This window comes from Peromyscus leucopus, chromosome 12, assembly GCF_004664715.2.
Source record: "Peromyscus leucopus breed LL Stock chromosome 12, UCI_PerLeu_2.1, whole genome shotgun sequence".
Lineage (NCBI taxonomy): Eukaryota > Metazoa > Chordata > Mammalia > Rodentia > Cricetidae > Peromyscus > Peromyscus leucopus.
The window spans coordinates 40,075,531-40,135,135 of record NC_051073.1 but is presented as its reverse complement, the minus strand read 5'-3'; the positions used below and the strand labels follow the sequence as shown (position 1 = coordinate 40,135,135).

The window sequence follows — 59,605 nt, the reverse complement described above, 5'->3', positions numbered from 1 at the left end:
AATGTAATCTAACGGTTTTTGAAAAGCAGGATGGGAGAGAAGGGCAAGGCCTGCCGGAACCATGCCTGCCACGCTTAAGCTGGCCAGAGTCCTTTTAGATCTATTGATCTGTCCTAGTAAAAAGAGGAGGGTAGGGTCACAGGACCATTACTTCCTGAGCTCATCATCCTCCTGCCTCAGTATTATTCTTTAATAGCTGGGACTATGAGCACCCCAGCACCCATAAGGTGTCATTAGTTTTAAGCTACCTAAGGTGCATGAACAGAAATAGGAATATAGCAGAAATGCTTACTCTGCAGATAAAACACAAATAAAAAAAGGACAGCCTTGAGAACAGAAGTTTTGAGCAAACTGTATCAGTTTATTTACAATTGTAATTTATAAACAGTAACACAAACATCTTTACATTAATATTATGAAAAAAGTCCCATAGCTGAGATGGTTGAAAAATGAGACTTCAGGACATTTCAAAGAGGGTGTCAAGAAAATGGAAAAAATGCAATACAATACTTTGGGGAAAGAGTTATAAATATCAAGTACTGCACAGGTGCAATTTCATGCAAATGTCTTCAACCACTCAAATAAACTGTTTTTATTTAGATATCAGAATAAGGTTCTTTAATTGTGTTATCTTTTATTCACTTGATTTCCATTAAGCAAATTAAAACAACTGGCTACTAGTGGGGTCATCTAGATATTTCTATCAGCCAACCCCTCAACGAAAATCTATTACGTTTTATGACATGGCAGGTTATAGTTACTATTTTTCAAACAGATTTTATGAAAATCATCCCATGGTCCAAAAGATGTTTCTGGATCTCTCATCACATGTGACTCATCTGGGCCACAGAAATTAATCTGAGCAAGCTGCAAAATACAGCAGACTGCTTCAGTTTGTCAGAATGAAAATCGTTTCAACAACTGACATTTTTACTGAGAAGACAAAACCAAAAGAACATTTTTAGAAAGTGATATAAAAACACTGCAGTTTCTATGGCTCTCTGATTATCTGTCTTTTTTTAAACTGGACATTAGTGTGGTCACAGGCGATCATCTCAAGAAGGCTAAATCAGAGCAGTTAAAACACTCTGAAATATCCTAGACCAAATGATCCATGTAATAAAGACCAATGACATTTTACAGATGCCATTCTGTCCCCCAAATGCTAATCTGAACCTTAACATGCCTGCTTACTTCTAATGCTGTTAACTGTTCCTTAGCACCACGGGGATGGAGCTTAGGATCTCTGAGGCAATCAGTGGACAAGTCATTACCTACTGGAGTGAAGGTGAGTGAAACTGAATGCAGTGTTTCACTGGGGCTCGATTCTGAATTGGCTACACTCTCCATTCATTCCATTACACAGACTTCAATCTTTTGAAGAACAGAAACAGTGAGCTAATTATTAATCTATACTTTCAATGTTCTGATATTGCTCACTGCAGCAAAACTCAATGTAGCAATTAACTCTCTTCAACTAAATCTATCTCTAAACTTCAGTGAAGACATTGCAAATATGTGTGTGTACAGTTGTTTTAAAACCTGAAAATGATGCATGTCCCTTAAAACAGCTCTTCAAAACAGAACTGCATTCTGTGCCCTTGGTCCATAGGGCACAAGGCCAGTTACTTCAAAGTCATTTAATAACTGGCCTTTATAATAAATCATTTTATAAAACCAAAGATGCAAAAGAAATTTTTAAAAAAGTGTACCCATCCCAAGATTGATTACAATAATTTGCACTTAGACCCTCTACTCAGGCATCCTCATGAGCAAATGAAAGGTCTCTGGTTAGTATTGAGTCAGGAAATATATTTTCATGTTTCTCTTGGTTGCCATAATTTCACTTAAATAACTTTCTTTTACATTAACTTTCCAAAGCATCCAACACTTTCATGATCTGCTGTTTTATGGCTCTGGTAGCATCTCCTGCATTTGGAATCAAATACCTATGGGAGAAAAAAATACAGATGCGTATTAATACAGCTCCTTCTCCAGTACCATTTCTGCCTGCATGCTGCCATGTCCTGCTATGAGGATAATGGACTAAACCTCTGAAACTATAAGCTACCCAATTGAATGTTTTCCTTGCAAGAGTTGCCATGGTCATGGTGTCTCTTCACAGCAATAGAAGCCCTAAGACACATGCTGTCTAGTACAGACCTAATTCAATCGGCTACAGTTATAATTTTGTTTCAGCATCCAATTCCAAAGACAATGACAACTCCAGTACTTGCTAGTTTGAACTTAGGCAAAATATTAAGTTGTCGAAAAAAGATTCAAACCACCCTCCACTTACCACGTTTTGATGATGGAAAATAAAATACCAATTTAGCATTCTAAGACAAATTCAGCACACCGAAAAGTCAGCATTTAGTATAGCAGTTATATAATTCTTTTCCTAAAAAAAGTTCACTTGTGTATGTGCATGTGTGTATACACACATGGGCAGGCATGCATACATGCATGTGTGAATCTGTGTAGGTCTGTGTACACAGACAGCAGAAGAGGGTGCTGGATGTCTTGCAGGTGGACACTGGACATGGTTTCTAGGTGCTGGAAACTGAGCTCGAGGCCTCAAGCACAGAGCAGGGTCTCTACTGTTGCAGCATGTCTTACTGCTTTGTTTATTTTGATGTTACACTGATTTTGTGTGGAGGGTGCTCATAGAGTGTTAAGTGGAGGTCAAGAGAGTTGGGTCTCCTTCTACCATGTGGATCCCAGGGACTGAACTCGGGTTGTCAGGCTTGGCGAGTGCCAAGTGCCTCTATCTGCTTAGCCATCTCTCCTGACCTCTCGATTATTCCTGATGATGTCAAGAAGTTTCTGAAATTTGCTACAGCATTTCTGAACTCATGCATCAGTGTTGAGGCCACCTATGACCAAGTATCAGGAAGAGAGTGACAACGGGCACCGTCACCAGTGCTTCACGGTCCTATTCCAACACCCACTCACCAAAATCAAGAAGCAACTGGTTAATGATTTACATTCATTCAGACAATATAAAAACATCTTACCTTTCAATAGCCAAGATTTCTATCCCGGAAGCACTGCTGTTTCCATACTTGAAGGTAATCAGCTCGGGATGCTTTTTTTTGGACGTAATTTTAACTACAGAATTTAGTGCTTGTCGAGACTGGATGTAAGCCAGTCCTTTCCGAGAAAGAATCTCCCTTAAGCAGTACATATGTGTTGCAGTTACCAGCAGGTGACTTGAAAGAAAGAAGTTTAAATGAATGGGATTCAAAGCAGACATGTTATTTCAACAGCTCCAGTGTAAGAAAATTCAACTTTAAAAGACATGATTTTTGAGTTAGCTATGAAGCTACTCTATAAACAAGATACATATTTTTCTTCAATTTTATGTAAAATTGTTTTGTTAACAGATAATACCACAACTATTTAAGAGTTTTATAGTAAGAAGTCCAGTATAATATATAAATAATTTTTAACTCCAATGGACTATCCTGCCATTCTCAAAAGTTTTAACAGGATTCTCTACGCTCAAAGTATTCTCTGCCAATACACCATGGTCAATATCGAAGGCCACTAAGCAAGTGTTGGGTTTCCTTACATATTTTATAATATTCTGCAACTAAATCCTGAAGGCAAAATGGGCATAGATTAAACAACAACAACAGAAAACCCCCAAACTCTTATATCTTAGCTTGTAACTTTTAACACAACAATAATATAAATTATCAGACGTGCCTAGACTATGAAACACTTCACAAGATAACTGGCCTAGACTCCTGAAGAGAAGAGTTTGTGGGAGAGAGGTCAAGTTCAACCACACCCTGGACGAGATGAGCATTGACAGACAATGCAGTATGGACCCAGAAGAGAAAGATTACCACCCAAGTCAACTTGGGAATACTGAAAATTCCAGGGTCTCAGTGTTGGGCAATATTAATTTAATAACATTCAGGTGAAGTAATGACATCGGAGTTATGTCAAAAAAATGCTCTTATTCTTGGGCTATCTATGCTGAAGCATTTAGGGGAAGTAGAACATGTATAAGCTGCTTCTGAATGACCTGAGTGTGTGCTATGTTTATGGGGACCTGAAGGGATGCCAAAAGCGGGCATGTCTAGGGGAGGCATATCAAGGAGTTCAATATACTCAGTCAATGTTTTGTCTCGGAATTTTCAAAACGCAAATTACTTAAGAGACACTTAACACAAGTTGACAGTAGGAAATTATGTCATTTTGCACTTGAATAAAAGTCCCTTGCAATTACTTTTATATTAACTTCACCCAATTTGCGTTTACTTCTAGAGACATTTTCGAAAGTACCTGGGAAACATATGCCCGCTTTCCTTGACTTCTTTACAGGGGAAATGGTGCTTGGTGTCTGGCTTGTTTATCCAGGTCTGGATGTTTACCACTTCCTTTCTGTCGTCATCTGACATTGAAGAACTGTCAATTTCATCTAGGAAGAAAGAAGAGCGTTAACCAGGGCATCAGCCACTCAAACAGGTTTCTCAGCAGCCTGACTTTTGTCGGTGTGTGTTGAACTCAGGAGAAAGAGAGGGGGAAAAGCCATCTAATCCTACTGGCTATATTACGCAACAACTACTTTACGGTAAGAAAGTCAAGTCAGACTTGGGGTACATATTGAAGAGTTTTGATAAGGGTAACACAACTATGGTCTACCCTGTCAGCAATAAGCATCTCTCTTGAGGCAAAGGAGGCCACACTAAATTCAACCTGCATTACATCAGGAAAATATTTTTCATGAAAGAAAAAAAAAAACCCACAACATTCTAATTATGTTTTTCTAATGTAAGAAAAAGGAATTACAGGTTCCTAGGGTTAATAGTTAGAAGTGCTTCTCCCTTTGTACTTGTGTGTGTCCCTGTGAGTGCACATGTGTGTGCAAGCGCCTGTGGAGGTCAGAGGGTAACCGCTGGCGTCAATCTTCAGAAGCCAACTACTTTCTACATTTTTGAATTTTTATATTTATTTCCTTATCATTAAACTATCTGTTAGTTTTATTTATGTGCACGTATGTGTCAGTGTATGCCATGTGTGGGGATACCTGTAGAGGACAGGAGAGAACAAGCAGTTGTGAGCCACTTGACATGGGTACTGGGAGACAGGCTCAGGCCCTCTGGAAAAGCAGCAAGTGCTCTTAACCAGCTCAGCCATCTCTCCAACCTGGTTCCTTTTGTACATGGTGTGGGTGTGGGTGCTGGGTGTAGGTGCAGAGATTCTTTTGTAGGAATCAGGTCTATCCTTCCATTCTGTGGGAGCTGAAGTTACTCAAGTTACCATGCTTGGTAGCAAACATCTTTACCTGACAACCCATCTGACCTCTTCCCTCCCCTTCACAATCACCTTTCTTTTTCCTTTTCTTTCTCTTTCTCTCTCCTCTCTCTCCTCTCTCTCTCCTCTCTCTCTCTCTCTCTCTCTCTCTCTCTCTCTCTCTCTCTCTCTCTCTCTCTCTCTCTCTCTTTTTTCCTTTACTTATATTCTCAAGACAGGGTTTCTCTGGGTATCTCTGGCTGTCCTGGAACTCTCTCTGTAGACTAGGTTGGTCTTGAACTCAGAGCTCTGCCTGCCTCTTCCTCCTGAGTGCTGGGATTAAACTCATGTGCCACCATGCCTGGCACAACCACTGTGGGGCATTTACCCACCAACCCCACAGCTCCCCAGAGTTTTCTTGAGTGTGAGCAGCAGGAAATATTAGACAGAAGGATTTATATTACAGAGATAAACAGATAGAAAATAAAGGATAGCCATGAGAGGGCCTGGAACCTTTTCCAAGGGGCCCCAACTGTCTCTGCCCCAGGGTATTTATAGAGACGCCAATGGGTGGAGCAAAAGACCTCCCCCCAGCACAGCCAAGTGCAGACCATCTCAGACACCTGCACTCAGGCCCATGGTCCTAATCATCCTCTCTGCGGACCTGCTGGGTAAGGCCACGAGGAGCCCGAAAACGGGCTCCCACAAACCACCTTTCTTTTGGAGATAGAGTTTTCACTGGCCTGGCGCTCAGTAAGCAGACCAGGCTGGCTGGCCAGCGGACAAATTCAGAGATCCATATGTCTGCATTCAGGCTGCTGGGATTACCAGCATGGGCCACTGTGGTGACTAGTTTCATGACAACTTAACAGAGTAATTCTGAAAGAGAAAACCTCAACTGAGAAAATGTCCCAGTAGATGGGTCTAAGCAAGTGTGTGGTGAGTTTTCCTATTGATGACTGATGTGAGAAGGCCAGATCACTATATGCAGTGTCAGCCCTGGGCTGGTGGATCAGGGTGCTGTAAGAAAGCAGGCTGAGCAAACCATGAGAAGCAAGCCAGTCAGCAGCACTCCTCCCTGGCTTCTGCTTCAGGTCCTGCCTCCAGGTTCTGTCCGTGAGTCCCTGCCCTCAGTGATGGAGATGACCTGAGAGCGGCAGCATGAAACAAGCCCTTCCCTCCAAGCTGCTTTGATCACGCCATTTCATCCCAGCAACGGAAACCCTAACTGAGCCACCACAGTACCGTTCTTAAGTGGCAGAGGGGCCTGAACTCACGTCCAAGCACTTTACTGACTGGGTTATCTCCCCAGTCCTTTCCCTCTGCTTTTTAATAACTGGTTCAAAATACAGACGATGCAAAAGAAAATGTCGTGTGTCACTATTCCAGCTTAAGTAGTAGTAAAGCCCTCATGGTATCACTCCCTAATCAAGAGTCCCTTTACTGACAAATACTGACCACCTCTGTGTGAACAGTTCTCCATGTGTCTTTTCTGTCATCAATTTGCTCGTCTTAATAATGTGGGAATGTTTCGCAGTTCCCATGAGAGAGGCAATGTAATTACATCCATTCTCCTGTGCCTTTCCTCTTCTCCCAAGACTGCTGCATTTACGCACAACTGGCACATGTGGCCCAGTTTCCATATCATAAATATGTGTGTGTGCAGGGAAGCGTTAGACAGACCACAATCTACTCGTCCACTCGCCTCCACTCTGGCTCATGAAGGAAGCTGAGACAATCAGAAGGACAAATGCATAGCAACAGGAAGATGGCAACAGAGGGACCACGAAAGGACAAGGAAATAACTAGAAATACACGTACTTCAATGCAGGTTTTCTAGCAGTCAACTCTGTGATAGTCATAAACATCAACTGTGCTTCTCTTTAGCAATCTTACTGCTAAGAGGTAACTCTCCAGATATACTTTCAAAGTTCATCTTGATATATGTATAAAAATGTAGCCACTTAAAACTGACAGAAATCAGAAAACTACTAGAGTTGAATCCTAAACTAGGCAAGCAGGTGATTATACATGATGAAGAGAGTAAACAGATAAGATGGGGTAAACATCAGGTGTTACTAAGTGGAAAGGACAATGGCATTTAGGAGTCTTTCCCTCATTTTTGTACACATTAACATAACTTTTTCTAACTCAATGTACACATTAACTATGGTTATTTAATCACATAATTGAGGCTGTGGAATTATAAGTAAAATTGATAAACTGAACTTTGAAACACAAAGACAATCCTAGGTGAGGTAACTCTTCCTGGTACCACAGTGCCATCTAGTGGCCTTGTAGGACCTTTGCAACTTCCTCCTATCCCACAGATCTCAGGCTCCAGGGGGACGGGTGGGTGTGCAAACGGATTTAAATACAATCACGAGGGTTTGAATACAACTGCCACAAACTGCCTCTTAGCTGAAGACTCCTGTTAGCCGAGACCTATGCAAAACTTCTGCTTAGATTTTTAGTAGGCACAATTCAAGAATTCTAAAAACAAAGCATTACATTTCATAGCAGTAGCAAAATGACAGTTATAAAGTAGCAATGAAAACAATTTTATGGTTGGGGTCACCACAACATGAGGAACAGTTTTAAAGGGCCAGAGTATTAGGAAGGGTGAGAGCCACTGCCCTGACTTCTCGCTACAGTAGTCTGCTCTGTGAAGCGTCTGTGTTCTAGCCCCAGGATGACTGCCACACGGAGATGTGTGAAAGAGCCTGCACAGTAGTGTATTGCTCAACCTGTGTCGTACTCCTCTTCATCCCCAATGCTGAACACGGGCTTTACTCCACGGTAAGGCTTGCCCACTCGGTCGCTGCTGCTCACATGCCTGTATTCAAACAAGTTAAGGAAGAAAACATCACTAAGAAAGAATCAGAGTTTTAACTACTCAAATAAAATAGTTTTGCCCTTCACAGACCACACATAGCTTCAGGACAACTATTCTAAGAAAAGTGAAAGAAGATAAATTATGTGGGCGAAAAGGCATTATGTCTAGCCAAGTTAAACAACTTCAATGCTCCTATTTGATCAGTCAGATGCTTCGGTGTCTGAGGAAGTTACCCTCTATGCTGTCCCCTCAATTGTAAAGCAGTGATAACGAAAGATTCTGTCCTTCAGGATTACTGTGAAAATTAACAAGCTATCCCTCTCCTTTCAAAGCTCTTAGAACAATCCCTGTCTACAGTGGGTGCTATATACACGTTTACTGCACCGAGAACCCAGCAGGAAGGCTCGGCTCCTTCAGAAGCTGCAAGTTTCTCAGTTTTCCCTCTGTTTCCATCACTGCTGCTTCTGTTCTAGTCCATACCAAGATTCTACTTCTTTTGCATGAATTAAAATGTTTCCGTAAAATACTACATGGTTATGGGAAATTGTTTCCTTGGTAGGAGAACTATCCACTACCAAAAAGACTAGAAGTGTTCTTTCTTCATCTACCATGAAAACACTCAATCTTCTGTTTTTCAAGAGTCTTAACCTGGGGGGGAGGGGGAATCTTCATTTAAATAGACTTATTTACTTTTAAATCAAGCCTCCTCAAAGCAAGCAAGCAAGCAAACACTGAGTTTAGTATGACAGATCCTCTTAGAATTATAAGTTAGGTTAACCTGTACTTAAAATTTTATTGATTTAAAAGTCAAAATTTTGTTAAAACATTTATTATTAATTATTATTATTATTATTATTATTATTATTGATTTTGCCTGCATGTATGTCTGTATAAGGATGTCAGATCCCCTAGAACTGGAGTTACAGTTGTGAGCTGCCATGTGGGTGCTGGGAATTGAACCTGGATCCTCTGGAAGAGCAGCCAGTGCTCTTAATTGCTCAGCTACACTCCAACTAGTTGAAACATTTCTAATGCAAAGTTATCCTATGAGCTATCAAACTGTGTTCATTAGGAGGCATCAAGAGTTTAGACCTGGAATGTCCCCCGGAGAAGCAGGTGGTAGAGCTTATTCCCAGTGTGGAGCTCTCTGGAAGGTGGCAGAGACGACAAGCTGTTTCCATCTAAGTTTCTGGGATTAAACTCAGGTTCTCATGCTTGCAAGGCAAACATTTTACTGACTAAGCTCCTTACCCTACAGTAAAGAGTTTGTATGAACAAGAATGATAAAGATTTCTGTGACATTTCCTTAAATTCCCACAAGTGTAATGAAATTCGATGGTGTTTTTTTTATTTACACTGGTTTGTTTGGACTATTTTTTAAAGGTAGTATATTGATATTTTTATCAGAAATAAGATACATCTACAGAAATAGTTTGGACAACAATTAACATGCTGAGCTCAGAAATAAACTATATTCATTCAAATTGCTAATTGAATTGCACTTTCAAAACAAATACACCTGTACATGGACCACAAAAGATACAAGTAAAAGTAAAATTAAGATTCTGGGGAAAAACAAATTTAAACTGCCCAAGAGGCCAACTCAGTGGTCTTATAGAAGGATGATTCATAAATAGATGATAATTCCCAATAGGACAATTTTCCTTAAAATAGCCTAAGGTAAAATTAAATAGTTCTCCTCTAGCTGCCTTGTGTAGGAACAGTCAAAAAATATTCAAGTTATTCAAGTGTTATTTTTAAAATGCTTTTTCCAATTACTGAAAATATTGAAACGATGAGATAGTAAACCCACAATGGCTTACTTTCTACCCAGACTCTTTACAAATTCTCTCTTAGTATTTGTTGTGTGTTCACAGACTTGTATGTGTCATAGAGTGTAAATTTAATAAATGTTAAATTAATATTTATATTAAATATCAATTTAAACCGAAGAAAATTCTGCAAGAATGAAAATTATAATGCAGCATAAAGTTATTAAGTTGGTAGTGCTCATTTGCTTAACGTAATTTAAAGACTCCAAGTTTTAACCTTAAATCAAATCTCTGTATCAATCGCCAACTGCCATCTTACTGGGGAGAGAGAAGGAAACAGCTTAGACAGTAAATGTCTCCCATGGTCTCCTTCAGGGAAAATCCAAATGCAGAACCCTAGAACTACAGTTCTTTCAAACAGATTTATAGATGTTAATTCATCAACCTAAATGCATATATCCCATTAAGAAAAAATCAGAAAATATACATTTACATAAAGTACATGAGTTAAAACTTGATGCTGAGGATGTGGCTCACTGGTAAAGAACATGCATCAGCATGTTCTAGACCCTTGGTTTAACTCCAGCATCAGGTTTTGGACCATGAACTGTTTCTAAATTTAGGTGCTGTAATTTTATGTAAGGGCAGGAGAGAATGGTAAATTATTGATAAACTAATGTTCTGATAACTCCTGACTCAATGGATATTGTCCTGTTTTCCTTTCCCTGCTTCAGAATAAAGACTGCAGAACTTATCAAGTCCTTCGGTTTGAGCAAGTTTGATTTTCATCTGAGGAATGGAAGATGGAAACATGCAAGGGAAAAAAACAGCACAAAACAAAACGGAAAGCAGAATGTCAGGGTGGTCACTCCCATAATCACACTGAAAAGGTTAGCTCTAGAAAGAGCAGCAGGAACCGGGCGGCGGTGGCGCATGCCTTTAATCCCAGCACTCAGGAGGCAGAGCCAGGCGGATCTCTGTGAGTTTGAGGCCAGCCTGGTCTACAGAGAAGATAGATCCAGGACAGGCACCAAAACTACACAGAGAAACCCTGTCTTGGGGGAAAAAAAAAAAAAAAAGAGCAGCATGAAACTTTAGCCGAGTCAGCACAAGGTTCACAGACAGCAGAGGCATGCTCAAGGGAACTGACAGGTGGGATGATGGATCAGTTGGGCTGCTCTACTCATTCGCTTACCGCTCTGTACATGATCTGTCTGGCCAAGGAAGATTGAAAGACATTCTATAGCAAATCAAGGCAGAGGACAGAACAAAATGATTACAAAAAAAAAGCAGCAACTTTAGAAAATACATAATAAAATCAATTTCTCAACCCAGCACAGACATTATAAAGAAAATATTTCAATCATCTCAAGCACAAAGGGAAATGAAGAGAAGCCAGTTTTATATGCTACTTTACCAGACAACAGTCTTTTCAACTTACAGATATCATTTGTCAATCTTAAAGGAAACTAGTGTGGCTAGAGTTTTCCTGCCTTGCCCACAGTCAAGACAAATCTTTGTCACCCGCCAGTCCCACAGCCGCTCAGACCCAACCAAGTAAACACAGAGACTTATATATTGTGTCAAACTGTATGGCCATGGCAGGCTTCTTGCTAACTGTTCTTATAGCTTAAATTAATCCATTTCCACAAATCTATACCCTGCCACGCAGCTCGTGGCTTACTGGCATCTTTTCATGCTGCTTGTCAGGGTGGCAGCTGGCAATGACTCCTTCTGCCTTCCTATTCATTTCTCCTCTCTGTTAGTCCCGCCTATACTTCCTGCCTAGCCACCGCCAATCAGGTTTTATTTATTGACCAATCAGAGCAACTTGACATACAGACCATCCCACAGCACAGCCAAGTGCAGACCATCTCAGACACCTGCACTCAGGCCTGTGGTCCTAATCATCCTCTAAGCGGACCTGCTGGGTAAAGCCACAAGGAACCCAAGAACGGGCTCCCACAGGACATACAAAACATCCCACAGCAAACTAGTGCACTTTAAAACAAAAATTTTAATGTTCATACACAAAATGTAGCAGCAAAAGACTGGGGACTCAGAAGCACTAACTGAGAGCTTGGCTTTTGAGAGCAGATGTAACTTTATTGAGCAGACAAATCTTTCAGGCTTGATCAATACTTTAATACTGGCTACTTTAGATGAGGCAAAATTTCTGGATTAGTGAAGACAACCTCTTCATTACATTTGTACTTACTAAATAGGATATACTTTTGTGTGCAATGTGCACTCTACTGAAAGGGGCATTCAGTTCTTAACATCAATGTCTCAACTTTCCTGATACTTGCACGGAAGACAGGAGAGGAAATCAAATGCTAGCTCATGCTCATGCTCAGGCTTGCTCAGAAACAAATCCCACATTTCAATTAGAATCTTTCGGCTTTTGACACTGTGACATAGCATCATCTACAAAGTTCACACTTGAGAACTGTGTAATCAAGTTACACACATCACAAAAGTATCCCATAATGTTTTAAGTTTGGCCACACTCACAGCTATCCTGGGCTGCAGAATGTGCACCCGTGAATCAGACTAACACACACAAAAGTGTATCCTATACTCAGAACAAACAGCAAAACAAATATCTTCCAATGTGCTTGTCTGTTGCTCATCATGTCCCCTTTTTAATTCATGAAAAAATGGACTTCATTCATATTTTTAAACAAATTCCTACAGAGATTTGAACTTAGGAAAGTAGGATTCTATTGTATTAAGCATGACCAAATTATGTAGGTTTTCAATTCTTGGAGCAGAAGTTCCTGTTGTGAACTAACTGTCCGGTGGCATTTGGAAAGCAGCTGCTCTATGAACTACTAACCACGAACACAGACATGGGGATTATTTTAATGAATGGAATGAAGAGAAAACTGGGAAAGGGATCTCCAGAGTGGACACAAGCAGTAAGCTCAGCCCCGCAGTTCGGATGAAATCAGATCTGACAAAAAATGTATGGTCCTGTTCTACACTACTTTCAACGAAGTTCATTCACTGTGAGACACATCTCTTCAGTTTTAAGTATCCACCATAAGTCCATACTGTATAAGAGACTCACCGGTCCACAGGAGTTGATGTATTCTCAATAAAACTGATGACCTTCTCCCTGACATTAACAGATTTCGTCTTTAGAGCCACAGTCATTTTATTTACAAGGGACTTCATTCCTCTATCATTTGAGCCATTACAAGATTCACCCTGAAAAACAAGAACATTGATGAACCACTCTCTAGCTAATTAACACATACATGACTGTTAAAGGTTATCTACACTGTAGACAGAATTGTATCCCCACCAAATTCATGCTGAAGTACTAAAATCGAGTGCATCTCAGAAAGCCACTGTATTTGGACAAAGGGCCTTTAGAGAAATAATTAGAATTAAATTAGGTCAGGATAGGTTCAATTCTATCTATGGGGGAGAATGTACATTTGGGTATTTTCAGGTATGTGCAGATGTTCACCTTTCCACTTACTCTCCTATGGCCTTTCCTCTACACACACTCCCATGTCTCCTCTTCTGTGAAGAGTGGGTTAGAGGCTGGGGAGAAGACTCAGTTGATCAAGTGTTCACCATGCAAGCAGGACGATCAGTTTCACATGCTTGTGAACTTGAGGCACAGCAGTGTACATCTACAACCCCAGAACTGCAACAGGGAGGGACAGGGACCATAGGACAATACCTGTCCTTGGCCATCCAAGCTATCTGAACTGGTAAGCCCCAGGGTCATTAAGAGGCCTGTCTCAAAAATAATAAGGTGACTGAGAAAGACCTTTGTCTTTCTCAACCTCTGGCCTACACGAGTGCACAGATATGAAGCTGTGTTTGTAACAGAAAAGGGTGGAAAATAATATAAGTACTTAGCAACTGGGTATTAACTAAATAAATTAGAACACACACACAATGGAATATTATTTAGTTCTTGTATACCTAGAGGATCAAGGTAGAAAGAAATATCCTCAGAGAAGCCTTGTCTGCCAATGTGACAATGATGTTGATCACATGGCAGAAAATAAGCCTCCACACATCTACAGTGCATCACTATGCATATTCCTGTTACCTAGTCCTCAGGCCCTCCTTACAAGAACAGTCTGTTATCACTGTATTGCACAGGTAGAGAAACCACAGCTCAAAGGTCTTACTGGAAATCAGAAAAAGGGGAAGCTATGTTGTGGAATATTTGTTTAATTCTGTAAAGATGTGTGGCTGTTTTACCTTGCCCGCCTAAGGCACCTGGTTAGTCTAACAACAAGCTCAACTGCCAGTAGTGAGGGAGGAGGTACAGGCAGAACTCCCAGGCAGGGAGAGTAAGGAGGAGGAGGAATTTAGGCTCGAGAGAAAGCAAAAGAAATGCCAGGGAGACACCAGGGGCTAGCCAGGAGACACGGAGGAAGCAGGGAAGTAAGACACACAGAATGCAAGAAAGGTAAAAAGCCCCAAGGCAAAGCGTAGATGAAGAGAAACAGGCTAGATTAAGTTAAAAGAGCTAGTGCGACAAGCCAAGGCTTAGTGTTTGCTAAGGCCAAACACTCATAATTAATAAGTCTCTGTGTCTTAATTTGGGAGCTGGATGGCAGGCCAAAGAAAATTCTAACTACCAATTTGTACAGATGAATTCTGGACCCAAGAATGGCAGAGACCTAAGTCCAAATGAGTAAATGTGTTCCTGTACATCACTTTTATCTCTGTTTTACAGAATAAACACTGTAGATGACACTTAATAAACATTGTTTATTAAGAAAACGATGTTATGACATCTAATTCAACTGACAAGACTTTTTGCCCAGGTATTTCCAAAGCAAAACACATGTACTTACCCCCTATAACAAAGACTCACATAATTCACATCACAATAACTAACCATCAAATATACTTTCTCTACCTGGACCATTCACGCATGGAAACAGACTGAAGTCTTAATCATGCAAGCTCACAGTGAGGAAGGGTACAGGAACACGATGCAGGAGATGTGGACAGACTCTAGTATTCTGCCAGCCCAGACAAAATGAGCTCACTCAAGAGAGCTCCACCCCGTTCATCACTTCATTAACTGCACAATAGTAAGTCCTCATTGCGTACTAAATCTTTCTGACATCTCTGCTGTCGTGCTGGAGTTGGAGAGTTAAGCACCTTTTTTTCTGGAAACTGATCCACCATGTTCTCCACATGTACTCACATCAACAGAACTGATGCTGCTCCTTGAGCCTGAGGTACTAGCAATCCAATGGCCATATCCACTTTCTGGTCCCTCCACATTAATGTCGGCCAGGTGCTGCTGCAGGGCTTATGACAAACAAGACAGACAAGGCAAAAGCTGAGACTCTGGAAAGATGCAAGTATAACAACACAGCACAGGGGATGAAGAACCATCCAGGGACATGATCGACAAATGTGCTGTCCTGCAGCCTCACTAAGAACTCCAGGCCACAGCCAACCTCCTCTCCATCTGTCTAAGGTCCTCTGCCATCCCGAGAGTGAAGATCAGGAAAGCTTTTGTCTCCTCCTTACAAAGCCATCTTTCGAGTACTAACAGATCTATGTGCAGAACTCAAGACATGAAGAATTAATAGAAAAACCTAGGAGACATCAATCCATTTTCCCATAATAATGTAGAGTTAGGCAGTAATGGTCAGACAGAGATTAATGGAGGGGGGAACCTTTAAAAGGCTTCCTAAAACTCTAGACTAAAGCTCCAGCACTCAGCAATCTGAAGAAGGGAGAAAATGAGTCTGGGTCACATGGACTACCTGGGATAGGTAACAAGTTCGAGGCCAGCTTAGGCTGGAAGGACAGCAAGAACACTCGAGAATTAGATGACTAGTAACCAACTTTTGTATTGTGTTAGGATGTCTAGTAACAGTAGGTAATGCATCAATATTTGTTTACCAGGATCTTTTTTTTGAGACAGGGTCTCATTATGTAGTCCTGGCTAGCCTCAAACTCACAGAGAGCCACCTGCCTCTGACTTCTGAGTGCTGCACTTAAATGTGTCCTACCTGGCAACAATGTATTTTAAAAAATTTTTTGAGACAGGGTCTCATTTGTCCCAAGCTGTTCTCAAATTTGCTAGGTAGCTGAGGATAACCCTGATCCTCCTATCTCTACCTCCAGAGAGCTGGGAAGTAAATCCAAGGGCCTTGTGCATGCTAGGCAAGCACTGCACAAAATAAGCTATAGCCCCAACTCACTCTCTCTCTCTCTCTCTCTCTCTCTCTCTCTCTCACACACACACACACACACACACACACACACACACACACACACACACACACTCATGCACACATCTTTATTGTTGTGAATGGTAGGGATTTTGTCAATTTTGCTATTTATTTATTTGTTTATTTATTTGAGATGGGACTTTGTTATATAGTTCAGGCTGGCCTGGAACTTCCTATGTAGCACAGTCAATTGGTCCTCAAACTCCTGGTCCACTTAAAGGCTGAGGCAGAAGGATCATGAGTTAGAGGATATAGCTCAGAGGGAAACTGCTTGCCTTGCATGCATGAGCCCCTGGGTTCAATCCCAAGCACCTTGTGAAATAAAAACAAAAAGGTTTGAAACAGAAGCTAAGTAAGCGCATTTATATATCTAAATGCTCTGTATTCACTCATTTCAATCGCCTATGTCATTTGTTACCTATGTATGCTCTGCTTGCCTTCCCTTTTCTGGAACTACGAAATGACTGGAGACAGAAGATACACAATAACTAGTTTATAATTCTAAATCAGCGCTACTGATAATCACTGTATTTTTTGTCTGAAAAGTAGAAGCAAAATTAATGCATTAAAGACTTACCCATAAATCCTCCACTGGCAATACTAACATATTCTTTGTTTTTCTGTAATAAAAGACAAAATGCAAATTATTACAAAATGCAACTTAGTTAAAGCTCTGGATAGTCCTAAGGTCCTAAAATATATAGGTATATCTTACATTTCTAACACATCACTTTCCTTGACAGTCTGGACTTCAGCACTGAGTAACATGTCTTGATCTGGCATGTTGTAGGGGATGGTGCTTGAGCAAAAGACAGGGAACAGCTTCATGGCTATTAAGACTGTGTGTGGTTTTATTTGTGTTACAGTCTCCACAGTACAAGGGTCAACAAAACAGAATGAAATGACATTTCAGAATGTCATCAAAGTAAGTTTTTAAAGTTTCAAATCTTTTGTGTCCTTTACTAAAAGGTAATATAAAAATATTATAGCTGGTTATAAAAAAGGAAATGACGGAATTACCATTTTGCAAACTACTAAAAACTTGTAAACATTAGATGCTAAGTCCTCAAGGTTGCAAGGCTGAGACAGCCTGGGCTACATAAAAGGGGAGAAACAAAACAACAACCAAAACAACTAAGGCCAAAAAGATGACTCAGCAGGTAAAGGCACTTGCCACCAAGCCTGACAGCCTGAGTCTGACCTCCAGAACCCAGGCGGTAGGAGGAGAACGGGATCTCACGAGCCGTGCTCTACTCCCTGTATGCAGTATGTCGTGCTTGTATGTGCACACTGGTGCAATATGTCATGCGTGTATGTGCACACTGGTGCAATATGTCGTGCGTGTATGTGCACACTGGTGTAATATGTCATGTGTGTATGTGCACACTGGTGCAATATGTCATGCGTATATGTGCACACTGGTGCAATATGTCGTGCTTGTATGTGCACACTGGTGCAATATGTCGTGTGTGTATGTGCACACTGGTGCAATATGTCGTGCTTGTATGTGCACACTGGTGCAATATGTCGTGCTTGTATGTGCACACTGGTGCAATATGTCGTGCGTGTATGTGCACACTGGTGCAGTATGTCATGCATGTATGTGCACATACACAGAAATGAACTAAAATGTCATTTTCTAATTCAAAATCAAAAGGAAAAATACGTAATGGATCTAAGTGGTGGCAAAACAAAGCAGAGATGGAGAAAGAAACACCAGGTGAACATAAGCAGAAAACTAGTAGTAGGAAAACTACAAAGACAAATTAATTGGGTTGTTTCAACAAATACATGCAAGGATACAATTAAAAACTGGAAACCCATAAATTAAAAACATAACAATGCCATGATTTAAAAGCCATAAAAAGCAAGAAAATGAGAATACTATTTTTTGTACTAAAGTATGACAGTATGATTATGTTATAAAGATTTTATCACAGTCTGTTCCTCCACTTTAAAAAAAAAATTAGCTGGTTGTGATGGAATACACCTTTAATCCTTTAATCCCAAGCACTTGGAGGGCAAAGGCAGGTGGATATCTGTGAGTTTGTGGTCAGTCTGATCTACAAAGTGAGTTCAGAACAGCCAGAGCTAGGTAGAGAAAACCTGACTCAAAACAAAACAAACCACCGCCACCAACAATAACAACAAAACGTTTAAAGATTAAAAAAAAAAAAAACCTTATATTTATTTGTGTAGGTATATGCATGTGAGTGCAGTTGCCTGCAAAGACATCAGATCCCCTGAAACTGGAATTACCGAAAGATGCAAGTTGTCTTTAGTGGATGCTGGGAACCAAACTGCTAGCCAACTCTCTAGTCCCCTACTTTTCTATTTTTATTTATCTTCATTTTGCGTGTGTGCATGTGTGTTGGGGCGTACAAATACATGTGTGGTGTGTGCATGTGTAGGCAAAAGCCAGAAATCAATGGTAAGTCTTCCTCATGAGCTTGCAATCTTTTTTGAGACAACGTCATTCACTGAACCTGGAGCTAGATGAGAGCTCCAAGAATCCTCCTGTCTGTCTGTATTTCCCATCATTCTGGGATTATAGGTGCACACCACCACACCAGACTTTTTATGTGTGTGGTAGGGATTGAACTTAGGTCCTCAAGACTCTGTGACAAGCACTGTACTAAGCCATCTCCCCAGGCCCCCAATTCTTCTACCTTGCAATTTATTTGAAAGTTTTGTGATGAAAATAGGGGGAAGGAATTCTAAAACTCCATCAAGAATTGAAATAATAGCCGGGCGTGGTGGCACACGCCTTTAATCCCAGCACTTGGGAGGCAGAGGCAGGCGGATCTCTGTGAGTTCGAGGCCAGCCTGGGCTACCAAGTGAGCTCCAGGAAAGGCGCAAAGCTACACAGAGAAACCCTGTCTCGAAAAACCAAAAAAAAAAAAAAAAAAAAAGAATTGAAATAATAAACAACAAAGTTCATAATAGTCCAAACTCTTGCCATATGATATCCCTTACAGCATAGTTTATACTGGAACATTTTTAAATGGGCCAGTTAGGTTTATGACTAAGGTGAGTACGAACTCTGCACTCTCTCAAATAAACCTTAAGAATGTATAAAGGCACTGAATAAACCCTCTGCCAAAGACCTTTGCTTCTCTGACGTTTTTCCCAAAGACTTACGTGTTAGAAGAATTTTCTCAAACCAAGTCCCTCAGAAAATACAACAGAACTAGAAATGAATCAAGATGGAGTGGCTGTGGAGGATCAAGACCACTGTCTTCCTGTGGGTGGACTTCAGGGTGGGACCGACCAGAAAAAGTACTGAACTAACAGCTGTTTTTATAAAGAGCCATCAATGGCTGAGCCACTGAGGCAGAGGGTCAACTGCATAAAATCACCAATGCACAGGAGCTGTGTTAAAGCCCCAGGGAGAAAATATGTCATGGGTAATATATATACATACACACACATACATACATACACAATATATATAATCAAAACAAGTAAAAGCATTCAAATAAATCAGATCTCTACTATTTAAAGTTCTAGAACATGAAGAGAGAAAGATGAATACAACAGAGTAATCTGGGGATACATTCTGGCACAGATATCCATTCTGGCATAGAGGAAGCCAGTATGTTAAGGAAACTCATCAGCAAAGCGATAGCACAGTTAGTTAAAAAAGAATCACATCCTACATCATTTCTTACACAAAAAATTGATTCCATATGGTTTATAACTAAAAATATCATATAAGCATATAACAAAAATGTTGCAAAAAGATATTTCTTAATAAGATACCAAGTAAAGAAGCAGTTATAAAGAATATAGATAAATCTTGTAAAGCATACAAAAGCATACTCATTAGCTGTGGATTTCTTCAAGGTGTCGGCAACAACCAAGCCAGATGGGATGGTCTACGTCAGCATACCTGTAAAAAGTGTGCCAGCACCATGTTCATATACATGTCTTCTTCCTCTCGGCCACTGCCCATAAAACAGAGGTGCTCCCCACCGGCTATGGAGCCAGACTCAAGGGACTGCTTCTGTGCTTCCAGCAAGGACTTCACTGACTGTGCAAACTCGGATGGATTCTGGAGCATCTAGACAATTTCAAAAATTTGAAATTTGACAAACATACATTTGCAAACCTTGAAATATATTTCCAAGCACACTACCAACATTAAAACCAAGCATAAAAGGAATGGAAAATGAAAAGGTTTAGTTAGGTAAGTACAACTCCGGGGATAAAATAAAAGTTTCATGTACATATTGGAACAAAGGCTGAGAAAAAAATCATGGTGGCTAAAAGGGTTTAACTTCAAACAGAATAAGTAAAAACTACAGATCAAAACCATAGGCAGAGTTTTCCTGTCCCGCAGCCGTTCAACCAGTAGCTGCTTCCCAAACAGCTGACTCAGAGACTTAATACAAATTATAAATGCTCAGCCAATAGCTCAGGATTATTGCTAACTAGCTCTTAAATTTTAAGTTAACCCATATTCCTTATTTACGCTCTGCCACATGGTGGCACCTTTATTAGCATGGCCCACTCATCTCTTGCTCCCCCTGCTTCTGCCTGGCCACTCTTCTGACTCTGCCCAAGATCAGTTTTAGACTACACACTGCTCAGAATAATTCCACCGTAGCTAGCTGAGATGGTCCACCCTCATGTACTACTCCAGCCCGGACTTCAGACAAGCCCTTGACTTTCCCATTACTCAGAGACTGACAACAAATGATAGAGCTAGCTCTCCCAGGACTTGACCATTGTTTTGGTTTTTTTCAGGATCCCCTAGAGATGCTGTTGCCCCTTGGACAGCAGGAAGTAATTTTAAGTACACAACGCCCAAGAGGTGGGGTTGAAGGTTTTTGGTCTTTCACTGGGTTATGGATATTTGCCATTGTGTAGGGGGGTTAGTTACAAGTTGTTACTGGGTATGGTCAAAAAAAGGGGGGGGTGGGGAGATAGATATGATAGGATAAAAAGGTAAATTATTGAATCTACTTCAAACTAAAAAAGCAACTACTAGTCTTAAATAATTTATATTGGTATGAATTTTTGTATATTGATACCAATTTAAGGTTATTTTTGTTATACTATATATATATGTTTCTACTTCTGTTTAAGGTATGTTTGTATATTGTTTCGAATCTGAAGTTATTGTCCTTATACTATACATCTGATTCTATTTTTGCTTAAGGCATTACTTATACTCCTCCCTTACAACTTGTTTAATTATGCAATGTGAAGTTAGTCCTTAAAAGCTATTTAGGATAATAAAAAAATAAAGGCTAATAGTCACTCATAACTATCAAATATCATAACTATAGTCATGTTAGTTAGGTTTTCTAGGTATACAGAGATATATTTCAGATAGACAGGTAATCCTCAAACGATTCAAAGATCTACAGAATATAGCATTTAAAATGTTTTAATAACTTAAGACTTTCCTCAACATGAGATACGTCTGCTCCTGGCAGCACTGATCTACTTCTAAAAAAGATGATGGGCATTGAAGAAACTTCATATGGAGTTTGCTTTCTTTGTGGCAAAAACTAGCCTTTAGGGCAAGAAACTGCCCTTGCCTTGAATGTTGACAGTATGCTGTCCAAACTGGACAAGCAGAACACAAAGAAAGGTGACTGTCGAATTTTGCAAAGACAGAGTAAGACAGTCCTTCAAAATTTCCTGCTTCTGAAAAACATCTGTCAGACATTCTAGACCTGTAGGCCAAAGATATATACCCCAATTCTGCAGAGGAACCTTGGGGGACTGTCCAGGAAGTCAGCTGTTTCTGTCATTTCTCACATTCTTTGGAAGTCGCTTGCTTGCACTTCCTGCTTACTCAGGTAATATTAATTCCTTCTCAGGTCTCTGATGGGGTTGAAGACTAACAGTTACAGTTCTCCTGAATCTTGGCAAAAGGCATATTAAGTACAAAAGTTTGAACTCTTCAGGAGAGGACAGCTAATGGAGTAACCTCTATAAATTTGTCAATTACTTATGGACTGAACATCGAGAATGTATTTCTTACTTGATAATTGTTCTTGTATGTAATTTCATTTTTGTTAAGGTTCTTACCTTTCCTTTCTATTTGGACACTAGTTGACAACAATTCTTATTGTATATAGTTTTACTATGTTAGAATTAGAACCTTTCCTTAAGACAAAAAGGGGGAAATGTTACAAGAATTCTGTCACCAGTCTGCTAGCTAATTGAGAGGAGTGTTTTGGTCCAAGGGGCAGGGTTTTCAATGGGGATAGATATGACTGAGAGAAGAGGCAGAGTGGAGGAGTGTGTGGCCCATTTCAAGCAAGGAGCAAGTGATGGTGGGTGTTAGTGGTGGTTTGTCATTCAGCTCAAGTTCCCCTTTTGTTCTTTCATATTTGTGCATGGGTTTTATTTGTTAATAAATGGTAAAGAAATCCTTTTACACAAAATAGTTTCCACTTACAAGGCAATCCATGTATTTCTTAGAAAACATCAGAAACAATAGAGACCATTTACTTATCATTTACTTTAGGTATTGATAAAACAAAGATCAAAAACTCCTTTTTATACAGAATGAACTAAATATGCCAATAACTACAAAAATTTTAAGCTATTCTTACTGAAATCATATATAAACTACAGTAAAAATGCAATAAAAAACAGATCAGAGAGAAGAGCAGTTTCTTACATTAGTTTTAAAGATTTATTTATGGTTATGTGTGTGTGTGTGTGTGTGTGTGTGTGTGTGTGTGTGTGTGTGTGTGTGAATGCACCAATATGCACTTGTTCATATGGAGGCCAGAAGATGGGTCAGATCTCCTGGACCTGGACTTATAAGCAATTGTGAGCTGTCGTGTGGGTACTGGGAAACAAACTCAAGTCCTCTGCAAGATCAACATGTGCTCTTAACCTCTTATCCATCTCTCCAGCACCATAGGAAAAGAAAACTTTAAAAAGAGAGACAAAAGGTGTTTGCACCTTACTTGTTTACCTCTATTTTCAGCCATCATTCTAGAACCCATGACTGATAATGCCCAAGAATGTGGCTGCTACAAAACACGCCCAGATGAGGTCCACAGTATTTCGGATCTCTAAAGAGCAATGTCCATAGCCCTTAACCCAATAACTTGACTTCGAATCGTCTACTTCTTTACAGAACTATGTGAAAAACTACACAACATATGTGTAATGTTTTCAACAGCAGCTTTGTTACACAAAAACTGAAAGTAATTCAAATGTACATTAATCAAGAACAAACTATGGTAATATCTGTACCAGGGACCTTTATGAAACATTGAAGGAAATGTGTTTAAATGAAAGATCTCTAAGAAACTGTTAAGCAAAAATAAAGTTGCAAAAGAAGAAATATGTACATATGTATTAAAGGTGAAGATTGAGCAAGCCGATAATAGAGCTTATTCAGAATATTTTTTTAAAAGAATGTTAATTCATGAAAATGAAGGTATCTATCAATCACGAGTAAATTCCAAGAACAAGCATGGCAGAAATCAGAGGGAGAGGCACAGCGTTCATGCAGGGGACACCCATAGGCTAACATGTCCTTTCTCACCCATGATGTCAGAATTCTGTGCCCTACCTTCACTTTCTGTCAGTTCCTCTCAATACCACCCAGCCCTGAAACACACCCTCCGGGCCCAGAGCCACCATCTCCAGGCATGATGAGGAAGAGAATAGAAGGCAGTGGTGGTGGTAGCTGGGTGTGTGTGTAGGGGGGGTTTCTCCCTATTCCTATGTCTGCTCCTACCTCTGAGGCTCTACAACCTCAGAGTGGCTTACATGGTGCCAGTTTCAACAGTTCTAAGCACCCTTATGACCATATATATTTTACCCACTTCTCCAACAGAAATCACCCAAGGACAGTAACTTTAACAGGTAAGCACGTACATGTCAGCTACTACTGCACCCACCTATCAGCTTTTTATATACATACTCATAAACTTTAAAAACAGCTTCCAGCAAAACCATCTAGGTGTCTTATCCAATTATGCTAAGAGCTCATATTTCTACAGTACTTACTAGGTGCAAGGCACAATGCTAAGTGATCTACCCTTGAGATTGCTCACAGCGAGTGCAGAATTGACTGACATAACAATGGGAAGGAACAGTGAGCCACAGTTAACAGGGGTCACTCTCTATGATGACACTGACCCCAGGAAAAAAGGGAACTCTAGCCCTACCCACAGGCAGACTCTGCCTTAAGCAAAAGGAAAGCATCCTCATCAGGTCATGAAACCTGGTCATGAGCCAAAGGGGAAAGCACTGTCTCTTGTAGGACATCTGCCCCGCACTCGTACTAACCAGGTCTGAATCTAAGTGGAAGGCCGTTGACAAATGCCCGGCATTATACTGTTCTGCAGGACGGCAGTCCACCACGAAGAACCGGACTCCTTCCTGAAAGGGAAACAACATTTGACATTCTGGAATTTGACAGGAAGTTCACATCACATGACAGAACCATGAAAAGAAACCAAAACATGGGGAACAAGAGTTTTGTAAATGGATCTCATAGGGAATTAGGAGGACCCAATTTGTATAGACACAAAAAAGTAACTTTTAGGACCTAAATACTTATGTCTGTTTTAAATAGTTAACACATTTTTTTTAATGTATTGAGCTTGAAAGTCTCAATATGTAGCAAGAGTCTAGCAATTTGAGCTGAAATACCAAATATAGTGGAAATCAACACTTTTTATTATCTTAAACACAGTGCCAGATAAAATTATTTTCGGGTCCACAAATTTACCAGCAATCCAATTCAAAGAACTAAATGTTTTTAAGTATATGGAGGAGCTAGGTTCACATGAGTCTTTTTAACCTGGACTTTATTTTCTTTTTAATGTTACTTATGAAAAGAAAAACATGAGTGACTGTTTACAAGCCCAGACAAAGACAGAGCTACAGTAGGAAGTTGAACTTGATGTGCTATAAAAGCCCCATCTTCTCACAGCTGAGCCTCTTCCAGGCAGTCTTGGAAATACAGCACATATTCCAGAGCTTAGCCATGGCACTGTCATTTCGGCACATACCCAGAAAGCTCACTCATTAAACTGACTCATTTTTATGAAGAACACACTAGAAAACCATGACATATTTTCATAACTCTCTTTGGTTTGCTTTATGGCATTAAACCATATAATTCAGCAAGCTGTGTAACTGTCCAGGACTTAACTGTCAAAGGCTAAGTCCACCCCTTTAAGTTCTTCACACAATTCCATGTTCATTTGCTTTAATGACATGTGAACAGGGAGCAGTTTATAAAAGTGTTGTCAAGAGAGATGAGAGTAATTGTTGGCAATACAAATACACAAGCCACATGGACAGGAGACGGAGCATCTTTATCTCTAGGCAATGGGATGTAAATGAATGGTGTGGGAATGCTGATTATTTCTTGTCAGTAGCAGGTACTGAACCCAGGGCCTCAATCATACAAAATCCGTGCTAACCCTCCACTGTAACTGCAGCCCCAGCTCTACACATTTCCAGGGCACAGCTTCTGACGGGGTTTTGCTTGGCTTACCCTTTGCAGCTGGTTTGCTTGAAGGATCTCTGACACCGAAACAGCCAGACACAGAGCCTGGCTCAGATCTGCCTCTTCATCCTTGATTCCCAATAGCGTACTACCAAAGAGATGATGATTGTCCTACACAAAGAGAAAACGGTAAACGTTACAAGAAAAATCAAAACGTTCTTCCTACAAGTATTTTAAACTATGATAAAATGTAGAATTGTTACCACCTTGAGCCTAACTGATTTTTTAAAACTTAGTAACATAGAATCTCAAAGTTCACTCTGTGTGTGTGTGTGTGTGTGTGCGCGTGTGCGTGTGTGTGCGTGTGCGTGTGTGTGTGTGTGTGTGTGTGTGTGCGCGCGCGCGCGCGCGTGCGCGCGCGCGCGCACGCGTCACAGTCAGTCTCTGTCAGAATTCACACAAAATCAAAGACTAAGAAAAATCCTTCTACACAGTTCTATCCTAATACCTACATTAAATACTAACTGTTGGGGCTGAAGCAGTCAGTAGTAGAATAAGCTTCCCCGGTATGCTCAAGACACTGGGTTTGCCTGGTGTAACGGTGCACACTGTTAACTGGGAAGGTGAAACAGAAGTATTGCATCAACTACAGACCAGCCTGGGCTATAGAGCAAGACCTGTCCAAAAGGCTGGGGGTTTGAACCCCAACACTGGAGTAAGAGCACAATGATGAATAGGTCAAAGAAGAAATAAAAAATTCCCTGGAAACACAACACAACAAAACCTCTAGGTCACAGTGAAAGCATTCCTATGAGAGAAATTTACAGTTCAACTGCCTATTTTAAAAAAAATCAGAAAGAGCACAAATAAATGACTTAATGATGCTATTTAAAAAACTGGAAAAACAAGAACAAACTAAATCCAAACCCAGTAATTAGCAAGAAATTATAAAAAAAAATTAGAGCAGAAATAGAAATAAAGAAATAAAACAATACAAAGAATCACTGAATCTAAGAGCTGGTTCTCTGTGAAGATAAATAAGATAGATAAATCCTTGGCCCAACTAACTAAAATATTGTGCTCAAAGCACTAGTTGGAGCAATAAGGGAAGAAAAGGAAATTAAAGGGATCCAAATAGGAAAAGAAGTCAAAGCATCCCTATTTGAAGATGACATACATAAGAGACCCCAAAAATTCAACCAGAAAACTTCTCAGAATGCTGAGCAAATTCAACTGCATGTTTGGATACAGAATCACCTTGCACAAATCAGTAGTTTTTCTATACATCGACAACAAAGGTAGGAGGCACAGAGGCTCTTGTGCTCACAGATAAGCACTAGGGGAACCAGGAATATTAAATACACAAGGTTGTCTCTTCAACGGAGAGATGTATGGACCTGTTTCCACCCAGAAGGCAGGGAGAGGAGGTGGTTAAGAGCTAGGTTACCTCTGTACTATCTGTATGACAGAAACCACACTGGACCCTCCCCCAGACCCTTATAGTGAATTTGTCAATCTATGGAACCTGTTGAGGAATATTATTTTAAGGTGTGTTACTTTTGTTTATGTTGCATTTGTTTAACTCTGTGAAACTGTGATACTCTGCCTGTCTAAAACACCTGATGGTCTAAAAAGAACTGAACATCCAACAGCAAGGCAGGAGAAAGGATAGGTGGGGCTGGCAGACAAAGAGAATATATAGGAGAAATCTGGGAGAAAAGAAGTCAGAGAAGGAGGAAGACATCAGGGGCCAGCCACCCAGCTACATAACCAGCAACAGAGAAAGAAAGAAAGGTGTACAGAAATAGAGAAAGGTAAAAGCCCAGAGGCACAAGACAGACAGGATAACTTAAGGAAAGCTGGCAAACAACAAGCCTAGCTAAGGCCAAGCATTTATAATTAAGAATAAGCCTCATGTGTGTGTGATTTATTTGTGATCTGTGTGGCAGGACCCCAAAGAAAAAGTAAAAAAATCCAACCAACAACAGGAACCTATCTTTATGGAAGGTGTCACATGTACTTTACAAAGAGTTTTAATGTAGTCATGTCTTAAGGTTTATTGTGCTCAGAATTAAGTTAATTACCACTAGGAAAAATTTTCACCAAATTGTGCTGTGTTTAAGCATGCTTAAGATAAACTATGGAGGGTCAGGTTCCTGAACTTTCAACCAACACTGGCTACTGAGTCATGTTAAACCAAACTGCCTTCTTGCCTCCCACAGATCACTACTCTGCTGGCTGTGGTAGTTGCAGAGACTTAACCAAACATAGAGAAAAGGAGATCATGGACATACTCTCATTCACCACAACATCAAGAAAATATCTATGAATAAAACTATCCAAGGAAGTGAAAGACTTCGATAATAAAAACTTTAAACCTCTGAAGAAAGAGATAAAGGCACTAGAAAATGGAAAGACGTCCAATGCTCATGCATTGGTAGAATTAATATTATGAAAATGACCATTCTACCAAAAGCCATTTGAAGATTCAACACAATCAAAATCCCCATTTCATTCTTCACAGAATAGAAAAAAACTATTCTAAAATTCATATGGAACCACAAAAGACCCTGGATAGTCAAAACAATCCTGAGCAAAAAGAAGAATGCTGGAGGATTAACATCCCAGATCTCAAGATATATTAGAAAGCCACAGTAATAAAAACAATACGGTACTGGCTCAAAAACCAACATGTAGACCGATGGATCAAAAGCAAAGACCCAAACATGAGTGCATGTGCTCCAGCCATTTACACTTCACCAAGATGCTAAAAACACAGGCTGAAGAGAAGAAAGCATTTTTAGCAAATGGTATAATGAATAAATGGTACTGAGAAAACATGCAGAATTTAATTATACCTGTAGCTATTACCTTGTATAAAAACTATCTTCGTATGTATCAAAGCCCTAACCATGAAACCTAAGACACCAAAACTGATAGAAGAAAATATATATACACACATACCTCTAAGGTAAAGTGACCCCAGTAAAGCAGTTCTGCATATCTATGGTTACCCAAGGATCAACTCCATACCCACCATTGGATCACTCAATTTCCAAAGTTACAAAACACTAATTTAGGAAATAATACCCACATGACTAGAAACTAACAAAGAAACAGAACAAAGGCAAGATACTTCCTGCTATTATTTTTGTCAAGTCTAAAGGAAATTCCATTCCCCCAAATTCTGGCAGTTAGACAAAAGCCAGCATTCCTCAGGAACTTGTGAAGTCAGTTGCCCTCTATCAAAAGGAGCCATTTCCCTTATCACTGACAGAAGGGACAAATGACTATCTGGTGGCTATTAGCATACTAAAGCGCATGCTGGCCTTCAGGCTCCCTCAGCATCACAGGTACCTGTTACACATTTCAGAGTCAATGCTAGCATCCTAGCTCTTCTCACCTCCGCCCTTACCCTGAAGTCCCTCCCACCCTCCCGAGTTACTCATTCTCCTTATAACCCTGCTATTTCCTCTCTGCTCACTCTTTGTCCTCCCTTTTCTGTCTTCATCTTCCTCTCTGCTCTCTCTGGCTCGTTCTCTCTCCCTTCCTCCCACTGTGTGTGTGTGTGTGTGTGTGTGTGTGTGTGTGTGTGTGTGTGTGTTTTCGGGCTTTTCTACTTTCTTCTTTCTACTCTCCCACACTCTTCCTCTCTCTGCTCGGCTCCTGCTTCTCTCATGGACAGGTCCAGTCTGCTAACCATGTTCCTCTCTGCTGTGGACTCTTCCAGATGCCTCTGGCTGTTCTCTCTCATATCTACAATAAAAGCCTTCCTGTTAACCATACCATTGGGCAGCAGCAGTCATGTTGACAGTTGATACAACTGTCTATTTAGTCCATTTCTCTACGAGGGAGAGAATTTATGGTGGAAGACCACAAAAACAAACTAACACATTTTTTAAAAAGTGGAAAAGAACCACAATTGAAATAGTTTAACTGAAGTGACTACAATGTAAACAAGAACAGAAAACATCCAACACAGACCAGTTTGCCTTTCTCTTCTTTTACCTTCCTAAAAGAAGCTGGTGTTTTACTACAGTAATACTGAGCCAAAGAGAAGAGGTCTTCTATATCTTCCAGATTCAAGCTAGATGGAGTATTTTCCAAGAAGTCTGAAATGCAATGACAGACATGGCAACAATTAATCAATTATTTATCAAGTATTTTCTTCACATTTACTTGTGAAGAAAATTGTCCCTGTTTAAAGCTACAGCAGTTCTAACATAAGCAACATATAAACAATCTCAGCAGTGATTCTCTGACGGGCTGTTTTGTTTTCATCCTTTACACAATGCTGGGAACTGGACCAGGGCCTTGTGGATATTAGTGCTTAAGAACCTGAGAGCTGAATGAAACCTCAAAACTCTGCCACACCCATCCTGTAACACTCTGGATGAGGTAACTGTGTTAGAGGCAGATCACACGACCTCAAGTGTTATTTTACACTACTTACGGATAACTTCTTCTTTGCTCTCAGACTCTTGTGCTGAAATGACTTCTCTGTAAAAAGGAACCAAGTGAACTTGAGTTAAATATTAAAGCACCATATCAAAAGTTGAAAAAAGAATAACACACTTGATACTTACTTTGTATTTACAAGGATAATTAACATTAAAAAATAAATAAAAAATGGATCTGCTTGCTGTAGATATCCATCCCATATTGCCTGGGTGACTTCGATGGAACAGTAATGTGCAAAAAGGCTCCCAAGCTACAGTCAGGAAAGAGAGAGAGAAACATAAACCACTGGAGCTGACTCGGCCTTTTCAAGTTAGTGAAGCAAACTAGTCAGTAACATCACAGTAAATCATCTGCACCTGGCATTTAGTGTGTACCTTAACTTTAGCATATAAAATCCAAAGGCAGAATACTGGGGCCACTTAACTAGCTGTGTGACTTAAGGCATGTCATTTAACCTCATTAAAGCTTCCATTTCTACTTCTGTGAAAAACAAAAACAAACAACACAAAAGAATACTCATTTTCTCCAGTGCTGAGAAGAGATAGTTAGCCTAACTTTAGAGTGATCAAGATATACCTCTTCCATCGCATTGTATGTGGTATTCAGAACTTGTAAGGTGAACTACCACATTATTACTGATTACAGAAAGCATTCAGCTTAGAAGGTAATCAAGAGGATCAGGCACAGCAGCTTAAGGAGTCTAGTAAAAGCTCAACTCAGTACTAATGTCAGCTGCTCCCAAAGCTTACATATAAATAAATCACTGAAATATCTGAGACAAAATTCAAATTCTTCAATTTTTTAGATTTTTGGGAGCTCTCTGGGTTTTGTGTTTCAGGTAAAAGGAGTTACTAATTTAGATTTTCTCTACCACCTAACTGTGTTTTATTTTAAAACACATGAAGATCTAATTTCACTAGCGATTAAGTTTTCCTTAAACCCAAAAATAACTACATCTAAAGAATTACATTTAAAGTATCTCATGGCTAAAGGGAACATAAATATTTAGTGGAGACTTTGTATCAGGCACTAACTTATTGTTATGTAACTGTTATGTACTGTTAGTTCTTACAGTAGGCCTTAAGAGTAAGCTTCTCTCCCTAGACAAGGACTAGACTTATATGACATAACTATCCTAAGTTCATAGAGCTGAGCTGTGGTGTTGGGACTAGGAAAAGCCCATGATTCCACAGCCCATGGCTGAGCATCTAACCAGAAAGCTTTAAAGCACAAAAATGCTCCAAAATACTTTCTCGGTTTTTTTTTTCTGAAAAAATTACTATAACAAATGCAGACATGAAGGTATGAATATTAACTAGAATATGCAGCCATCCTTAACCTCAGCTAAACTAAAGACACCATTACACTCCTCAGTCATGGGTTCCAAATAAAAAAACAACAAAACACCTTGCATTTCATCAAAGGCAAACTATCTGGCAGACCAGCTGGAGAGAACTTAGTTGTTTTAGCACATATTTTAAACCCTCTAGCACAGCAGAGTACTAATGTAGAGTTTTGGCATTGGAAATGTCATATCCTAGGCAGAGGCCAACATTAATCATTAAAATGCTTAAGAAATGATTCCCTATTTTAACAAAAATAAATAGGTTTAATGGCAACATATAAACTCAGGGATGCTACAATTTTATACGAACATTGTTATTTTTAACTCAAAATAACAAAATTGGGCAAGAGAACTGAGGAAGAGGCTATTGAGATTTAATGCATATGGAAATGAAACCAGTTAGGATGCTCGAATTACCATTTATGATTTCTAAATGATCCCATCATCTCCTGAGACATTATTATATTATTATTCCCATTTTACAGATGAAGAAACTGGAGCTCTGAGCCAAGTGCCTAGGCTCACACAGTTACCAGGAGGCAGAATGGGAAGCTCCCTAAAGAAACGGTAGGTAAGATATGATCAAAGAATATGTTTAGGGCTGGAGAGATGGCTCAGAGGTTAAGAGCACTGATTGCTCTTCCAGAGGTCCTGAGTTCAATTCCCAGCAACCACATGGTGGCTCACAACCATCTATAGTGAGTTCTGGTGCCCTCTTCTGCTGGGCAGGGGTACATACAGACAGAACACTGTATACATAATAAATAAATAAATCTTTTTTTTTAAAAAAAGACACATATTACAAACGTGGCAAAAAAAAAGAATATGTTTAGATCCTTAGTAGTCTTCTAGCACTCAACCAATGCTGTAGGAATATCTTCATGTCAGCCTAGTAGGGCATTCTCAGAATATGATCTGAGGATCCTAAAATCCCCAAGATTCTGTACTGGGAAATTCATAAATTACCACTATTTCACAAAAATTCTTAAGACTTTTAGTTGTCTATTGCACACTTATTCCCTCATCAATGAGCAGAATTCTCAGAAGACTATGAGATAACATTACAAACTGAATACATTTAGAAGCAGTTATATGAGCCCATCTGTCTTTAATTTAAGCAAGCAATAATGAAACATGAAAATATAAAATAATTGCATTATTCTCACTACTCTCTTTGGGAAATACAGACATTAGGTAGGCTAATTATGTTAGCATATAATAAATTTAGCATTACTTTTAGATGAACTAACAACAAATAATTAAAATTCCTTAGTTTTTACCTCCTAGTCAACATAATTGTTATGGACAATGAATCATCAAGAAATTGTAAGAACATATGGGGTTCTGAGACTCAAAGATCTGAGGAACTATGAGATCTAGAATGAGACAGCCCACTGAAAATATAAATATAGAAGGAAAAGCACTCTTTTATAGTCTTTTATATTAACCATTTGGTAATTTTGGCTTTCCTCATGATTATTGATCAGTTCATATACACTGTCAATAGTTTCAACACGTAAAGTTTATAAGCATTATATATATATATATTTACAAAAATATAAAAATCAGTTTTAATACATATCATATTTAAGTATATAAATACATAATATTCACTAATATATATGAAATATATTACTGCTATTTATATATATATATATATATATATATATATATATATATATGTAAAATAACAAAAGACTAATGTTGTGGGGTCTTGGGGAGATTCAGCATTTTACTACATAGCCCAGCCTAGCTCTGAACCCACATTCTTTCCTGCCTCTAACTAACTATGGTTTTATAGAAACTATTTTTCATTAAATGTTCCTACTTTCACTTTATTACCCAGTTGAGTGCATAGGAGTCTGGAGTGATTTTCTTTGTATCAAGAAAAGAACAAAGTTCAGGCTCATGGTACTGGATGAGCAATCGGAAGAGATGAAATGGCCTCCCCTTCAGGGAACAATCCCTACGAGAGAGAGAGAGAGAGAGAAGCAAAGTTTCTCATTACTAGTCAGACATGATCACCCTGGCATTCAGTCCTCCTGAACACCCATTTCCTCCTTCACTCTCAGAGCATCCCAGGATGCACAGCGAGCCCTCTGAGAGCCAGGCGAGCTCTCTTCTAACATCTTCCCATTGACCTGCTATGGCTGACCTGCAGCCACTTGAGGGAGGCTTTCCAGGCAAACCCAGGAACACTCAAGTGAAAGGACTTCAGGGATCCCTAAAAATAGCATTTAGGTTATTGTGACACAGGCAGGGGAGCCAAAGATCTAGAAGGCCCTGAGAGTGAGTCCAGCCTCCGCCTTCCTTGCCAAGAAACTAGAAACTCCTTGGACTGCTTCAGTTTTGCATCACAGTTTACACGTTCAGAGAGGAATGTCTTTCAGCAAAGGCATAAGTCTGGAAAGACCACAGATGACATTTCAGAATAGGACCCCTTAGCCTGAGACACTATCAAAATGAACTAAGTACCAGGTGTCCACAGTAAATTCCAGAAAGTACTAAATGCCCAGCTTCAAAGGGTGTTGTCTAAGTAAGATGAAAAACTTGAATTTATATACTGTTTCAAAGTAAGTCACCAAATATATACTCTGCCATTTTTATTATCACAAGGCTTTTCCCAAAGAAATATCACATTCCTGTGCAGATACTTCAAAAGAAGAATTGCAAAAGGATAGAAACGTGTTCCGATGCCTGAATTCCCTGTGGCCTCTCACTATTAACTCAGGAAGCATCTTATCTAGTCAGCCACAAGCAGGCTCATCTGCCTAGGGTGGTCATGGGAGCTACCCAAACCCTGACTTCAAACTGTAGCCACACATCTGCTCCATGTGGAGCAGGTACAGAGCGATCCACATGCTAGCTCAGTCCTCAGGAGACAGGGTTGTCTCTTTCTGACCACACGCTGCCTCTGATGGGAATACAGAAGCCACACCTTCAAGTAAATGGTTGGTGTGCTCAAGATGTGTGATTGTGTACTTTACATCTCAAAACTGAACAGTTATTTCATGGCAAAATAATCTATCCAAGACAGCCCATTTTCAGGAGCTTGATCTTACTGACCTCTGAACCACTGTATCTAAAACCAAACAAACAAAAGCACTAAAAACATGGCTACTCTGCCCAGTGGTCTGTTACAGTCAGGTGGTACTATGAACTCTTCATTTAGGCCTGTAGGTTTCACTCACGGCTCAGTCTCCATTAACTACCTCAGCTTTAGTACTGAGATGCGCCCTACTCAGTACAAAGGAGCGAGGCAAGACTGTTCTCTGATGTAGTAGTGAAAGCCCAGGCCATCATAATAAAAGCTAGTTACTTATGGAAGAAGCACTACCACATACTGTAATAAACATTTCACAAACTTACTTCATTTTATCTTCACAAACAACCTATCGACCCCCATACGCACTTTACAAATGAGAATACTGAGGTTCAAGTATGTCACTGAAGGCCATACTGCTAGCAAGTAATAAATTAGGAACTATGACTTGAACACAGAAACTGGGCCTTAGCTCACTATGCAATGCTACCTACCATCTTCCCATATGTAAACCGTTGTACATAGCCGGGAGGTGGTGGCGCACACCTCTAATCCCAACACTTGGAAGGCAGAGGCAAGTGGATCTCTGTGAGTTCGAGGCCAGCCTGGTCTATAAAGCGAGTTCCAGGACAGACTCCAAAGCTACACACAGAAACCCTGGGGGCGGGGGGGAATGACACTTAGTACATAATTCAATAATTCATTTTTGGAGGGGTACAGCCTTAAAAAGCAAACTTTAAAAGAAAATGAAGCAAAGAAAAAAAGTTGCATTTACAACAGTCCACTAAATAATTATCACAGCTTTAACATGAAAGCATCATTAATTAGGGCCATCAAGATGACTCAGTAGGTAAAGGCGTTTGCCACTAAGCTTCATGACCTAAATTCAATCCCAGGAACCCACTCCCACAGACTGTCCTCGGACCTCCATACATACACATGTGCATGCATACATACACAATAAAGAAATAATGTAATAAAAACTTTAAAAAGCATCATTAAAATATTTTTAAATGTTATTTAGAGATGGCCATTTAGTTCAGTGGTAGAACATATACTTGACATGTGTAAGGACACAGGTTCAATTCTCAGCACTACAAAAATAAAAATAAATAAAAATGCTATTCAGAGAGCATAAATGAAAATTACATCCGTAAATACAATATTTAACGTTGATGCAATGGTTTGTTATGGCTTTCAACTATTGCTGTCTTATCTTTGTCTTTCAAGACAATGTCTCCTCCTGTAGTCCAGGCTGGATTAGAACTGACTATGCAGTCCACGCTCACCGTGAACTCACAGCCATCCTCCTGTCACTCCTCCCAAGTGCTGGGATTGCAGGTGAGCCACCATGCACAGCTTGCTTGCTTGCTTGTTTGTAACTTATAAAATGTATTTTATATATTGGAGCATTTTGTCTGAATGTATGTCTGTGTACTATGTTCATGCAGTATCTGAAGAGGTCAGAAGGTGTCAGATCTCCTGGAACTGGAGTTACAGACAGTTGTGAGCTGCCATGTGGGTGCTGGGAATAGAACCTAGGTCCTCTGCATGAGCTGCCAGTGCTCTTAACTGATGAGCCATCTCTCCAGCCTCCATGCCCACCTTTCAATCTACCCCTTTTGATATTACAAATGGCAGCGCACAGAAGGCCCAGAGAGAACTGGATTTATCCTGGTAAAAATAATCCTAAATCCGAGTACTTTCCCAATTGGGTAAATGCAGAACAACCAAATGCTAAGGTAGAACACAGAGGCAGGAAGGACACAGGGAACATAAACAGTGGCTGAGGTAAAACAGTGGGCATCACTGGGAGAAGGTCACTGAAGCCGTATTCGTTTAAGGGCTGCATACTCAATGTTACTCTCATCCACAGGGTTTGTCCTTGATACAGTCTACCCATCTTATGTTCCAATCAGTGGTAAGATGATATATTAAAATAGGATTCCTCAGCTGGGTGTGGTAGCGCACATCTTTAATTCCAGCACTCGAGAGGCAGAGGCAGACAGATCTCTGAGAGTTCAAGGCTAGCCTGGTCTACAAATCTAGTTCCAGGACAGCCAGGGCTGTTAGACAGAGAAACTTGTCTCAAAAATAACGACAACAGTAACAAACAAACAAACAAAAGGGACCAGGAAGAATGTGACAAGATGATGTGTGACATTGTTGAATATAACAGCCCCTTCCTCTCCACCTGCCACTCCATCATTCTTTAGAGACAGTGCTGGGACGTCATGTCTCTTGCTGTGACTAGCTCTGTTACTGAGAGATGGCCAGGAGAAGTAATAAAACACAGACAGCTATAGTGTGACAGAATGATTCCTAACCAGGCATCCCAATTTCAGCTTTGCCATGACCATGGCCTTCTCCTTCAGTATCTTTGGGACCGTTTTCTTTACATGGAGAAGTATGGCTTCAAGGAAGCATAGAGTTTCACCACTCTGTTCTAACTATAATCTCCAGGGAGCTTTAAAAAAACATGTAGAAATAGGTCTAGTATACTTATACTTAAACTCCTGGGACTTCTGGCTGAACCAACCTTTTTTTTTTTCTTCTTCAGATATTTTTTGCCTATAGATTTGGTTTTTGGCTAAACATTTCTCCAAAGAAGATAAATAACCAATAAACATAAAAGGATGTGTAACATCATTGGCCAGCAGTAAAATCCAGATCAAAAACCTCAACAAGGAAGTGGTGCGCAGCTCAGCACGAGCAGACTCCCAGCATGTGTATCCACAGCTGCGCAGCTGAGCCACTGGACGAGATTAAAGTTTCTTTGGGCTCTGAAAATCTGACTGTCTGAATCATAGCAGTGGGAACTACAACAATTTTCGGCCTTATGAGGGCCTCCCCACCCTCCCCACTGCCACGGCCCCTTCCATAAGCAGCTACATGTCTGTCTAGTCTCGGCAAAAAGCATCATTGGCTGGGGAAGCCATCCTTGATCCTGAGGGTAAATGAAGTCACCCACAGCATATTCCTATAGCATTCTGTATTTCACCTTCCTAAGACTCTGCACATTTCACTTTACTAGTTCAACATCTGTATATGTAGGACTAGGTTCCTACCTGAAGTAGCTCCCGTGAGGCAGTACTGCCAATTATCTGTACATGCAGGATGACATTCCTAACTGCAATCCCAGCACCTCACAGAAAGTAGGACTCACACAATCCTGTTAGTTTTACTTTTCAGTAAAGATAATAAGGTTAAAAATAACATCAAACAAACCTAAAGTTAAGCTACAAATATAAACTCCAGTAGTGCAACTTCCTAATACAAAGAATCCTTTAAAAATCTTTATAATGGGGGCTGGAGAGATGGCTCAGCACTTAACTGCACTGGCTGTTCTTCCAGAGGGCTAGGTTCGATTCCCAGCACTCACATGGGGACTCACAGCCATCTGTAAATTCAGTTCCAGAAATCAGATGTCACATTCTGGCCTCCCCAGACACCAGGCACTCATGTCATACACATACATACATTCAGGCAAGACACCCAGACACATAATCAATAAATTTTTCCAAATGTTTGTCACAAGAACAAAGTCAAATAGCAATTATACCTCTGGCAACCTTAAAAATTACTTGGCCTATTTTCTTTACCACCAAAAGAAATCTAACAAACTTGATTTCCTACCTTACCTGGGAATGTACTTATTCATGATGGCGTAAAAGCAGTTGTACAGGTCGCTGCGAGGCAGCTGGAGACACACCAGGGGCTTGAGAAGGTGGGTCCAGCTCAGGGATGCGCTGTACTTAACATTGCGTGATTTACAGTAAAAGGTAATTACAGACTCCACATCCAGAAGTAAATCTGCTGCCTTCTCCTCTGGCACTGAGAGCTGCTCTAGAAATAAAGCATCAAACCAAAGTTACCAGGGGACTACTAGAGGCTCAGGGACGGGGTGTCCTGTCCACAAATACATTCTGGGGGTGTTTGAAACTAGGATAAAAGCAGTCAAGTCCTGACAGTACTTTTCTCATCATTTTATTTTTTATTTTTGTAGTAAGGAAATAGAACCAAGGCTTTGCATAAGCTAGGTACCTGCTTTATCACTGAGCTATATCTAGTAGTTCTTTTATTCAATAGACACTGGTTCACAGACGCAAAACCTAAGAAAAAACATAGTTAAAATTCTTTTTTTTTTTTTTTTTTTTTTTTTTGGTTTTTCGAGACAGGGTTTCTCTGCATAGCTTTGCGCCTTTCCTGGAGCTCACTTGGTAGCCCAGGCTGGCCTCGAACTCACAGAGATCCGCCTGGCTCTGCCTCCCGAGTGCTGGGATTAAAGGCGTGCGCCACCACCGCCCGGCATTAAAATTCTTAATAACAACCTCATTTTAATTTTTAAAGCCGTCATTGTGTATACTCATTGTACATGGTACTGCTTTACCTAAGGACATAGTCATACAATGATATATTTATGCTGAATATATTCTCCCTAATCTTCTTTCTAACTTAAAGCAAGAATGCTGTTACAGAACAACCCTCAGTTTCACATGAAGTGTTGTGTTTTTTCCCTAGTCCTCAGAGACAAGGGAAGACAAAAGACAGTTTACTAACAAACAGTACTTAGTGACATTGACCACAGTCATGTGAAACGGAAGATGGCCAATTTGAGGCAGATTGGTGGGCAATGACAGGCATAAGCCATGGAGCTGGAAAGCCAACGGAATTTTCTAACAGGACTATCAAGTGTTCCACAATGTGGTGCTTTGGTAAGTAGAGGGAAAATTCATTCTCTACCATAAAATTTAGTACTTTATTCCTTCCCTTCCCTTGTTTTAAACCTTAGTTTTTATTTTGTAATAAAGCTAATCAAACATGCACAAGCAAAATTACCTATGACTTCTCTACTGGTATTCTCATATAGAATAAACAGACAAAGTACAAATTAAATATGAACAAAACTATAACCATTATTATTAACATCAAGGTAATCTCAGAAATATATAATATACATCATGTGAAGTCTTCAAATCTCTGGTTCAAATTCCCTTTCTTTTGTTCACACTAACAATAGTCTTTCTGCCTGCCTGCCTGCCTGCCTGCTTGCCTGCCTGTCTGTCTATAGTACTGGTGATAGAACCCAGGCTCTTATATAAGCCAGGCAAGCACTCCACTAAGCTACATCTCAGATACAGTTTCTGAAGAGTTAGTACACTGAAGCCTGTTTAACCAATGCATTAACTAAGAAGTAACAGAAAAACAAAAGATTCCAACATACTATAAATAATCAGAAAAGATAGGTATAAACTACATTAGCTTAATATAGATCATGAATTAACATAGATTTGTAGAGTGTCAGGAAACCTATTCACCCATGATTTGTAACAATTTTAAAACAGTAGATCATGATCTGCAATCCATAAACTTTGAGAAAACAGTTTCTTTTTCTGAAGGCTGCATATAAACATGTGAGCCTGTAATTACATGAGAAACAAGGGGAAGAGCACAACAAAACTGTAAATGTGTAAAAAAAATCAATAATATAAAAGAATAGTAAAAACTGGGCTCTTTCTCAAAATTGTATGTCTCAAGGTTTTTTTTAAAGGGCCAATCTTTTTAATAGACTTTTACAAATTCAACAGATCACAAATGACAACAAGATAACTTTTTTGCAGTTATCAAACTTACCAATAAACTCTAGGCAATCTTTATGAATAGTGTTCTGCTCGGGCAAGTCTAAAATACCATCCCAGGATGCTAAGCTATCACCTTTTCCTGCAACGTTCAGAGCGATCTGGAAGAAAGACGGTAGAAGCAACTAGCACCGTTGTTACTGCTCCTTCCTGTACAATAACTGCACTAAAGAAAGCGGGAATTTAGGAATAACAACAAGATTACAAGCTTAAGTATCTGTACACCAAAGTGTCACCACCATCAAGTGACAAAATTCTCCTATAGAAGATTTCCCCACTTCATGGTATTCAGTGAATAGAGTGAATTATACAATATCTGTATACTTACAAACATGGCTTTATTTAAAGCCAACTCTTTTGAAATGTAAAACTAAGAATATAATATTGAAAATTAAAAAATATACCTATGCCATGTACAATTAAAATTATAAAAAAGAATTCTTAATGAATTGAGATGTTATTTTGTAAGTTTTTTTAAGTATGTGTAAAAACTATTCTATTCATTTATTTATCTATTTATTTATTTGAGACAGGGTCTGTCTGTGTAGCCCTGGCTATCCTGGAACTCACTCTGCAGACCAGGCTGGCCACCACACATTTTTATTTTATTTTATTGGCAATGTTGAGGGGGGGGGTTGAACCTAGAAGCCCTGCACAAGGTGGGCAAGCACCCTACCACTGAGGCACATCCCCAACCAAAATTATCATTGTCTTAATTAACAGACTCAAGTGACCGTCAAATGCAATAAGTAGTCCTTCCAGCATTTGAATCTGAGTAAATCACCATAAAAATACTTTTCTAAGACAACTGAAGAAATTATCTTGATACCAAAGAATTGTGACTTTTAGACAGGTAATGGTTGGTGGAGAGGGAAAGACACTTTCTTCAGTGGGTACAGCCACTGGATAAGAATGCCTACACTCCTATAAGTAATTCTAAAGATACCTGGATCACCTCCCCACAAAAGGGGGTGAAAAGACATGAAAGTAGAAGGGACTTACTACAAAGAGGAGCAGGACCAGCGAGAAAGGAAGGGACAAGAGGGTGGTGGAGGGGAATATGACCAAAGTATATAATATGTATGTGTGAAGCCGTTACAATGAAATCATTATTGTGCACAGTTAATATGCGCTGATAAAAAGTAAGATGTCTGATAGTCTTAAAGTCACTTCAAAAGTCACTTGGTATGCTACCAAGGATTTGCTTTAAAATAATTCAGCATCAAGGGACAGGGAAGACAGGAAGAGAATATTAGTCAAACAAGACTGGTCTGATGCAGGTAAAAGTTAAAGCTGAATTATAGATACATGACAGTTCACTGCACAAGTCTCCATTCTTTTCCATGGCAAGGCTACACACAGCATCTGTACATTCTGCTTTAGGAGAGAGATTTCTGCCTTCACAGACATTATCAGATTAGAGGAACTATTAAATAAAGGATGGCACAAGCAGGTTGATCAATTGCACTGTGAAATCGTGAAAACAAACCACGGTAACTATCCATGGCAGTAGAAATGGCTAATGCCTGATACAGCACTCACCATGTGCCATACACTATTCTATGTGTTTAAATTCCTGCAATACTGCATTTAGAATGTTATGTGCATTTATAATTCCAATTCTGTTAAATGTGTATACACATAAGAAAAAAGAAAGGATATACACCTAGACACTACTGTGTGGTTTACCTACTGGTAGTAACATGATTTTTTTGGGGGGGGCGAGGGGGGGGTGTTGGTTTTTTGAGACAGGGTTTGTCTGTGTAGCTTTGCGTCTTTCCTGGATCTCGCTCTGTAGACCACACTGGCCTTGAACTCACAAAGATCCGCCCGTCTCAGCCTCCCAAGTGCTGGGATTAAAGGCGTGCACCACCACTGCCTGGCGTAACATAATTTTTTATTTCATCCTTTAAGCTTATAACTTTTCACAAATATGTACTATCTTTATTCAATTTTTTCTTTCTTCTTTTTTTTCAATCTCCCACCCTACCAAGCCTGCATCTCCCCTATCTGTCCATTTCCCAGATTCATGACTTTTGTTTTTGTTGTAGGATCCATTTGGTTGACTCAGGGCCATCTATGTGACCACTGAACTAGAACTGCCCATTGGAGGCTGGTGGGGGTCACCAACAGATAAACAACTGATGGCATTTACCACCCCATTACCTCAGTTTCTCCCTAGGAGAAAGCTCAGTAGAAAGGGGTAGAGACCCAGGTCCCTTCTCCATTCCTGGCTGGCTGACGGGCCTATTCTTGAGCAGGCCCGGTGTGGTTAGCGTAGTTGCTGAGCATTTATGAGGAAAGAAGACACGTCTGTGAGGTGTGGCGGTGCTCACCTGTCACCCCAGCACTACAGAACAGAGGGGAAGGATGGTGGATTGCAAGGCTAGGCAGTGAAACATAGCAAGATCCTGCCTCAAACCAAACAAAGTCAAAACCCACAATCAAAACCCCACATACATTAGAGAACAGTTGGAAAAGCAAAATAAAGGAAAACTGTAACCCCAACCCTCGCAGACATATTTACTATACCTCAGATCATTCCATGTATGTCTGTACGTATTCTATTTTACTTACTGTACATGTTTCTTCTCTTAGCTACCATTCACTAACAATCTTCATACAAATTACAGCTATTTCTAATGGCTATAAAATATCACCATTGTAAACATTATTATTGAGGATAGAAAACACTACAGAACCATTTATTTTGAGACAGGGTCTCATTGTGTCTTCCTGGCGGGCCTAGAACTCACTATATAGACCAGTGAAGCCTTGGGCTCACGGAGATCCGCCTGCCTCTGCCTCCCAGTGCAGGAAGGGATTAAAGGCGTGCGCCACTACACCTGGCTCAGAAACAGTTAGTTACTCGGGTCCATTTTCTAGATGCAGCATACTCCGAAACAGTCTTTTCAGAGAGTTGAAAACCAATTATCAAAACTTCTATTAAGTGACTACATTTTACTCATAGGTTTCAAGTTACCTTCCAAACCTGGGCCCTCAGTTCAGCAGGCAGTGGTCTCCCTTGAATTATATTTCTCAAAGTTTCAAGATCACAACCTCCTGCTTCCAGGGCTTCTTCAAGATCTTTTTCCCTAAAAAGAAGAAGAAAGAAAAGTTCTACTCTTGAATCATCTTTTTTTTTCTTGCACAGATTCTCTCATAAGGACGGCCAGCTAAAGGTTTTGGGCAGTCCGAACACAACAACACAGGGTACACGCAGCACCATACGTTCTGTTTCAGGGACAGTTCTGCCTTCCCAGGAATTATCGACCAGAGACGTTGAGAAGACAGCACAAGCACGCTGACAGCACCGTCCACTCATGAAGACAAGTCCCAGGGACGTAGTCATGGCAGTGGGAGGGCCTGATGCAGCACCCACATGTGCAAGGCACTGTTCCAAAATTCACGTGTTCACTTCTTGTTTGTTTAGAAACAGGATCTCATGTACCCCAGGCTGGCCTGAAACTTACACTTCCGTTCCTCCTCCCTCCATCTCCCGAGAGCTGGGATTACAGAACACACAACCACCCCAACCCATACGTGTTCTTTTTAATCTCCACGACAGTGAGCTTACACACATCACTGGCTGCAGCTATGGTACAAAATGAGGCAAAGACGGGTTATGAAAAGTTACAAGACAACTGGAGTAACCATACTATGATATCAAAAATAATTATTCTTGTGTTTGATATGTTATCATCTCATGGCTATAATTGATAGCAAAGCCAGAAGACAAATTTTAGCAGTCTGGATTCAAATTCATAACATTATGCTAAACAGTGGCAAAGATGAGAAACCCTAAAATTCCACCAAGAAATCCAAAGCACTGCAGTCGGGACTACTTAATGCATAATTCTATCAATGCTCTTCCCAGAGCAGAGCCCGACTTACAAGTGTTTGATAAATGTCAACAGAACAAAACAGAGCTCCACTGTTGTATTAAAACTGAAAACAAAACATCATCAAGCAAAGTAGGGGGCAATTTTGCTCAATCTACCATGTCTGAGGAGAAAAGTAGAAAGTTAATTTTCTTTCCACCATGCATGGTTAGGATGGTAAGTTAAGAACTTCCACAAGGTATGAGCTGTTTTGTAGCTAGAAATACCCTTAAATCAATTCCTTAGGAATTTCAGAGGTTGAGAATTCAGTCATTTATTATTTTAGCATATATTAAAATCTATAAAAATGTAAAAAAAAATCATAACTCAGTCATAATTTATAGCATTCTTGAAGCAACTTAAGAAGGTAGGGTTGCTAGAATCAGGAAATCGGGATGCTGTCTAACCTGCTGTAGTTTTAAAGAAAAATCAATGACTGAATAATTTAGACCTCCCCACGCTGATACCATTCTAAGACTACCGTGTAAGTGTACACATTTCATTAGGTTGTTCTCTTAACAGAAAGAAATGAAATGAAAATGGAATCACTCAGGTACAATCAACAGAAAAGCACCGGTCAAGTGCAAAGTGTCCTTCAACTAAGTTAGTCCAAATTCACATGGACACACTGATGACCACACAAGGCATATTTTGGTCTTTTGCAAATAATTACTACAAAGCTGGAAAATGAAACGAGAAAATAATTACTACAAAGAAAAGGAAACAGAACGAGAGATTTCAAGGTTAGTGTTGTACGTGCAGACCTCATAAAGACTGGAGTCTGTCTAGTTCATGCTAACCAAGCTATATAAGACAGACAATAACAATTTCAAATGTGGTTTATAACTGTGAAATTAAGAAGACAATGTATGCATGGTAGATAAATACCATATGTTGTTAAATGTGTAAATGAAATGAAGAAAATATCCTTTAATTGAGATGGAATTTTATAACATAAATGAACTAGAATTTTTCTAAATTTTTAAGCCAACCCTTATTTTCTTTTTGAAGTAGCTCTGCCAAATACCTTACTATTCTAGACAACAAAGCTAGTATTTGGTCAAAATGCCCACTCTTCCAAGGACTTTTAGAGTCAAAAGTAGTGTACAAGCACACCAGTTAATGCAGCTGCTGCTGGATTGTGATACTGTGCCAGGGGATCACCATCTGTGGTGGCAACAGAGACTGTAAACAAGTAGAGACCAGAAAATACTATACTTGAAGTAGTAAAGACACTTTCCACAAACCTAAATAATTCAAAACAACAGTGTCTTTTGAGGAAACCAAAGGTTCAGTTTTCAGACTTTAAACACTACCACTTGCAACTGTAGTAAAGAGCTGTGAACACTGCAGTTGAAGATTGTATGGAAGGATGAGCAGAGATGAGAACTTGACATAGCATTCAGCTCCCAAAGAGGCTCAAGTCTCAGCCTTTGAGCACGCGGTAACTACAAGTCTAACTGGGTCCAGAGAGGTTTGAGTGGACAGACTGTAGTTTTCAGTCTTCTTTGGCTACAAGAAACTTCTAGTTGACCTTACAAGCTAAAACTTGGTACAAATATACTAGACAAGCAGACAAGGCCCCAAAACAGTAAAGTATAAGCTTTATTCATAAAAATAAGCAAGGATCCCCTTTGCTTGGCAAGTTCAAGACACAGAAAATACAAAGTCTTGTGGTTGGAAGTAAAAAGAAAACCACCTCCCTCTGGCTCTGTAACTCTGAAACTATAACATATATTAGAACACAACAGAGTGCTTCAATGAGCTACCAATAACATGCTTACAAAATATAAATAAAAGTCCAACAATGGTTTTCACATCTGTGATCTCAGGAATCATGATACTAAAGGACAAGAGAACTGTGGAAGTTCAAGGCCAACCAGGACTACTGAGTGAGTTCCTGTCTCAAAAAATAAAAACCTAAAAACAGAAAGAAAAGAAGGTAATAACTACCTCCAAAATAAAATTTCCTCTAATTGTATGTTTTGTGGCAAAATCAAAGCACTCTAACCCAAGCTGTTTTAGAATTACAGCCAGGCAGACACGGGCTCATACTCTAGCTGTTAACTGAGTTGGATCCTCTTCCATCAGACAGACAGGAGCTGGGACATATAGAACACATACACAATTGTACAGGAGACAAAAGCATAAACTCCATCCACTTCCAAACTTAATATGCATTCCCAATGCTTAGTAAATCCAACTGAAAATTTTTATAATTGTTTTTAAATAAGCCATTAAATAAATTATATGAAAAACATGACTTCCAAAACAACAGATATTATCAATGTAGACCTTGGTTGCCTCTGTAGAATTGAGGGTGAGTCCCTATTGCTGAAGACACCAGACAAATAAGACACAGGATGTGGATGATGTGAACTCAATCTGACCTGAAGGCCTCTTTCCTGTCATCTACCTTCCATGGTTCCAGAAAATACTATGCAAGCTTCCGACAGAGAGAAGCAACTAAACAGTCCTACTCAGCAGCAATACCTATGAAGCATGACAATGACCAGAATGACATGATAGACATAAAGGTGTAATAAATGGCACTCACATGTCAATGGTTGTCTAACTGAATTTAAAGCCCACTCAATAGGTGGGAAATCCTCGTATGGGAACCTAGCCAACTTCCTGGGGCTAGTGAAGCCATAGATCTTAGAAAAGAACTTATTACCGACACTTTGCTAGACCAGCATAATTCCTTACTACATTCTAAATCTTATCTCTATACCCACAGAAAAATGTAGCAATCACCCTTATCAGAAGCCTCTCTTTACAGCAAATGAAGACCATCACTGAAAACCACATCATGATACAATGAAAGATCAACAGACTTTGGGGAGCCCAGCCCCAACAGATACAACTACATCACAGTTCCTTTATCTATGGCTTAGCCAACATCATGGAAGAGAGTGTAGAAGACTGTAAGAACCAGGAAGTGTCCTGTGAAACGTTCTCTCCTAGAAACAGCTGCATAAACAAGAACAGCAATATCACTGTACATGTAATGTGGAAAGAGGGAAACTTCCTACTACTAAACAAAAAACTACAGGCAACTACTGACTGCTGGGAGAAGGGTAATGAGCTTCCCCCAGGGATGAGCCACTTATTGGTTGTCCTATCCAGAATGGTCAGACTTGAAATCATATACACACCACCAACAGAGACAGACTCAGATTGTTGTACTCACATATATTTGTGTGCATGAATGCACGCACACGCATGCATGCACGCACACACACGTGCACACAGACACACACTCACACTTAACAATAATAATCAAAGTAAAAGAGGCTATCAACTTGGGAGACGTGGGAGAGGCTTGAGGGTAGCTACATGAGGCTTGAAAGAGGAAAGGGGAGCAGTGATGTCATACTATTTGAATTTAAAACATTTTTAAAAAATAAACAAAATTTAACAAAAATTAAAAGAAAAGTTACAGAAAATCTCCAACTGAGGGAAAAGCCGAGTAGTTATTAGACTTTTTTCTAAATTGTCTTTCCCTCAACTATGTTCAAAAACTTATTTTACTCACAATTTCAAAACTTACAAAAACTGTTTAATCATAGACATTGTTTATATGTAACAAAAGGAAAACAAGACTTACTTCACCTATTGTTTCAAGCATATTTCTGTATGTAAAGAAACATCACATCATTAGAATTCCCTCATCACTCCTTCCCACTAACCCTTCCTCACCTCGTTCAGTTATTCTCTACCTCTACATACCTACCTACTTGGAGTATTTCACATAAATGTAATCGTGGCACGTGACCTTTAATGCCTGGTTTCTTCCTTTAGCATTATGCTTCAAGCTCTACTCATGCTATAGTCTATGTATCAGCACATGCTTTTACTGCCAAATAATCTTCCAGCACATGACTATATATTTTGTTTGCCCATATGATGATGGGCATTTGAGTTGTTTCAAGTTGGATATTATGACTACCTACTAAACTTAAATCAAGAGGTTAAATGTATGATCTATCCTTAAAGAGCTCCGGAAGAATTTAAGAAGCAAACCCATGAAAGAGATGGGAGCAGCTCTTACTGGCTTGCAGTTCATTCAGATTTGTTCAGATGTAAAGCCCTATGTGCACATGTCAAGCCATGACAGCTCCATGTGTGTATCATGTATACATCACTACTAGCTTTGAGCCTGACCAGTTGCTTCTCTACTTCTAAACTAAGTAACCAGCCAGCTGTAAGCACTCATTTCAAGTTGTTTTGTGGCTTACTTTGTGCCCTGCACTTCTGAGTGTTTCCTATTGCAGGGCTCATGAGACATCAGCACCAAACTTCTTTTGGACTTATTATAGTGCTATGATTTTTAGCATGCTGGTTACAAATTACTAACCCTGAATACTCCGTAGGACAGCTGGTAGAAACACAAATAGGACAGTTTTGTTACCAAATCATCTGTACAATAGCTATGGACAGAGTTCAGTGACCATAAGGTGTTTTGTGTATCCTGCTATTTTTAAATACAATCTCAAACCACCAACACTTTCTGGGTATTTCAGCCAAGACATGGGATGAAACATTAAGAAAGCCCTGGGGAACTCGCAGTCTTTTGAGAGCTTAACTTATTTATAAAATCTTGTCATCCGAGTTGTTGTCAGAATAAGGTATGACTGTCATGAGTATTTTATTGGCTGGTATATTTATAAGCCATGGAAGAACATACCACGTTTTTAGATTAAAACTTAATGAAACTATGGTTAGAAGTATTTCTTCAAAAGCAGCCTTGGGAGATTCCTTTATCAAATGATACAACCCTTACCAGAATATGTGTGTTAACCAGAACCCTTTATTAAGTAAAGAAGATGCTAAACATAGTTCTTTTGGTCAGACAGCCCACACAAATGTGGCAGCTACAAGATTTCTTCACTATGCAACAGGAAAAGGATACAGCAATCACAGAAATTCAGTTCTGTAAAAATTAAAATTAACTATAAATGGAAAAATGTCAGCAAGTCTTTTTTAAAGATTTCCTTTTTTAATCCACAAGCTATGAAGATCAAATTGTACCACATGGTAGCCCTTGCTCTCCTAAGGGATAAACCTGAGGAGTAACTATGGAAGGGGGGAGGATGGATTTCTAACAGTTGCACGTGTGAAGCTGAGCTGTGTTTGCTGTACGGTTTTCCATTCGAAACCGCAGAAGAGTTCTCCACTGGTGAACAGTAACCTCCATCTGCTCTAACATCTTTCCCTGTGCTTCTCAAGATCAAAGTCCTCAGCATCGTCCTAGTCACCCACGCATTTACTTGCTGGTTTACTTGTGTATGTGTACACGTGCACATGCCACAGCACATATGCAGAGGCAACAGGACAACTTTCAGGGTCAGTTTTCTCCCTCCACCCCATAGGTCCTGGGATCGAACTCCAGCAGTCAGGCTTGGCATCAAGCATCTTTACCTGCTGAGCCATCTCACCAGCCCACTTTCCATAGAGAAATATATTTTCAGTCAAAGCAATTTACTTGGGAATTAAAAACAGAAAAGTGTTAGCTTAAAATAAAGAATGGGATGAAAATGGCAAAGTCTATCGGAGACATTACCTCTATCTGTTACAAATTTCTTTTTCTTTTTGGTTTTTTGAGACAGGGTTTCTTTTTGTAACAGCACTGGCTGTCATGGAACTCATTCTGCTGACCAGGCTGGCCTCCAACTCACAATGATCACCTGCCTCTGCCTCCCGAGTGCTGGGATTAAAGGCGTGCACCACCACACTCGGCTCCCTTACAAATTTCTAGTTTACCCAAAGTACAATGACTAAAAACAAACAACAATAACAAAACAGTATTATTTCTCTTGAAAACAGTCTTAGGAAAAAAGAGACCGAAGGGGGAAAGTGATCATTTTGTAACATCTGTGCAATCTTGTTTCTCAAAAGCCCTTGATTTAAAAAAAAAAAAAAAAATCCTACTTTGGCAAGGAATGTATATGCCCGATTTACTTTTTAAAACTGGGTTCCAAGCACTGATCAAGATTTCCTTGATAAAAGAGGCTTTCACTTATCTTCACGTTGGCTGCTTGATGGAATTTACAAAACAAACCTCAAGAAGTTCTGGTATTCACTGGATATGATGGTTCCCACATTATCCTAGAACTGGGGCAGGAGGACTGCCACAAACTCAAGGCCAGCCTGGCCTATATACTGGGTTCTAGGCCAGCCTACACCCTGTCACCAAGCAAAAGGGATTTCTGGTATTCACCTGCACATTCACGAGAGGGTACAGTTTTCTAAGGAGCATTTTTGTAACTTTCATCCTTCAGAACAAAGGAAAGGGCCAGGAGGTCAAGGTGCTTGCTGCACATGCCTGCTGCCCTGAGTTCAACATGAAGATGGAAGGAGAAATCCAACTCCATAAGTTCGTTCTCTGTCCTTCACACACACACACAGACACACAGACAGACAGACACACACACACACACACACACACACACACACACACACACACACACACACACTAACAGAAAGTCTTTATAGAGGAAATAATACACAGTTTCCTAGGTATTTAAAGCAAGTAAGTTACTTATTTCTCCATCACTGAATTAAAGCAACAGAGAAATTGCCGAGTTGTTAAGGTTATCAAAACAGTATTATTGCTTCCATGTCCTAAATATTATCACAAATAAAAATAAACTAATCTTTTTTTTTTTTTTTTTTTTTTTGGTTTTTCGAGACGGGGTTTCTCTGTGTAGCTTTGCGCCTTTCCTGGAACTCACTTGGTAGCCCAGGCTGGCCTTGAACTCACAGAGACCCACCTGGCTCTGCCTCCCGAGTGCTGGGATTAAAGGCGTGCGCCGCCGCCGCCACCACCACCTGGCCAAAATAAACTAATCTTCTAATATATGATAGATGACTTGTTATATTAACATACAGCATAATATACATTATGTGCATTTATCTAATATACATATATTTATTAATATATAACATTATATAAATTTACTTTCTATTTAGATGACGTAGGTAACCATACTTCAAAGTTAAAAAACCCTGTGATTTGAGACAGGGATATGAGAACATAATATTATGAAAATGAAAGGTCTATAAAGATATATATATATATATATAATGATAGTGTACATATAAATTTCTCCATATTATCCTATCATGTCAATCATGAATTGTCTCTTCTCATGGATATAAGAGAGTTAGTAATGTACACAGCTCACAGATGTATCCTTATATCTCTACAGGGTCCACAAATAGTCAACATACATATATGCTCAATAATGCACATCTTTGAATACTGTGCTTTCTAAAACACATAGACAATTCAACATTTGATCCATATTTTTATGAGGGCTTCCTTTAGGAGTCTCTTAAAAGATATGTGAGATATATAAAATAAATGCAGTCAGTATTAGAACGAACACAGGGCTTACTGAAAGGAGACATTAATTAAGTACATATCTTCGATTAACAGGATTTGCCATATGACCTCTCTAAGTCCATCCTCTCTCCTCCAAGAAGGCATTAATAGTAATTCTTAGCTTCCCGTCTCAAAGCACTGTTGTAAAATGCACATCAATTGTGTGTGTGCACATGGGTACATAGCAGGAAAAGCTCCATACACATGCTTAATAACATTGCTAAAATTTTTAAATATCATCTGGTATGGTTTGTATCTGAAATACTTTCTCACAGGCTCACATTTGAACAATTGGCCTCACACTGTGGCACTATTTTGTATTATTCCTTTTGACAAAATGATGAATTAAACCAACCAGAACACAGCTCTACAATGAACAGCTCTGGCTTTAATACTGCTTCCATTTTTCCCTTAAAACTTTACCCAGCAGCTTGAATTAAACTGTACTGAGTGGATATTTGTTCAGCCATGAATGCTTTGCTAAACGATTTTTCTTTCTGATATGTAAGGACGGGCATTGTCTTTGGTTGACACCAAACAGAGGCCACATTTCAGCATTGTGTGGCAGAAATGCTCTACCAAGCACAGTTATCAACTCTATTCAAAACTGTCCTCTTCATAAACTGGCTGTACATTACAGATGTACATTATATTATAGATGTTTCTTTATAGAATTGATCCTTTTACAACTAAAAAAAAGTGTAATACTTGAAGAATTCAGCAACACATTAGAATCATGAATTAAAGTGCATGCTGAGTAAAATTTCTACATTAATTAAGTAAGTTCAGAATGCCAACAATCATAAAATTAAAAGAAAAAAGTTTGGTTATAGATTTGTATCTCTAAGGAATATTTAAGAGAGAATTACAGAAAATAAAAGCATATGAGCCAGGTGGTGGTGGCATAACCTTTAATCCCAGCACTCAGGAAGCAGAGGTAGACGGATCTCAGAGTTCAAAGCTAGCCTGATCTACAAAGCAAGTTCCAGGACAGCCAAGGCTGTTACACCGAGAAACTCTGTCTCAAAAAACCAAAAAAAGAATAATTTAACTTTGATTTTATTAATTCAAATTCCAGACTAGTTTTTCAGTTAACTGTAAATCATTTTAAGTTATAAAAAAATTTTATTAAGGAAATTTTTTTTTTTATCTTTCCAGTTTTTATTTAAAGCTGTCACATGGACACCTGGCTTGTAACACTCCATGAAAAATAATCACTCTCGTCAGCACTCTGTGTCAAGTTATGTTCAGATATGGAATATTTACTAATATTCACTCTAATTTTATGTAAACCTGAAGAAAATAACATTTTATTATAATTTTCAAGCGGCAGAGAGTAAAAATATCTTCTACAAAATAAACTAAGTGGTATGAGAAAAAATTATTTTCTAACAGCATGAATCTATTGTCCAGCTTCCTAAATGATACAGATGTAGAGAGGTGGCAATAAGTGCTAATTACAGTGATGTCATTAAATGTCAAAAAAATTTAATGGGCAATGTATGCATGAAGGTGTGTATATGTGGCTGACACATAGATTTAAGAAATTTTTTTCATTCATTTTACACACCAATCAAAGATCCCTTCTTCCCACCTCCTGCCCCCCCCCAAAGTTATAAAAATTAAACCATCTTAAGTTATAACAATTTTATGAGGGATTTCACCACACCCTTTGAGCTTCCATGGCAGAGGTTCTAGAGTGGTGGGAAGCTTAAGCAGATCACCTTGCTTTCCAAAAGGAAGGAGCATACCAGCCAGCAAACATTAGGAAATGTATATGAAATGATAGCTTGGTATGCATTGCTCATGGTTACACAAAAGTCTGTATTCATTCACATACATTCATCCAACAAACATTTACTGAGCTACCTGCTATTTCCTTGGAAGTCATTTCCTTTGAGAAGTTCACTATCTACAAAGCAGTAAAGTGAGATGGCTCAGCGGTTAATGTGCTTTCTGACAAGCCTAATTACTTGCGTTCAATAACCAGCACACACGGTGGAAAGAGAATCTTGACAGACCTCTACATGTCTCTCACACACAATAAATTAAACCCATGAACACACATATACACACAAAAATGTTAAACAAACAAATAATAAAGAGCGATCTATGTCGCTCAGGTTGAACTTGCACCAACTCCCCTGCCCCAATCTCCTGTGTGAATAATGCTGGGATTAGGAATAAACTACCATGTCCAGCCTAGTTTGATCCACAGTCAAAAGGATGAGTTTGGCGGTGGTAATATGCACAATATACTTTGGAAAACCTTACAAGTGACAAAGTTAAAATTAAAACATGACAGCTAAACTAAAAACCATTTTGGTTTTGGTTTTTGTTTTGTTTTGTGTTTGTTTGGTTTTTGGTTTTTCAAGACAGGGTTTCTCTGTGTAGCTTTGCGCATTTCCTGGAACTCGCTTTGTAGACTGGGCTGGCCATTTTGTAACAAGAGATGGAGTGAGACTACAAATTACACCCAACATTGGAAATAAAACAAGTAAAAGTGGGAATGCACACCAAATATATGAACTGTGCTGGCTAGTGTGATGTCAACTTGACACAAGCTAAAGTCGTCTGAGAGGAGGGAGCCTCAATTGAGAAAATGCCTCCATATGATCAGGCTGTAGGCAAGCCTGTAGGGTGTTTTCTTAATTAGTGATTGATGTGATAAGGCCCAGCCTATGGTGGGTAATGCTATCTCTGGGCTGGTGGTCTTGGGTGCTATAAGAGAGCAGGCTGAACAAGCCATGAGGAGCAAGCTGGTAAGCAGCAGTCCTCCATGGCCTCTGCATCAGCTCCTGCCTCCAGGCTCCTGCTCTGTGTGAGTCCCTGTCCTGACTTCCTTCAATGACTGCAATATGAAAGTGTAAGTCAAATAAACCCTTTCTTCCCCAAGTTGCTTTGGTCATGGTGTTTCGTCATAGCAACAGTAACCCTAAGACACAGACTGTAAGGGACCTTTAAGAGAATAAATGCTACCACTAGCAACCATCCACTAGAGTGCCCTTGCCCCATAACCACACACACATAAGAGTCCCAACCTAAGAACTTCCTTACAAAGCTTTAACTCAGAAAAATTCACCCCCTAAAGTCCTCAATCAGCTGACTAAAGGCAGTTTATATGAAATACAATTCAATCTTCAAAGACTGTAAATTCCTATCTTTGTCTTAAGGCAAGCAGCTGTAGTTATTACTCTCCAAACAAATCATTAGTTTTCTTGCCTAAGCCCCTGCTTCTGCCATTTCTCTGGTCTCTTGATGGCACGGCACTATCCAGTATGTAGCCACTGGCCATGCACAGTATCTAATGTTTCTAATGTATCTAAAATGGCTAGAACAACTGAAATTCAGTATAAATGCAAACCATACACAAGCTTTTTCTTTCTTTCTTTCTTTTTTTTTTTTTTTTTTTTTTTTTGGTTTTTCGAGACAGGGTTTCTCTGCGTAGCTTTGCGCCTTTCCTGGAGCTCACTTGGTAGCCCAGGTTGGCCTCGAACTCACAGAGATCCGCCTGGCTCTGCCTCCCGAGTGCTGGGATTAAAGGCGTGCGCCACCACCGCCCGGCTCAGAAGCTTTTTTATACGGTAAAAATTAAAAACTGAAGCTGGGCGTGGTGGTGCACACCTTTAATCCTAGCACTTGGGAGGCAGGGGTAGGTGGATATCTTTGAGTCCAGTCAAGGCTACATAGACCGTTTCAGGGCAGCTAGGGCTACACAGTGGGACCCTGCCTCAAAATAAATATGTAAGTGAAAACCTTTTAAAATAATAAGTGCATGTTCAAATAACATACTGGATATATATTTTTAAATACAGTAAAATTTTACCTCTTTTAAGTTTTCAGTGAGGCAAAGGGAATTTTTTTTTTTTTACTTCTGTAGCTCACATTATAATTATTTTGAACAGTGTTAAGGTAAATTTTACTAATTCTTCAGAGTCTAACTCACACACCAGGGCCTCCATGAAGCTTTTGTAATGTATGTTGAGGTGGTTTCTGCCTCTTCTGAATTCCCATAACACTTTTATTCACAATCTCAAAGAACAAAATTAATTTTATCTTGTTATTCTGTGTACCTGTCACAGTCCCCCCAAGTCCAATATAAGCTACTTGAAAGAAACAAGATTTATGTTTTCCTCCTATACTCTGAAGAAAACATGCACTAAGATGCTGATGTCCGCTGAGGTGAACGTCTCAATTACTGCATCATCTATCCCATTCAACTATTTCCATTTTCCCCAATTAGTAAAGTATGTCTTTTTTATTTATTTTTTTGTTTTTTGTTTTCTGTTCTTTTGTTTTCCGAGACAGGGTTTCTCTGCGTAGTTTTGGTGCCTGTCCTGGATCTCGCTCTGTAGACCAGGCTAGCCTCAAACTCACAGAGATCCACCTGGCTCTGCCTCCTGAGTGCTGGGATTAAAGGCGTGCGCCACCACCGCCCGGCTAAAGTACGTATCTATCAATTCTTTTCATTGTGTTTACGTAAACAGTGCCAGTGATCGATATAAAAACAGTGGGGGGGCGGGGAATCCGTGAGTATTACATGTGTTCAATATACTTATATCAACTGATCAAACTACTTCCAAAGTAGACCTGTTTGCCAATAATTAGTGACACTGGGTGGAAAAAAATGCCTACCAAAAGGTATTAGAAGGGTTGGGGTTGTATCACAGTTGGTAGACTGCTTGTCTTAGCACACATGAAACCTTGAGTTCAATCTCCAGCACGACATACACCAGGTAGTATAGAGGTTGCCTATAACCCAGCAGGAGAAAGCAAGAGGATCAGAAGTTCACAGTCATCCTTAGCCACACAAAAAGTTCGAGGCCAGCCTTGAGCTACATGAGTCCCTTCAAAAACAAAGTCTTCCCATGGTCCAGAAAGGCAGACATGCAAAAGCTTGGGAGAAACGATAATAAAGTCTAATAGGTCATCCAAAGCTATGCAACCAAGTTGTGAGGAAAGTGATGGGAAGGAGAAAAAACACTTGAGAAAGACAAATATTGGAAAATGTTGGGAGGCAAACAAAATTAATTAAAAAAAAAAAAAAAGCTGAACTATGGAGGAGGAATGCTGCTGGGTGTGTCCCCCAACCTCTGCACTGTCAAAGGTTGCGTAGGTTATTTCCAAAGACCTTGTTTCAAATGGTCTGAGCTCTTCACCCAGCCAACTTCCTCCTTAGCGCGCCCACTCCAAACTCCCTGGCCAGGGACTCGGCGAACTCCGTGTGGAAGCCACCCTCCTCAGCTGGACCAAGAGGGAGGACCTGCCTCGGGCGCAGATCCGGGACGACCCGGGGGTGCCCGGGATTCCGCCCCAGGCGCCGGAGCCCACGGGCAGAGGGGACCCGGAGACCGAGGGGGGCGGGGCAGAGGACCCGGAGGCGGACAGGTGCCCAGCTCCACGCCCCGGGGCCGCCGGCCCGTCCCGGACAGGGCAGGATGGAGAACGGGAGGAGAGGGGGGCCATGGGCAATGACACCTGGGCTCGCACTCACCAGCTGTCCCCGCCCGACGTTGACAGTGGCAGAAGCTCGTCTCCTTCCGCCATTGCTGTTGACGTCCACGTCACTTTGCCGAAAAGTGGCCCTGGGCGCCGAGACTTGCCTCTGAGACGCGGTGTCGTAAAAGGAGTTCTGAAGTCGGACACGGAGGAGGCTCGCTCGGCCCGAGCGAACGAGGCGGGAGGCGAGGCACTGGAGGGAGGCAACGTCACCGCGTCCCGAGGGCGAAAGGCGGAGCCTGGCCGCTTGTGGGAGGCAGCGACTCGCGGAAGACCACAAATCCCAGGATGCCATGGGGCGGCGAGCAAAGCGGGAGGGGCGCGAGGTGTGGGGTGGGCGGGGCCACGGGAAGTGGGCGTGGCGCGGCGCGGCGGGAAGGCGTGGCTCGGAGGAGGCTCTTGAAGGTGAGGCGTCCCGGCTTGGCGTCTCCTTAGCGTCTCCATTCCTGTTTGGTGTGGAACTGTGAGCCAGAATTGAGAGAGCCCCAGCTGGTGGAGAGAGGAGGGCAAGAACGAATTCACACAGGGGTGGGCTGAATGGAAAGTAAGGAAAGGGCAGGCCACCTCATTTGTAAGGACCATTCAAAAAAAAAAAAAAATGCCAAGGAATAGTGCAATGTACAGCGCCTGCCCAGTGCAATCCTCCTTTCAATCGCCAGCGCCACAAGAAAATAAAAATACACAGAAGGCTACATACTCTGTGTCTGAATACTTAAAAGTTATAAATCAAACTATTCTGTAAAGATAATAAGGCCTTCAGAGCCAGAAGAATCCACTCTAGTTGGGATTCTGGAACGGGAATTCCAGTTGAAGAGAGCTGTCAAGATCCTTCCTTTCCTATCCTATGTCCCATTTGTCCCTCGTAGAGAGACCTTCCGGTTCCACACCCAGGTTTCATCCACAGCACCAATATTACCAAAACTCTAGCCTCTTGGCTATCCTTGACCACTACAGATTCAGGACGGACCTGAAGTAGTACTTGTAAGTCCTAGGAGCAACGATGCAGTGAACTACATAAAACATGAATAAATCTGAAAATTTCATGTTAAATGAACAAAACGGATTACAAACGAATGGCGTTGTTTATGTCTGGTATCAATATATTAGGAATAAATACATGTACACTGAAAAATGCATGGGTGATGTGTAGAAAAATTGGAAAGGCAATTAAATTTTAGATGGGGCAAAAATGACCTGTTTCATTGGTTGTTTGATTTTGTTTTGTGTTTTGTTTGTTTGGTCTGGGTTGGGTTTTTTGTTTTGTTGTTGTTGTTTTTGAGACAGGGTCTTACTAGGTAGCCTTGACTAGCTTGGAACTCGATATGTAGACCAGGCTGGCCTAGAACTCATAGAGATCCACTTGCCTCTGCTTGTGTTTGTTTTTTTAGACATGGGTTTTTGCTGTGTTACTGAGGTTGGTCTGGACTCCAGGCTCATGTCTTTGAGCTCATGGGCTCAAGTACTTTTCCTGCCTCAGCCTTTCAAGTAAACAGTATGACAGGTGTTTGCCACTGTACTGGCTTTATAATTTAATGTTTTATCTTTAGGAGCTGAGTGGTGCCTTCAGGGGTGCCCATTATTTTTTATAAAATATACTTTGGTACCTAAAATGCTCTATAATTTAAGAAAATTATTTGAACGGTGCAGTACAGCTGTCTCCGTTATAACCCCAAACATGTTGTCTTCCCTTTGAAAAAAAGAGACAATAAAAAGCTGAACATTATTGTAGTCACTTCCAAGCCTGGAGTAGATGTGTAATACTCAGTTCTTCGTTGCAGAAAAATTTTTTTTACATAGAACGTGGCTATAGGTGACCATTATCAATCAATCAGTCAATCAATCAATCAAAGGTGTGACTCAGATCATCATTCCAATGCACAGACCCTCTGATGGGTCCCTTCAGTTGTTCCAGGAGGTTTTCAGAAAAATGGCTCTAACACTATTCAGTCAGTGACAAGCAAGTAATTATTCATCAGTCAAGGTGAGTCTAGCCTCCAACGTGCAGCTTATTTTTATTGTAACCAAATTAGTGAGTGTGTTCTAGTCAGTGCAGTAAAAATATCCTATTAAAAATATATTACTTAATATTTTCAAACAGTTCTTCACTCTGTGAAAGTAGGTTGAAACTTTAGATTTCTTTTTAATCTGTTCAAACCAGCTATGTGGGCATCTGACCTATGTAGATCTAAGACCCAGGCCCAGACAAGCACTCTGCTTATTTGGATGAACTGCTTCTGCCATCTTGAAATTAATGTTTGGAATAAAGAGTCTTCTCCTTTTCTTTTCTTTTTTGTTTTGTTATTTTTTCAAGACAGGATTTCTCTGTGTAGCCCTGGCTGTCCTGGAACTCACTCTGTAGACCAGGCTGGCCTTGAACTCACAGAGATCCGTCTGCCTCTGCCTCTCAAGTGCTAGGATTAAAGGCATGCCCCACCATGCCTACTTGAGTCTTATTGTGTTCATTTTGTACCCGTTCTCACAATTACGACAGCTACTGCCCGAAAAAGTGAATAGCATCTTAATATCTAATAGAAGAATTTCCTTTGGTAATAATGCTGTCAGGGGCATTTGTTCATTTCTCATCAACCCATTCCAAGTTCCCCATAATCTTCACTTGGAGACCATGATGTGCATAACGAACCCCATCTCCTCCATTGACAATTGGAGGCCTATGCTTTTGAAGTCAACTCCTCACGTCGTTAGGATGCTTTTGGTTGTCTTCTTGAAAAGCTTCCCCTGAGTCATCTCCCTTGTGTTTGGGTTGTTGACATCCAAGCTGCTGAGCTTGAACATGTTTCTGTGGTAGGTCAGTC

General features: G+C 40.1%; 1 protein-coding gene across 2 annotated transcripts; it reads right to left on the bottom strand.

Annotated features, from left to right (window-relative positions):
* Positions 1–340: 340 nt before the first annotated feature.
* Tbc1d23 (TBC1 domain family member 23) lies at positions 341–56,991 on the bottom strand. 2 transcript variants are annotated; one of them, XM_028867528.2, is made up of 19 exons: positions 56,788–56,991; positions 43,006–43,117; positions 40,018–40,123; positions 38,025–38,229; positions 33,183–33,306; positions 30,121–30,245; positions 29,988–30,034; positions 29,543–29,646; positions 25,583–25,705; positions 24,364–24,456; positions 19,982–20,152; positions 16,666–16,708; positions 15,047–15,153; positions 12,929–13,068; positions 11,051–11,095; positions 7,995–8,083; positions 4,297–4,432; positions 3,018–3,212; positions 1,792–1,949 (listed from the first exon to the last, which is right to left on the bottom strand). In XM_028867528.2, the coding sequence occupies exons 1-19, from the start codon at positions 56,838–56,840 to the stop codon at positions 1,868–1,870; spliced, it is 2,100 nt and encodes a 699-aa protein (XP_028723361.1). In that variant the 5' UTR covers positions 56,841–56,991; the 3' UTR covers positions 1,792–1,867. The 2 variants fall into 2 exon arrangements, with proteins under 2 accessions (XP_028723362.1, XP_028723361.1); XM_028867529.1 differs by lacking the exon at positions 11,051–11,095 and having other exon boundaries at positions 341–1,949; positions 56,788–56,933.
* Between the last annotated feature and the right edge of the window lie 2,614 nt (positions 56,992–59,605).

What these genes read in the sequence shown, in the direction of transcription:
- Tbc1d23 (XM_028867528.2), bottom strand. Translation starts at nt 56,840, where the DNA reads ATGGCGGAAGGAGACGAGCTTCTGCCACTGTCAACGTCGGGCGGGGAC. An exon ending in ACGTCGGGCGGGGACAGCTG is followed by an intron (nt 43,118 to 56,787) that starts GTGAGTGCGAGC and finishes TCTTCTTTTTAG; the next exon opens with GGAAAAAGATCTTGAAGAAG. An exon ending in TGCTGGCACACTTTTTACAG is followed by an intron (nt 16,709 to 19,981) that starts GTATGCTGACGT and finishes CTTTTATTACAG; the next exon opens with AAAAACAAAGAATATGTTAG.